The 63,920-nt window shown below is 41.4% G+C and overlaps 2 protein-coding genes, 1 long non-coding RNA gene and 1 pseudogene across 3 annotated transcripts; 1 reads left to right on the top strand and 3 right to left on the bottom strand.

Annotated features, from left to right (window-relative positions):
- Nucleotides 1-4,703: 4,703 nt before the first annotated feature.
- On the bottom strand, nucleotides 4,704-11,470 carry LOC124262284. Its single transcript, XR_006894540.1, has 2 exons — nucleotides 10,951-11,470; nucleotides 4,704-4,767 (listed from the first exon to the last, which is right to left on the bottom strand). It is a non-coding gene; the product is annotated as an uncharacterized LOC124262284 (long non-coding RNA).
- Nucleotides 11,471-14,448: 2,978 nt separating this feature from the next.
- Nucleotides 14,449-39,060, bottom strand: LOC124262258 (annotated as a pseudogene).
- Nucleotides 39,061-39,129: 69 nt separating this feature from the next.
- Nucleotides 39,130-40,615, top strand: LOC124262249 (EKC/KEOPS complex subunit TP53RK-like). The gene is made up of 2 exons (XM_046696734.1): nucleotides 39,130-39,567; nucleotides 40,052-40,615. Exons 1-2 carry the CDS (start codon nucleotides 39,384-39,386, stop codon nucleotides 40,537-40,539), a joined length of 672 nt encoding a protein of 223 aa, XP_046552690.1. The 5' UTR covers nucleotides 39,130-39,383; the 3' UTR covers nucleotides 40,540-40,615.
- Nucleotides 40,616-48,724: 8,109 nt separating this feature from the next.
- Nucleotides 48,725-63,497, bottom strand: LOC124263018 (L-methionine gamma-lyase-like). Its single transcript, XM_046697632.1, has 10 exons — nucleotides 63,348-63,497; nucleotides 59,111-59,312; nucleotides 58,684-58,842; nucleotides 54,215-54,352; nucleotides 53,636-53,808; nucleotides 51,714-51,825; nucleotides 51,179-51,292; nucleotides 50,422-50,556; nucleotides 49,593-49,738; nucleotides 48,725-49,321 (listed from the first exon to the last, which is right to left on the bottom strand). The coding sequence occupies exons 1-10, from the start codon at nucleotides 63,350-63,352 to the stop codon at nucleotides 49,252-49,254; spliced, it is 1,254 nt and encodes a 417-aa protein (XP_046553588.1). The 5' UTR covers nucleotides 63,353-63,497; the 3' UTR covers nucleotides 48,725-49,251.
- Between the last annotated feature and the right edge of the window lie 423 nt (nucleotides 63,498-63,920).

Below are 63,920 nucleotides of genomic sequence, written 5' to 3'. Positions count from 1 at the left end.
GGATTTGTCAAAAGGTAGTGTTTATGTATGTAGATTTACTAATCTATACTGAATACACTCTGCCGTGGTCGGGTGTCTCGCGTAAAACAACGCCCTTCTTTCAAAGGATTAACCGGCAATACATTGATTGATTGCCCATTATTGGCTAACTAAATTACTGTTTTAATGAAAGGCGGACATTATGCAATTAGTTGCCAGATGTGCTATCTTGGGTGACCAATGAGACTATACACCAATACCTGAAAAGATTTATCACTTTTTCAGATATTAAACTGTTAAAAAGACACATCATTTGGAACAGTTTTTGTTGATATTGATGGATACATTCCTCAAACAAGGTAATGGCCTGATATTGTTCCTATAACTTTAATCTGTTTTAATTTTAATATTTGCATTTTTGTTTTTATTCATTTGTCGAGTAGCATTCAACAGAATCATTGTTTTCTACCGTGAAGTGTAATGAGACAGACAACATACACTAGGGGTGTGTGTGCGAATTATGATTCACATTGGCAAACTATAAAATGTCTAGATATTACAGTTCTGTTATAAATTCACTATAAGTATCAGCAGATCGTCAGCTTTTTATTTAGTTTCAAAATGCATAAAAAGTATGATAATAAACTAATTAGGATTATAAGACCAAATATAAAGACGCACATTGACTAGTATCTACATACTGGTGAGTGGACATTAACCATGTGAATGTAGCAAGAAATTTATCGGCGCAGTATTGTGACTTGACCCTCACCTCGCTTCCGTGGAAGAAATCGTTATGTTATAAGTTGTGTCATGCAAAATCCTTTTGGTTATGATTCCAATACATATTTAACTATTTAGTAGAAAGTAGTTTTGATTTTCTAACTTGATGAAAACAAACTATAATCTCATTAATTCTAACAGACTTTCACGATTTTCAAATGGCGAGCCCTGTCGGAACATCCATGCCAGTCTGTGGATAAATGCTATTTAGGTTTGTTTTCACCGAAAGTTACAAAATCAAAACTACTTTCTACTGGTAGTAAAATATGTATTTTATTGATGGCCAATAGGATTTTGCATGACATAGCGATATAACATAACAATTCTCTCATTGGCGCCAGGTGGGTGTCAATATAATACTACTTACAATATTATTGTTACTTCCGACCACAACCTCACTTCCGAGGAAGAAATCGTTATGTTACAAGTTGTGTTATGGAAAATCTTTATGGTCATCAATCATATACATATTTTACTATAACTAGTAAGTAGTTTTGATTCTTTAACTTCCGTGAAGCGATCTGAACACAAGTAAGATATCGTTTCAGGCTTCCACAACGCTTCGCAAAGCTCTCACAAACATAACCCATTTACCACTTAACTGCGGGTCCTGTGGAAATCTGTGCATGGTGACACCATCACCCGACCCCTAGGAGCAATTGGCGACAAAGCAACGACTTCGGCATGTAAATCGTAGTTGATAATAGAAATCATCAAAATGATGAGCGTGCTACACACTTTCTATACAACTAACTGAAAATCGTTCCTCATATGACGTCACTGCAGTGCTCTGGCGACAGAGTTACGTAACCTGTCTGTGGTTTCGTTGGCGGGCGAGAGGGAAGCAGGCGACTTTTTGGCCACTTTTAATCGCTCGGTATTAATTAACCACAAGTTTTTAAAGAATAAATTTGGTGTTCCGGATAAGACTAACTACAAATCTTTCATATGTAATGGTTAAAAGAGTAACAAAAAACAAAGTTTAGTGGTTCTTTAAAAGCAATGTCATTATTTAGCGTTGACAGAATTTCTAACTGTGATATAGATATGTCGTTGTCACAGACAAAACTCAATGTCTTGTTTTATTGACACCTGTGTGTCTGCCTGCCTGTTAATGACAATATTCAATACACAGCTGCTATCACTGACCACATGCAATTTGACATAAACACCTATCAGGCTATACACCATAAACAAAATGCATTGATTTATGGCCTGAGTTCGGTCTCTGTCACATTATGTAATTACACAGACAGGCAGGTGTGATACTTGGACACATGACATGTTATGATGTCTGTTGATTGTAAAATGTTATACACAAAAAATGAGCATGTATTTACAAAACCCAACATCTCTATATGTACACACACAATGAGCCGTGAGGGCATCTGCAAATGAACCATCTGTTACACTTGAGTGCACACCCACCCGCTCTGACTGGGTTCGGTATCCCGGCTGCTTCGTTTCTTGGGAAGTAAACCCAAGTACACAATATTGCACTTTTGATTTGCGATTGTACGCTTATAATTTTGTTTATATGTTTTTTCATAACCAGCAATGTATATGAAAGGTCATGAATAAGTGATAATTGTGTTTTAATTATGTTTGATTTTTTGTTTGCATGTGACCTTTAAGCTCACCAAGGTATTACTGTTCCCCTACTCGACATGTGCAGCGGCCAGTCAACATGTCCATTATGATAAGTAGATTGACTTGAGTGCAACCATCTTGCCAACTGAATCCATTTCATAAGAGGAGCATACTGCTTGGTAAGTTTGTCCAAGGTTCTAGTCTTCTCAACTGAAGAAAAATGTGTCAAATTCTTCTTAACCAACAGAGTTCTGAGAACATGGTAATAACTTGCAGAGGCAGTACCAGATGAATATAATATTCACTGAATCTATGTATTGCATGTGCCTCATTTTACTTGTGGTTTGTAACATTCAGAGCAAACACAACAATTTCTACATTTGTAGCTGTCAGGGCTGATGATGGAGATTGGTACGCCATTAGAAGAATTTTATTGCTGGACAATTATCAAAGAGGAGATGGCATTGTTCAGGAAAGATTTAACTACATTACCATGCTTACTGTATGATGACGTAAGCAGATAATATACACAATAAAAAACTGGCTACATGAAATGGTTATCAAGATACATGTAACTCAATACTCATCTAGGAATGATATTTTCCCCAAAGGAAACCCAAAGATCAGTACAGTCATACTCATGTTTGCCCAAACCAACTTGAATGCCTGAATTTAACTGGCTGCTTTTTGTTAATTTTCACCACTGGCAATACCTAGCAGGAAAATATAGTCTCAGACGGTATACCAATACCAGTGTGGACTCAATTCCAGAGGGAATTTTCAAAATAGCTAACCCCATTTTATCTGTGTTTTTAGACCCATACCTGTGCAAATGGAAACTTCTGCCAATCTATTGCAGCTATTGTGTAAGTCACAATGCAAACAATTTGAGCCTGCTGCACTGTTTTATGTTGACATTAAAGCTATTTAATCCTTACTAAAGAAAGCAGGGGTTGCATTCAGACCTGTTCCATCAGTTGGAGCATGCTGATGATGATCGACAAGTTCTTGGCAGGTGTTATTGTGGGGAGACAGAAGTGGAATATATATTTTACAGGGTGCTGTGTTTTCTCTGGAGAGCAGTGGGGATGAGAATCTGGTAATTAATTTATTATGACCTAATTGAGCTATATTCACTTATTAATGTCTACACACTTGCAGTATTTGTGCAGTATTAGTGTTGCATAAACAAAAGATTAAATAACTGTTGTTTGCATGACACAAGACTATTTCTTATTTTGCCTTACTGCTTGTTTATATGGTCAAAGAAATCCGACATACATATACATATGCATAATTGGTTTTGATTGTAGACATTTACGAAAATAAATAGAAAATAACATTGCTCACTTATCAACCAATGCCTGTGTATAGACTTCTATCTTCTGGATAGACTGATTTCATTGGAAAAATGTCAGATAGGCTCAAATTGAAAATGGAATTCATTTCTCTGCAGAACTGTTGAAATAGTTTGTTGAAATACTGCACAAGTATCAAATCACTTGCTGCCCAGTGTGTGTTATATTGTAATTTCTTTTTAGTCTCTATCACGCTAGATGAAGTATTGTATTATATGCAAAGTTTTCAGATTCTTGAGCATTGTTTCCTTGTTACATTATATATTGTTATGAACCTTTGAACACACATCCACCAATGGCTTTAGGATTCAAAAACTCTCAAAGTATGTCATGTTTCTCTATTTCTGGGATAACAAAAACAAGACCAAGTATAGAAGCTAAAGGGGTCATACATTTTCCCATACAGACACATTAACTCTCACTAAGATAAGTGACTGGGGGACCTGGGAGGCCATCTTGTCATGGAGTGGGCGTTCTTACTTGGTTGATGGTGTATCAATGTACACTTATGTTGGGATCTGTCTTCATCATATCAATCACTTGACATGCCTGGTCCACACTTGATGAGGTTGAGGGAGAATGGGGTTGAGGGAGTATGTAAAATGTCAGTTGTTTATCACTGACTGGGATTAAGCAGGGCCAGACGATTGTCAGGTGCTATGCATGGTTCATAAAGAGTGCTTGTATATGGCTTACATATCATGTTGCAGCGACTGCACAGGGGGGTAATAAGCTTGGGGTATATGCAGCAATATACAGTATGGAAGGGGTCGTGGGTCTTAAGTGATAATACTTTCTCATTGACAATGTCAGTGCAGACTACAAACTTTTTCTCATAATTCACCTTGTCTTTATCATCAGTTACTATTGCCCTTTTCAATTCTGAAAATTAAGGGGGCGGTGGGGTAGCCTAGTGGTTAAAGCGTTGACTCGTCACGCCGAAGACCCGTGTTCGATTCCCCACATGGGCACAATGTGTTAAGCCCATGTCTGGTGTCCCCCGCCGTGATATTGCTGGAATATTGCTAAAAGCGGCGTAAAACTAAACTCAGTCAGTCTGAAAATTAAGAAAAGTATGTATTACAAGGCCATATTTGACATTTTTGTGCATGTATTGTCAACCCAGAAATATGCCCAGCTATCAGTTTATATAACACAAATCAAAGCTTGTTGCAGTCTACATTCCAGCACGTCTGACATGAACAAATGTTTGAAACATATCAAGGCATTGACAATAATAGTGAAATATGCAACTAAAGATAAGAGATTGGACTGGGAAATATAATGTTTTCTGGGAAGTGTTGTGATAGTGTAACCATAGTAACTGATGCAGAGTGCAATATGATTGTCCAGTACTGTAAGTAGCCGGTGTTAATGTCTGTACATACATCACATGAGGTTTGTATATTTACTTACTATTGTGTATTGTATCTGTGCCCAGCAAACTGTTGTTGGAATCTGTGTGACTTGGAGTCACTGTGTATTGTTCATATTTGTCAAGGTATCAAAATATATAACAATCATACTCAACTTGTACATGTTGTCTTTTCAAATATATAAGCTGCCTGTGGGGCGGTGGGGTAGCTGAGTACATGCGCTCGTCATGCTGAAAGCCCAGGTTCGATCCCCACATGGGTACAATGTGTGCAGCCCATTTCTAGTGTTCCTTGCTGTGATATTGCTGGAATATTGCTAGAAGTGGCGTAAAACTATACCGCGCATTTGCATACTGGTGTGGCGGTCTGAGTCATACTGGTGTGAATGCTGTGTGAAGGGGAGACCCATCTGAGTCATACTGTGTGTGTGTATGTACTGTGTGAAGGTATGTGGAGACCCATCTCATGAGTCATACTGGTGTGTCTATGTACTGTGTGAAGGCGGGAGACCCATCCGAGTCATACTGGTGTGTCTATGTACTGTGTGAAGGCGGGAGACCCATCCCAGTCATACTGGTGTGTCTATGTACTGTGTGAAGGCGGAGACCCATCCGAGTCATACTGGTGTGTCTATGTACTGTGTGAAGGCGGGAGACCCATCTGAGTCATACTGGTGTGTCTATGTACTGTGTGAAGGCGGGAGACCCATCTGAGTCATACTGTGTGAAGGCGGGAGTCTATGTACTGTGTGAAGGTGGGAGACCCATCCGAGTCATACTGGTGTGTCTATGTACTGTGTGAAGGCGGGAGACCCATCTGAGTCATACTGGTGTGTCTATGTACTGTGTGAAGGCGGGAGACCCATCCGAGTCATACTGGTGTGTCTATGTACTGTGTGAAGGCGGGAGACCCATCCAGTCATACTGGTGTGTCCAAATGGTAATGGAGGCAGTATTGGTTTGCCTCGTCCAGACTTGGGTTTTGTGTAGGTCACTTTGTTCCAGTAGGAATTTTGTGGATGATTGCAACACTTCCCTGACAGACTTCTACACAGCTTCAATTGTAGACACAATCACATAGGGAGGGCTTTCATACTTCATTAGTATCTACTGTAATCACATCACAATACATATCTGTACATAAAAACAATGAAAGAATTTAATAGATTTTATTATTTTCATTACACATGCTTACACACTGTTTTCATAAAAGTACATAACCATTCATAAATTGTATACAGTTATTGGCAAACTCTGGAATAAGCCATGCATACTGTGGAATGACTGGACTACATACACAAGGTAGTCAACACTATACCCCCACAGCACAGGACGAGAGTAGTACCACGTCACTGTCTATACAGACCAGGATGCGGCATCCACCCTTGACACCAGCCAGTCTATACATCACTCCATCAATACCATTCCTGTGTTCTGTGTAAGCAGGGAAGCATTCATCAGACTGTACTTGAAAACAGTACTTAGGGACCGTTCATAATTTATGGCTGTGTGTGTGTAAGTGAGTGAGTGATATGATGATTTTTATGGAGAAGCATGTACAATGTGAATGACCCCCCAAAAAAGAATTATGTACAAAATAAGTGCCCCCCTGCATGTCGTACAAAATCAATGACCTCCCTCCCCTTCCCATAATTTCTGAGCATAACTTTAAACATATTTTTATGTACAAAATAATTGCCCCCTGCATGTCGCGTACAAAATCAATGACCCCCCCCTTCCCATAATTTCTGAGCATAACTTTAAACATATTTTTATGTACAAAATTGCTGACCCCACCTAGTATGTGTACAAAATCAATGACCCCTCCCCTTCCCATAATTTCTGAGCATAACTTTAAACATATTTTTATGTACAAAATTGCTGACCCCACCTAGTATGTGTACAAAATCAATGCCCCCTCCCCTTCCCATAATTTCTGAGCATAACTCTAAACATATTTTTATGTACAAAATTGCTGACCCACCTAGTATGTGTGTGTACAAAATCAATGCCCCCTCCCCTTCCTATAATTTCTGAGCATAACTTTAAACATATTTTATGTACAAAATTGCTGACCCCACCTAGTATGTGTACAAAATCAATGCACCCCTCCCTCCCATAATTTCTGAGCATAACTTTAAACATATTTTTATGTACAAAATCAGTGACCCCACCTAGTATGTGTGGACAAAATCATAACACCCACACCCACACAAAACACACCACAAACACACACACACACACACACACACACACACACACACACACACACACACACACACACACATCCCTAAATTATGAATGCTCCCTTATGTCCCTCGTGTCCTCATGCCTACAGCATATAACAACAAAATGCTGACACCTGCACTCAGGACTACATACTGCTTCCACACTTCTTAGTGACCCTATCTCATCATCACAGTCACAGGATATACTTCTCTTTGTAGGAACCCACGCTGTACTCTATAATTACATAGTGAAACACTTGCTTTCCTTCACACAACCAACATTGTCAGTTGCAGTAACAGATTGGAACATGCATCTGTAAGAATTACAACCATCAAAACCTACTTATTTTATTCATATTTGGAATTCATTGGTTGATTTTAACTGTAAATAACACATAATATTACTGAACATAATGTTCTTGTCATCATGGCAGGTGCTGACTCCATTTGTGTGATGTACATTCCCTGAACTGGTTTTCACTGAGTACTGAAGGTTAACAGACACTTGTGTTTAATCTAATCATAGTTGATGATATATTTTTTGCACACTAACATCAGATAAAACATCATGGATAAAACAAAAACAAAATGTATTTGTGCTGTTTTCACTGTGACAGTATTTAATAATATCCAATTATTGGATAGTGGATGTATTGACCTACTCACAATATACATTTCATCAACATGAAATGTAGGTCACACTAACCACTAGGTTTGTAACATTGAACACAACAAAGAATTTGAAAATAAACATATAAACAAAAGCAGCTCCATCACTACCCTTAACTCATTAAGCCCAAGAGCCACCTCACTACTCAACACCTGGAACCCCTCGCTGATTGTCCACTCGCTGTGCCGAGACTAATTAGTGCTAATCACACCTGATTTCCCTGGCAGGTTTCGGGGAAACTGTGTAGTTGTACAAACAAGTCCTGATTGTTTAATTGTGTCGTAAAAATATATGTTGCAGGAAGGCATGTGTGAATACATATCGTGTATTGCAAAGTTTTATTTAATTTGAATGCAAGTTTCTCTTGTAGACCTTTGACGGCTTGTACATATATATTTTATCACAATATGCATGTATTGTTTGTATGTAAGAGATGAGACGCACATAAACAAATTCTTTCTCTCATATCAGTGTGTGAGGTTTAAATTTACAAAACATCTATGACGATGGCATACTGTAAAGAAGAATTTACTTACATACTTTATAATCTTCGATGAAAATAGCGCTTTTGCCGATACATTTCTAGTGTATACGAATTCTTTTAATGAAAGTACTATTACGCTAGTCTGTGACTAACATAGAGCACATTTATAGCTTGGCACTTTATTTCATCTAGATTTAATGCAGAAAACATACATGACCATACAAACATACATATAAAAAATGAATACTACATATTCCTTGCATAGACACAAAACAAAGAGTCACGTGATAGGGCGTCATCAAATTTCCCGAATAGAACGTTTAGTATCTCAACTGTTCAATATAGTGGCTGGTCATGTGTTATTTGTGACCAATCGTATCATGAGATACCTGTCACAGAGGAAAGGACAGGTGATGGGGCGTGGGCTAAATTTCTGAAGCGCACGTTTGGTCACTCAACAGCTTGGATAGAGATTGATTATTGGCTATATCGTTGACCAGTCGATATGCTGGGTTTCGGCTTTATCAACTCAAACTATCATGTAAGTTTGTGTATTGTAAACATACACACTGGTAATGATGTATGAAATATACACATAAGACAAATAGGAGTAGATAGACACTTTGGCGAGTTTATTTGACCTCATTTTAGTGTTTTTTGATAAGTAAAACAAAGTGATTGAAATCCAACCATTGAGTAGAGATAGTATTAATTTTATATACATTTTACGCACACAACTACTACATAAAACATAACGGTTTGCTGTACATGTAAATATAATCTTCACCTTGATACGAATGAATATCCAAACTAAAGTACACGTATTACAGAATTCACGAAATGACAGTATACTGAATTATTATAGTGTATAAACTTGCCGTTCAAACACCCCACCCAAATATTTATTAAGGTGGGCATGCCTATATTTATACTGAATGCAAACGAGGTTCATAAGATTACAGATATGCATGCATGCATAAACATTAGAGTGAGGGGAGTGACTCCCTAAAGCAAGTGGTCCAATGATATAACAGCGCATCTGTTTATTTTACACTTGTCACAGGACAAACCTTTTAAAAAATAAAATAAAAATAAGGACGTAACTACATATGCATTCTACCGGAGGCTGTTATTTCAAGGTCGAAAGAGGTGTTCAATTATCTCATTACTGTAATCTGATTGAATGATTATACGCATGTGTATCGATACCGTAACTGATATACTATCCAGCTTTTATTGACGATGGATCGATGGATCGATGGATAGAGACTGAGTTTATTGATACACGTGATAAGTACACCGGATTTGATAATTACAGAGATCAAATGCAAATGTTTTACACAATGCTCATGTAAATTGCATAGAAACTGACAATTCAAATCAACATGAAACTTTCAACGGCTTGAACAAAAATGCTTGAAATACCTTTGTATGGTTTACATGTAATAACTTATGATATTACTTCTGTTTAGGTGTGAGAATTTTTTGAATTACCAACTTTCTGTGTTTTGTAACAAACGTAGTAAAAGATTTCATTGTTGTAATAACACTGACATATATATTCGATGCAAAGGCGCGACTTATCACTATATATTCGATAAGGTAACATTATCAACTTTAGATTATGGAAAATAACTAGTTACAATTGAGTAAGCTTCAAATTAGTAAGTTAAATTATGCCTAATCTATTCGAGCTTGGATGTATAATTATTTGTGTTTATACATAATGTTTCATTATATGAAACATGACAACGTAATCATACCTAAAAAGTAAATTCAAAACTATTCTATTGTGTCCAAGATATTTTTAAGGATTAAATTTCTTTTTTTTTTAAATTTCTCTCACGACGTTTCGAGACCATTCCAGGTTCCTTCATCAGGTGAACTGGCAGTTAGGACTATGACACATTCTATTGTGTTTGAATTCTTTGTATGTTCTTGAAATTTCGTATATTGTTTCCTATTTATTAGGAAGTTGAAGAAAATAATCTTCAGTAACCTCTAAACCATTACATCTAATTCAATCAATGTGCATACAAAGTATTTTAGTATCCATTCCCAATGAAGAGAACCAGACACTTACCTCTGTAAAAACATCATAATCCCCTTCCTCGCCGACATGTGTTCATTTGCCAAACGCTGTATAAGCCTATGATAATGATTAGCAATTGTTATCAAAACACTTTAAATACTTCTTCTGATTGACACTAAAGGCAGCATCTCTTGCAAGAAAAGCTAATATTTGCTCAGTACTACTAAATTGGTTGAAATAATAGGTACAGTGCGATTTTTAAAAGTATGACACACATTTGCGTCTCTTGCTGAATATGAGGTGCTTTCTGTTGACGACTGTATGTGGCTCTCGCTGTGAGAAACTGCTAATTACCTACCCATAAACACGTCACTTGCTGTGAGGAGCTGATTATTTTGCCCCATATATGCGTCTCTCGGCCTTAATGAGTTAATTTCCGAATTGCTGATACTACATCTGGTTTAAGAAAACACACACCAAATGTAGTCCAACTTCAAAACAAAACCCATGCCTCCAGTTACTTCACAACACAAACATACACTTATGATCTGATGACCTTGACCTTCAGTCTAGTGCAGATTTAACATGATATACATAATAAGCTTGGAAATAGTACACATCTTCAACTTCACTGTCACAGTTGCCTTGATACAGGTTTGTGCATACAGATTAACTCATATAGTAGCCATTTGCTGTACAATGGTTGCATTGTTACATGAAGTGTGTAACAGTTACAATCTTCACATACACCATTATACAGTGGAGACATCATTTGTGCGACATACAAGAACTGCTCTTTACCTGAATGCTTGCTGAAAACATATTCAACTGTCTGTGGCTCACTGGTACAAGAAAGAAATTTGTGACACTGTCTCCGATTGAGCTGCATGTACAAACAATAACGTGACAAGGTCATTAAGAAACATTACATGTGAAGGCATCAAAGTGATTCATGGCCCAAACTAACATCTTCAATATTGGTCATGTTTCAAACTGAGAACATGTCTGAGTATGTGTAGAAGTGAGATTCTTTCTTGAAACATGCATGCTTCATAAACAAGTTTTAAAATAGTTTTAGTGGACATATTCATGTTTACATGAATCATGTGGACTTTTGTCCTATTGACATAAACTACAAGAGCTGGGTCTAATTAAGAGAAACAACAACCAACAAAACAATCTTTGTTATCATGCACATTATACCTTATTATGACAAATATCCTGGACCTGGCCACTTACACAGCTGCGTTTAGAAGTTGATGTCACCACCTCATTCCCTCCACTCTCTATCATATTTCCAGTTGCTAGTGAGGGTAATCTGCTTGAATTGGTTGAATGTCTTAGCACCATGACATCTGAATTAGGCTCAAACAAACCTTTGGTAGAAAGGGGATTGTATTTATCATCACAGAATGGAGATAAATTAGACAGGACAGGAAAACTGAGGAAACAGAGCATGCAAAAACCTTGTGAAGCTTTTGGGATGCAATATATGAGTACATCCATTTAATTAGAAATAGAGAACCTTATATGTATCATACACGATTACAAGAGTTTAATCTGTACAAAATGAAAGAAGAAACAATCTGTAGAGTAAAAAGACCCATAAATGCTTAAGTATACCGAAATTATCCTAGCATATATCTACACAGACAGAGGCAGATCATGATCCACCAACTGCTGATGCTGAGGTGACAAGAGAGATAGAAGCAGATCAAGATCTACAGTGGGCACCAACTGCCTCACACTGACAACAGAGACAGAAGCAGATCAAGATCTACAGTGGGCACCGACTGCCTCACACTGACAACAGACAGAAGCAGATCAAGATCTACAGTGGGCACCGACTGCCTCATACTGACAACAGACAGAAGCAGATCAAGATCTACAGTGGGCACCGCCTGCCTCACACTGACAACAGAGACAGAAGCAGATCAAGATCTACAGTGGGCACCGACTGCCTCACACTGACAACAGACAGAAGCAGATCAAGATCTACAGTGGGCACCGACTGCCTCATACTGACAACAGAGACAGAAGCAGATCAAGATCTACAGTGGGCACCGACTGCCTCACACTGACAACAGACAGAAGCAGATCATGATCTACAGTGGGCACCGACTGCCTCATACTGACAACAGAGACAGAAGCAGATCAAGATCTACAGTGGGCACCGCCTGCCTCACACTGACAACAGAGACAGAAGCAGATCAAGACCTACAGTGGGCACCGACTGCCTCATACTGACAACAGACAGAAGCAGATCAAGATCTACAGTGGGCACCGACTGCCTCATACTGACAACAGAGACAGAAGCAGATCAAGACCTACAGTGGGCACCGACTGCCTCATACTGACAACAGACAGAAGCAGATCATGATCTACAGTGGGCACCGACTGCCTCATACTGACAACAGAGACAGAAGCAGATCAAGACCTACAGTGGGCACCGACTGCCTCATACTGACAACAGGCAGAAGCAGATCATGATCTACAGTGGGCACCGACTGCCTCATACTGACAACAGAGACAGAAGCAGATCAAGATCTACAGTGGGCACCGACTGCCTCACGCTGACAATAGAGACAGAAGCAGATCAAGATCTACAGTGGGGAACCGACTGCCTCATACTGACAACAGAGACAGAAGCAGATCAAGATCTACAGTGGGCACCGACTGCCTCATACTGACAACAGAGACAGAAGCAGATCAAGATCTACAGTGGGCACCGACTGCCTCATACTGACAACAGAGACAGAAGCAGATCAAGATCTACAGTGGGCACCGACTGCCTCACGCTGACAACAGACAGAAGCAGATCAAGATCTACAGTGGGCACCGACTGCCTCACGCTGACAACAGACAGAAGCAGATCATGATCTACAGTGGGCACCGACTGCCTCATACTGACAACAGACAGAAGCAGATCAAGACCTACAGTGGGAACAGACTGCCTCATACTGACAACAGACAGAAGCAGATCAAGACCTACAGTCGGCACCGACTGCCTCATACTGACAACAGACAGAAGCAGATCAAGACCTACAGTGGGAACAGACTGCCTCATACTGACAACAGACAGAAGCAGATCAAGATCTACAGTGGGCACCGACTGCCTCACACTGACAACAGGCAGAAGCAGATCAAGATCTACACTGGGCACCGACTGCCTCACGCTGACAACAGACAGAAGCAGATCAAGATCTACAGTGGGCACCGACTGCCTCATACTGACAACAGACAGAAGCAGATCAAGATCTACAGTGGGCACCGCCTGCCTCATACTGACAACAGACAGAAGCAGATCAAGATCTACAGTGGGCACCGACTGCCTCACACTGACAACAGGGAGAAGCAGATCAAGATCTACAGTGGGCACCGACTGCCTCATACTGACAACAGACAGAAGCAGATCAAGACCTACAGTGGGCACCGACTGCCTCACACTGACAACAGACAGAAGCAGATCAAGATCTACAGTGGGCACCGACTGCCTCATACTGACAACAGAGACAGAAGCAGATCATGATCTACAGTGGGCACCGACTGCCTCACACTGACAACAGAGACAGAAGCAGATCAAGATCTACAGTGGGCACCGACTGCCTCACACTGACAACAGAGACAGAAGCAGATCATGATCTACAGTGGGCACCGACTGCCTCACACTGACAACAGAGACAGAAGCAGATCAAGATCTACAGTGGGCACCGACTGCCTCACAATGAAGTGACAAGAGAGATAGAAGCAGATCATGATCTACAGCATCAGTACTTGGTGACAGAACATATCATCAACTCGATAGTGGGACACAACATCACAACACTAAAATACTAGGACTTCAGACATGTGATGACTGTAACAAACTAACATAGTCAACCATTTCATAAATACATCAGTTAAATATTGTTTAACAATGTAGTACTGGTCTTGATAATGTAGTTTTCCATTAATTGGGTTTAAAGAGAAATTCTGAATCAAGATTGAAGTTGTCTGTATTCTTTGGTGGCTCTCCATGTCCATGCACTGGTATCAAGTCTGACACAATTACTAGTATCAAGTCTGAGATAATACTGGTATTCTATATAGGTTAATACGGAGATGTAACATCGACCACAAACTATGATCTATTCTTAACTCTGTACACAAGTCCCTGACTGTAACTCCCTGATGTGGCTTTATGAGACAGATGCAGTGTTCAAAATAAAAATGCCCTCTTTTAAAAATTGCAGCTTATTGTGACGAATAAATCCATATAACTTTGAACAGTGCACACATATTGATTTTGACGTGTTTTTTGGGTACCTTATCAATAAACAGGAAAACATAATATACTTCCATTGCATCTTGGGTCCATCCTGGGTAATTAAACTATGCACTGTGATTTGTTATAATATTGCAAGAAACATACTCTCACAACACAAATTATATAATGCATTAGTCTATTGCACTGAAATGACTGAAATGCTATTTGTACAGCACTAATTTACACATACACTATTTCTGTATGGTTTTAACAAGCCAGACCACAAGGCCGGCCGCTACGAGAACCCCAGCTGCTCCAAGCATGTAGGGGGCTGCAGCCTTCAGATCCTCCACCACTAGCGTCCACCGCAGGTCGTTGATCTCGTACTGGATGCGCCGGAAGGTTGGCCTCTTCTGGAACAGCTGGTAGTACTTGTGTATGTTGGGGCAGGTCTTGGCTGGGAAGTACCGTGCCTCCATTCCCAGTAGTGACAGACGAGACAATAAAGTAGTCAGAGATATGTCAGCTGCTGTGATCATTTTTCCAAACAGCCATAGCTCACCATCATCTTCTGAACCTAGATATAAAAATGTAATTTTTAGAGTAAAATTGATATTTTATACTTATCCTGACTCATGCTTATTGCTTGTCTTCTTCTTCTTGCGAACATAGTGGAACACGTGTATCTCCCAATTGAAGTTCCCTTCAATTAAAAAATCACTAATTAGTACTCACCACGAGTTACCTCCCTTCCACAAGTGCTTGGGAACGAGGGCCACCTCAACCCATGTGCCTCACTCTCTCCTCATATACTGAGCCCAACACTTGAATTTCCAGGAAATCCAAAGTGTTATGTGGGGAGGATGGGAGGGCTTACCTCATGAGTCAGGATAAGTATAAAATATCAATTTTACTCTAAAATTACATATTTTCCTTATCCTGACTCATGCTTATTGCTTGTAGAATCCGACGGAAAAGGAGGTGGGAATATATAATACTTTGGATTTTGATAATTAGTGATTTGAACTGTGATGATTGTAATAACCCTATGGGAACTTCATAAAGGCACTGAACTGATGAATTCCTGCTGCTAACTTATCAGCTGCCATATAAAGGTTATTACAATTTACTTATTATGATAAAAGTATATATAACATTAATACAATGCTTAAGACTAATAGACTTAAGCTTGTTAATATGATAGCATAAACTCCTTAGAGTTTGTTAGCTAAAATACTTTTATGATATAAACATAGTACTGAGCTTAAGATATGATTAAACTTAAGCTAAATATATAATAGCAAAAACTCCTTAGAGTTTATTAGCTAATATACTTTTATGAAGTAAACATAGTACTAAGCTTAAGATATGAATAAAACCTAAGCTATATATATAATAGCAAAACTTAAGTAGAGTTTGTTAGCTAATATATTTTATGATATGAGTATAGTACTGTGCTTAAGATATAATTAACTTAAGCTACCTACATAGCCAAAAAACTCGTAAGAGTTTGTTAGCTATTACATTTTACAATGTAACCATAATGCTTAAGATATGATGAAACTTAAGCTAAATATATAATAGCAAAAACTCTTTAGAGTTTGTTAGCTAATATACTTATATGATATAAACATAGTACTGAGCTTTAAGATATGAATAAACTTAAGCTACATATATAATAGCAAAACCTCCGTAGAGTTTGTTAGCTAATACATGTTATAATGTAACCATAATGCTTAAGATATGATGAAACTTAAGCTAAATATATAATAGCAAAAAACTCTTTAGAGTTTGTTAGCTAATATACTTATATGATATAACATAGTACTGAGCTTAAGATATGAATAAACTTAAGCTGCATATATAATAGCAAAAACTCCGTAGAGTTTGTTAGCTAATGTATTTTTATGATATGAGTATAGTACTGTGCTTAAGATACAATGAACTTAAGCTACATATATAATAGCAAAAACTCTGTAGAGTTTGTTAGCTAATACATTTATAATGTAACCATAGTACTGAGCTTAAGATATGATTAACTTAAGCTAAATATATAATAACAAACTCCGTAGAGTTGTTAGCTTATATATCGTATGATATAATAACCATAGTACTGAGCTTAAGATAATAAAAGAACTTAAGCAAAATATATATAGCATGTAGCTATTTAGTACTGTTATAAGATAAGTAGAAATCTGTAAGATTGACTTATCTTCTCTGAGGAACTGTCAACTGTTGTGCGAGGACCATGGAACCGAATTGGTGGATACCTGAGACGTCCTCGGTGGTGATATCTCTCAGATAGTGGTTGGCAAACACCATATCGGATCTCCAGAAATAACCCTCCATTATGGTATTTCAATAGCACTTGTGTAGAGCAAGTGTAGATGTTAGCGCTCTAATATCATGAGGATTAGAAGCTCTTGGAGGGTCGAGTCCTGCAGTCTTGTAGGCACGTAGTATGACAGTTCTGATCCAAAAGGAGATAGTAGTACGTGAGACTTCAGTCTGCGTAGCTTGTTGATAGAGGAAATAAATCTCTTGAATTTTTCCCTCCTGTTTGGCTCGGTGGAGATATATTTTCAGTGCTCTTACTGGCCATCGTGATAGATTCATCGTATCATGGGGTCCAAGTATATCATCAAAGCGTGATCATAAACCTCACTTGTGAGGTGTTGGAGCACTATATTCAGATCCCAAGTTGGAGCGTGAAACTTCCGTTTTAATCCTCCAATCGGAAAGCTCGTAGCAAGGCGAGTAACTGGGTTTAGGTTAACTTGACGCCCGTTCTCAATTATGACAGAGCTATTGCTGCAATATAGGTGGACAAGTTGAGCCTTATAAAATCTTAGTCTGACGTAGATAATATAAGTAGTCAGCCACTTGAGGATATCTAGCTGTAAATCCTTCCTTTGCAGCATAATTGACAAACTGTGCCATTTGTCATCGTATAAGTTGCAAGTTGAGTTACACAGGGCAAGCTAGACTGCTTTGCCGCTCTGGCTGAATAACTTGTTATTCAGGCACGCCTTGATACAATCCATACGTGAAGTTGGAATATATCTGGCTTTCCGTGCGCTTGTTTGGTGTGCGGATGTATTAACAGATTCGAGCACTCTGTAAGATGTAGTATTGGTTGTCCGATTTCTTGAATAAGAGTTGGAAACCACGTTCTCGCTGGTCAGTAGGCCGCGACCAAATTCAGATGGAATTTGACTGCGTTTGACTGATTTTGAGTAAACTTGTGAGATTAACGCTGGTGGTGGAACAGCGTACGTGTTGAGTCCTTCCCACGATATGCTTAGTGCGTCTGTAGCCAAAGCTAGTGGGTCTGGAACTGGCGATACGAATGTTGTCAGTTGTTTGTTGAATCGAGTGGCAAATAGGTCTATTAGTGTAGTTCCTATTTCCTTGATAATTTGAGTGAATATCTCTGTATGGAGCATTCATTCTGTCGGCGATGGTATGTGTGGCCGAGAGAGAGCGTCTGCTATCACATTCTTTGCTCCTGGAATGTGATATGCTCTGACATGTATGTTGAGATTGTCGATTAAATCGAACAATTGAAAACATAGAGTCGATAGGTTCGGGGACCTGGTTGAGCTTAGTTTGTTCACATAAAACGCCACTGTCGAATTGACTGTGTGAATCATCCACTGGGTATACTGTAGTAAGTTGCTCCAGTGCATTAAGGCGTTTATTACTGCTTGCATCTCCAGCAGATTTATGTGTAATTTGCTCTCTTGATTGCTCATAGCCCTGATGCCGTCCTGTTGGCAAGATGGGCTCCCCAACCTCTCCCCAACATCTACGTAGAGAAGTGTTATCGATTCCAGCTCTATTAACGAGACGCCTATTCAAACATTCGATCTCTTGGTCCACCATAGTAGATGAGGTTTGACCTGAACCGGTAAATTGAACGGTAGAGATTCGTCTAGATGCGAATTGATGATGACTTGTAACGGATGTAATTGTAGTCTGCATCTGCCTGTCATGTCTTGAGCTGAAGTGCGTAACCCCAACAGGCTCTGTCACTGTCGTAGTGGTAGCGGAGATAGTAAGGCTTGTGGAATGACTGTTGGATCTTGATCCATGGTCCTCCAGTACAATTATACGATTCTGCGCTGTTACAATTCAAAAACCTAGAATTAGCAGATCTTGCGAAGGTTCTAGGTCCAACTTAAGTAGGTTTACTAACCATCTAGTTGTGTTAGTAGCTTGATGATGAATTCAACTGTAGTCTGAGACGCTATGGATTTGGATCCATTTGTATCCCGTCGTCGAGGTAAATTCGCTGCGAAGTCCTTGACGATGTAGGTGCACAACCAGGGGTGACTGCCATCGTTGAACTTTATGTAAAAAATCGCCTGACTGCCGTGCCCCTCGTCCTTACTTGACAGGGGAGGTCTCTAACCTCAAGAAGGCAGCCCAATCATGAAGGTTCAGATTAGCTGGACTGTAAGGAGGCTTGCTCGTTCACTGATATATTGTTGTCACTTGCAACCTATGTCTTGAACTGTGAACTATGATCGACCTCTGCGTAGGGCGTTGTCCATCTCGGTCCAATCAGAACAAGGCATTTTGATTCTGTAGAGTACCCGCGCTGTGATGTCACCGGTGTAGCAGGAAAAGGAACCTTGTATAATATAATGACGTCGTTGATATTAGAACAATCGTCGGTCTTCAACGTAGCTTCCCGAAGTTACCCGAGTGACCACGTGTTTCGAGGGTTAATGGTAAACGCGCGAAACCTCCGGCGCGAAATACCTCGCTCTGTAATATTAATGCTGGGTAGGTTATTTTCCAGGCTGTCGTGAAAGTAACTTCAGTCTTGAAGATAATTCCGACTTCCTTATATAAGGTTCAATAAAACTTGCAAGTTGTCAGCTTGTAGACTGTTAAAGCTGAACTTGTTGTACATATTTCTTCTCAGGAAATTGTTGACAATTATGAGTTTTACTCGCTGTAACAAGGCTGCTGTTCAATTTCGTTATTGAATTGTCTGCAGATCTGCGTAATGGTCACGCATGTAGATAATCGTATCGTAGTCCGGGATTGCATACCTAGCAATCTATACGGAAATGTTGATTCCTGTGAAGATCTACGAAACGTCGTTGATGCCCTTGATGTAGGTAGTCGGCTTGAAGATCCTTAATTAGGCTCTTCATCTGTTGATAAATTAATACAGCGACGTTCTGTGTTGTAAATAGCCTGTGCAATTGTCTTCGCGTAGGCTTGTAGACGGCATATGGCATACAGTTAATAGACAACTCATGCGATGTCTTGAACGGACTGACGAGTGGCTATATATGACGAGTGGCTAGTATATGGAGACCTTGGAGGAGACTTCCTCGGCGAACGCCGGGGACTTCGCGAAGATCTCGAAGTATCCCTTCTAGATCTTCTGGGTGAAGTAGACTTTAGCCTTCGCGACCTTCGCGAAAGTATCGAGTCAGAGTCCGATCAATATATGAGCGCTTGCTTCGCGAACGACCTCTGTGTTCTACAGGGTGTGGGCTCGGCGAAGCGCTCCTTCTCCGCGATGTCCCTCGCAACTCAATATATGAGCGCTTGCTTCGCGAACGACCTCTGTGTTCTACAGGGTGTGGGCTCGGCGAAGCGCTCCTTCTCCGCGATGTCCCTCGCAACTAGTGAGGCTCTAGCTCCTTCGCGGAGGCGGCCTGGGACTTCCTTAGCGAAGTGTTCGCTACGGGCTGGGTTGCCCTTCGCGGAGGCGCGTTTGTGGGCTCTGGGGCCCTACGCGAAGCCAAGGCGGGCTCTGGGCCCTGTATGACTTATTATGGGTTGGGCTCTGGGGCCCGTGGCTCTGGGGCCTCTGTAAACCGTAACGGTCCTCCATCAGTCTCATGATTTGGTTGACCAGGTCGTCTGGGATGGTCTGCGCTGGCGTTGAGGGTGTCCTCTCTGTGATAGTGACGGGACCCTCAGTTATAATCTCCGGCTAGGCGTAGGCATCTCTGGTTGCATGTTGATCTGCGCTGAAGTGACGGTAGCCGATACTGGTCACTTCTTATGACGTACATCTGGAATGATAATCGGAATCATCATATAAACATAATTCTGAATATCAGAAGCAAAGTTTTTTAGTAGCCTTCGTGGATTTCCCTTTGACGAAGCTGTAGACCTGGGGGTTCGGAGTGTACGTTGAGACGACGTGGAAGCTCTTCTAGTCTTAGACTGTGATGAAGGAACGTCCTGGGATGCAGGTCGCTTCTAAGATATAGCGGGCTGCGTCCCACGCTTATCCCCCGAAGGTAACACAGGTTATATCTGACTCCGATCTATTAGCCATGACTGAAGATTGTTTGCGAGATTTATCTGCCTTCCGTCTCAAAACGGAACATAAATATTTATCAAAGGCAGAAATTGGTAAATTAATACATAATTTACAACGAGAAACAATAGAACATGGAGTAATGCAACTAGGGCATTTTAAATGTGGACTGGTAGCGGAATAACGTAGTTTACAACCTGTGCAGATTCTCATTAACGTAAACTGCTGAACAAACACAGCGAACCGTGAATAAAACAGCAGAAACACGACTAATAATCAATGCTAGTTGAATAAGGATACTAGTTACACCACTATAAATGAATATAAGAGGTACTAAACTAAATATAAGTAAAGGATATAGTGTGTCGGGAGACACAGGTGCTCTCACGTCCAGCTCACTGGGCGAAGAAGGAGAGAGTGAGGCACATGAGTTGAGGTGGCGCCCTCGTTCCCGCGCTTGTGGAAGGGAGGTAACTCGTGGTGAGTACTAATTAGTGATTTTTTAATTGAAGGGAACTTCAATTGGGAGATACACGTGTTCCACTATGTTCGCATGAAGAAGAAGACAAGCAATAAGCATGAGTCAGGATAAGGAAAAATTATATAGTTTGTGTCAACTCAAATGTTTCTGAAATACTATTCTAGGAAAGATAGTTAAACACAAATTCATAGCTGATGATCAACAAGTTACATAATGATGTTTATGAATGGAACGTAATTCTCAAAGTTAAAGTGACACATATACAGATCTATGTAGCCTATGATTCTAACTATATAATGCGTGGATCTGTATAAAATAATAACTTGAGTAAATGTATCATAGTATTAGTTAATGACTGAATGTTATACAATACACAAACTGTTCTTAGATTCTGATGTTTTAGAAGAAGAACATGATCCTTCTGCAGGACCTGCTTAGATTTATCAATCTATGAGAGTGCAATACAAAGCCAGATGGGTGGTGTAAGAAAACCTATGTGAGACCATGGCTGTGATTGGTTAATATGTGACGATGTTTCAAAGTTAAGAAAGAGCACAGCTGGTTTGCTAGATATGCACCTTAGATACATGCACATTCCACAAACAACTTACACAGTATGTAATTTTTCAAGTAAAATTGATATTTTTATACTTATCCTGACTCATGATCTTTTGCTTATCTCACTTTCCCTTGCGAATGGTAGTGGAACACTTGAATCCTTTGAAGTTTCCGAAGTGGACGTAAAAATACACTCACCCATGAGTTACCTCCCTTTTGTCCTTTCCCGCGCAAACAGTCATGTGACCAGCCTTACTCGTCACTCTCTCCTAAATTTTCTGCCCATGCACTTGGATCTGCTGTGAAATCCGAAGTGTTTCCAGTGGGGAGGTTGGGAGGGCTTCTCGTCAAGTATAGGATAAGTATAAAAATATCAATTTTACTTGAAAAATGACATATTTTTTCTTATCGTGACTCATGATCTTTTTCTTATAGAATCCGACGGATTGGTGGTGGGTCAAGCCACTTCGTGGATTCATCAGCTGTCCTTAGATATGTCCTGTATCCCCCCCATGGGGACTGCGAAACGACATTTCCGTGATTCTATTCTTCCAACTTCCGTTATAACTCGGGGGGACCACTTTCTTGTCTTACTTCAGTCTCAGACAAGTTGAATCATGTTGATTCATGTGGCTACAGATAAACTAGTATCTTCCTATTACTAGATATCTTATAACAACCCATAGATTATGATAAGATCTTTATCATAAATGAGTTGCGACCCCTTCACGTACAGGTAAGATCTTTACCCGTACAGGATCTTTAATCACTCATGCTAGCCTGTCCTAGACTGTGGGCATGGACTTTCAAACTAATACTTTTCCTTAGTAAAAGTTATCAACAAGTCAGCGTGATAAAGGGTGAGATTTTCCAACTCAGCGCCTTTGAGGAACCGTTAGTTGCTGTGCTACAACGAGAGGCCCAAATTGGTGAATGCCTGAGACGTCTTCAGTGGCTATGTCTCGGAGGTAGTGGTTGGCAAACACCGTGTCCGACTTCCAAAAGCAGCCCTCCATAATTGCAGATATAGAGCAATTTCCATGCAGAGCCAGTGTTGACGCCAGTGCTCTGACTTCATGTGGGCTGGAAGCTCTAGGAGGTTCTAGTCCTGCTGCTTTATAGGCTCTCAATATGACGGCTCTCATCCAGAACGATATCGTCGTTCTTGAGACTTCTGCTGATGTCTCTGAGGATAACAGGATGAACAGGCACTTGAATTTTCATCTCCTTGTCTCAGTCTTTAGAAGATAAATCTTCAGGGCTCTGACCGGACACAAGGATAAGTCCTCTATATTTTCTGGTCCGAGGATTGTAGATAGAGCAGGTACGTGGAACTGTCTATCTGGCTGGCCAGGTAGTTGGTTCTTGGCAATGAAATCCCATCTAAGTCCTAGATGAACTGCAGCATGTTGCCCCGTGTCGAAACTGGTTCGACCAAAGTCCAGCGCATGTATCTCTGATATTCGAGCTGCCGTGGCTAGCGCAAGCAGGAACAGAGTCTTCTGTGTCAGCAGCTCAAGGGTAGTTTGGCCTAGAGGTTCGTAGGCATCACTCATAAGATGACGTAGAATTACATTCAGATCCCAGGCCGGAGCTCTGAACTTCTTTTGCTGGTCCTCCAGTTTAAAAGATCTCAGCAGAGCAAGTAATTCTGGTTCTTTCGTCAACTTGATGCCTGTTTTCATGTTAATCACTGTACTGATGGTAGCGAGGTATGTAGATAATGTCAAACCTTTCAGATGTCTGGTCTGTCTAAGATGACACAGGTATTCCGCCACTTGAGGATGAGTAGCTTTCATCGCAATGAAACTTTTCCACCTTGCATAAGTCTCAAACTTCAGCCACTTGTCATCATACAGGTTACAAGTAGATCTGCGTAACGCTAGCATTACTGCCTTGGATGCCCAGGCGGAGTTTCCTCTTTTCTTCAAACATGTTTTGATATAGTCCACATGTGTAGCTGGAATGCTGTGGGTTCCCGTGGACTTGCTTGGTGTGCGGATGTATGAGTAGGTTCGGGCCAATCTGGTAACTTGATTGTTGGACTTCTGAGATCTTCTATTAGGTCTAGGAACCATACATTCGCTGGCCAGTATGGCGCGACCAAAGGTCAGTTGTAGCGCCTGTGTCTGTTTGATCTTCAACAGTACTTCCGGTAGTAATATCAGGGGTGGAAACACATAAGCGTTTAGTCCTTCCCAAGATATGCTCAGTGCATCTGTTGCCCAGGCTTGAGGATCTGGAACTGGTACGACAAACGTCTGTAGTTGCTTGTTGAACCTCGTGGCAAACAGGTCTATGCAAGGGGATCCTATTTCCCTTATGATGAGCCGGAACGCTTCTGGATGGAGCATCCATTCCGTAGGTGACGGGTGCAGTGGTCGGGAAAGAGCGTCGGCAAGTACGTTCTTGGCTCCGGGTATGTGACACGCCTTTATCCAGATGTTTGCTTCCTCCGTGATGTGGAACAACTGGAATGTGAGCTGTAGCAGGCTTGGAGACCTTGTGGATCCTTGCCGATTTATGGAGAATGCCACTGTAGAGTTGTCCGTGTGGATCATCAGCATTTTGTTGTTCAGCGAGCTTGACCATAGTTGTAAGGCGTTGATCACGGCTTTCATCTCCAGCAGATTGATGTGAAGATGCTGCTCTATTTTGGACCACCTCCCTGATGCAACTAGATTGTTGAGATGCGCACCCCAGCCTTGTATCGAAGCGTCTACATAGAGATGTGTGTCGAAGGCCGGCTCTTGTAAATAGGTCCCTCCGTAAACGTTCGACCTGTGTGTCCACCACAGTAGATACCTCTTGAGGTTGTCTGGCAGCAAGATTGGGTCTATGCTGTCTAGATGTTTTGTCAGGAACTGTTGCAGCGGTCTTAGTTGTAACCTTCCTGTGCGAGTCAAGTCCTGCGCCGAGGTTAGTAGACCGAGTAGAGCTTGCCATGATCGTAGTGTTAACGGAGAGATGACTGCTAGTGGAATCATGGCTTGTATCTTGACCCAACGATCTTCTTGGACGACAATACGATTCTGTGTTGTGATAAACCTTATCCCCAGAAATTGCAGATCTTGTTTTGGTTCCAACTCTGACTTCATAAGGTGCACCAGCCATCCTAGTTGAGTGAGCAACTTGACCGTGAAGTTCAGCTGTAGTCTGAGTTGATTGGCATCTTGGTGAACCTGAATGCTGTCGTCCAAGTAGAAGGCATTGTGTAGACCTCGATGATGTAGATATGCGACTATATGTTTGGTTACTCTTGTGAATAGCCACGGAGCCGAAGATGTTCCAAACGGTAGGACGTTCCATTGGAAGTGCTGCCTCAGAATAGGAATCGTAGATACTTTCTTGATTCCGGATGTATGGGGATGTGTAGATACGCATCCTGCAGGTCTATGCTGGCCATGTAATCTGCTGGACGGACGAGTAGTCTGAGTTGAGGTAGGTGGATCATTCTGAACCTGTCTGGTTTCAGTAGATAGTCTTTGTTGAATTTGCACATGTTGTAAATCAGTCTGAACTTCTCCTTGGAGTTCTTCTTGGGTACTAGAAAAATTGGGGAGTAGAAGCCTGGAGTGAGGTGAGGTGAAATTGGGTTTATTGTCGTGCTTGAGAATATTTCGCTCATATGACGACGTGTATGCGTGTGTATGTGTATGTGCGGCTGCTTGTACTAGCCCAGACTTAAGCTGGTTTTATAGTGCTAGCCCACTGAGATACCATGCCACAGTGAAGCATGGATACCCCACTCAGACACATTATACTGACTCCGAGCCGACCAGTCCTTGTTGTACCCATTAATGCCGAACGCCAGGCAGGGACCAACAAGTACCATATTTTAATGTCTTTTGGTATGACGCGGTCGGGGATCTAACCTGCGACCTTCCGCTCTCTGGGTGGATGCTCTAACTACTACACCACGGAGGCTGTCCTGGAGTGAGATGATGCTGATCTATTATCTATACCGCCTCCTTCGTAAGTAGTGAGTTGATGGCTTCTTGTAGTCTGTCTGCCTGCTCCTCTGCATAGTCGAAGACCATCGAGCTGAGGGTTAGCGGAGGTGTGGCCTTGAGTTGTACTCTGTATCGTTTTGAGTGAGTTCTCTCCCTGAGTTTCCTCTGTAATTTCCGGATGGGCGACGAAAAGATCCTTTGCCGCCTCTGAAGCTGAAGTACTTCTTCTCCTTTGCCTTCTGTATGCCGGAATATTTGGACTTGCTGTTATACTTTGGTGAAGTATGATGGATGACGTTGGCCAGAGTATCTATGGATTTTATCATCATAACTTCTCTAGAGTTGTGCGTAGCTTCCTTAGCTGCATCGTCTATTTGTCCTCCAAAGATAGTAGGTGCCTCCCATGGAGCCCTAAGTAGCGGTTGGGTGAATCTGTCACTCCATGAACAGGATGCAAGTAGCCCTTGTCTGCGTAGTAAAGTGAGACCTGCAGATATAGATGCCAGATGGACCGATAAAAAGTATTGGTCCTTCTTCTGAGTTATGAGCACCGAATATATCATTCTGTCCTCTTCTGAACTTGGGTTCTGGAATTTATTGATCAATGTTTCATTTATAGCTCTGGACCTGGCCAACCCGAAGAAGGATCTCCTTGCAGCAGTATCAAGTTGAGATAACTTTTTATCTTCTACTTTATACATCTTGTTCCGGGGGTCGTTGACTAACTTCATGTTATCATCCCATTCAGGCGCCTTTGTAAATGGATTCATATGATGTAAGGGGAATCTCTTCACATTAAATGATGGCAGATGCTGACTCTGGTACCTTGGATATAGGTTCAATCGGAGGGATAGTGACGGAGTCAAAGTCGTCGTTACGCATCATATAAGTGTAGACTTCATCTTTATCCTTAGAAGGAGACTCCAAGCTCAACCCGTTGGCAATCCAAGCTTTAACCTCTGCGTCTGGGAAGACGAAGTCTGCTTGCTCATCCAGTATCTCCTGATTATTAGAGCTAGGCATCCGCGTATCATCCATCTGCGAACCTGTATCCCTTCTCGAACCTTCATCATCCTTTCGCAAATCTCTGTCTGAAGATTCCTCCCTATGCGAAGGTCTATCTTGAGAATCCTCTCTTCACGAACCTCTATCTGTAGATTCATCTCTTTGCGAACCTCTGTGATGTGAGCTTTCTCTTCGCAAACGTCTGTCGCTAGATGTATCCCTTCGCAAACTTCTGTGATGTGAGCCTTTTCTTCGCGAACCACTGTCTCATGATGAGTGACTTCGCGAACGTCTGTGAGAGATGAGATCTCGATCTAGAGCTAGGTGTAGGAGATGGATCCTTCGATGTTCTCGAACGTTGAGGGTTCGCAGATGTTGAACGGTGAGTAGGCATCTCATGACTTTTATCTTCCTCCAAGATGACAGAGTCGTCGGACTGTGGAGACCTTCGCAAAGGTGTACGTTCGCCAACGTAGTCTTGAGACGTAGTTCTCTGAGGAGTAGGTTCACGCAGGTCCGTAGGCTTGCGCACGATGTCGGTAGATGAGAGGCTTTGCCGAGCCTTCGCTTCTTCCTCGAACCTGCGTTCCATCATGGTCATCATCTGGTTGGTGAATTGTCTCATAAATTAACCTAGATCAAAGTTCTGCGTTGGTTGAAGCTGCTGCGGTATAGAAGAAGCGTTCGCGAACGCTGATGATTTCTGTGCCCTGACTTCACTCCGTTGAGAAGTAGGTGGTAGTTCGTCAAACAGCTGGCCTGCTGTGACCGTTGCAGGGGACGATCTAGTAGTCGTAGAAGTCGATTGAGTCGCTGATCTCGTAGGTACTTCGGGTAGAAGTAATGGGGGATCATCAAAAACGTCTTCTTCATGTGGAGGTAATATCTCTTCGTTGAAGGATTTCTTATGCGTTGACTTACTAGCCCGCCCAGATTTATCCTCCGATCTGGTAACAGATGCTTTCTTCTATGATGTAGAAGAAGATGACATCTTTTTCTTAGCTTGAGTCGGAGTCAACTGCGTTGTAGCCGATCTCTTCTTGGCCCCTGTACCAGCAGACTGCCCCTGCAATGTACTGAACATAGCACCAGTATTATGAACTTCAGCAGAAGCAAGCAACATACGGTTTGCAGGCTGATCTCCTGTGTTATCAGCCATGACTTGAGATGACTTCCTCACCGATCCATGTCTTATAGATATAAGACAAATATTGATTAAATTGTAGATTGGATAAATCAACATAATAAGTACAGCGCAAGCTAGAAGAACATGGTTTTATGCACGAAGGGCATTGAGGGTGAGGATCAGCCACGGATAACCTAGCCTGCAAACACTGCAAGATTTCATGAAATGTAAACAAAGTTACATAAGGATGAAATTATATGACACAAATACAAATAATGTTTACAAATTTTTTACATATTATAATACATAGTAGTTATTGCCAAATCCATACACAGTGTAATTTTGAAGAACAGGACCTAAATAAAAAGGATATAATGCCGTATACGGGACTCCAGTGCTCGCCCAACCATCCACTTGGGCGAAAAGGGAGAGAGTGACAAGCAAGGCTGGTCACACGACTGTTTGCGTGGGAAAGGCCAAAAGGGAGGCAACTTGTGGGTGAGTGTATTTTTACGTCCGCTTCGGGAACTTCAAGGGATTCAAGTGTTCCAATACCATTCGCAAGGGAAAGGGAGATAAGCAAAAGATCGTAAGTCGTAATGTATATAAAATGTATATATATATATACTGATTTATATATAAGAAATACATAATCATGTTGAGTCATACTGTCTCAAATTACTACTGATAAATATGTATGGGAAAACTGTTCAAAGCAGAGAATAAACCACCACCAAAATGGTAAATATTCTTAATATCTATTTCCTAAAAAAGTCACTGATTTTTGTCTGTTTTGAACTGTCCCATTCCTCCTCCTTTCGTTTGCAAAAATACACTATGAGCTTGTATTATGTAGACTTCCTTGTAGTGCTCTCTCTGTGGCACAATAGCCACTCAGCCCCATTAAATGAATCACAAATGGACGTTGTCAACGGCTCAAAGGTGTCATCATAACTGCTGTCAGCATCAATGGGTTCTTCCTGAGGCAAAAAGCAGCAGCAGCAAAATTGTGTTTGGCAGGTTGTCATTGCTGTTGATCCAAATTGTTGCAGTCTTCTGAAATTATCTGATAGCATCAGTTACATCTTCTAGCTGAAATACCACCAAAGTTTCAAACACTGGCCCATGTCCCTTCATCCAGCAGTTGTTAAAGGTGGCTGACATCGCCTTCATCTAGACTGTCACTGTCTTGAGGGGATGCTGTGGGGTACACTTCCCTTTCTATTTATGTGCTGACCAGAAATCTCCAATAGTGTGCTGTGAAAGCAATTGGATAAGAGAGGTGGTATTCTTTGGCACTAAGAAGGCCTTTATGAGTCCAGTGTGACACTGTAAAGTGCTAGCTGGGGAATGGGAGGGACAGTTATTCAGTTATCCCTTCAAAGTTACAAATCATAAGAAATTTGCAGATAGCTGGCATGAACTTATAAGAAAAAACACATTCATAAGAAATCTTTGCAGTCATTTATGTATTTGAAGAGGTGCTGCAATGAGCAGGTAGTGTGGCTCTTTTGACGTGATAAAGGCACTTAGGATTGAGGGTGTTGCTGGTCACTAAAGGCTTGAGCTTATGGTTCCATGGCTTGTTGCATGTCAGCAAACCTGTAACTCATGGCTTGGCTTACTTGAATTAGGACTGCTTAGGTCATCTTTGATCTTGTTTTGTACTTGTAGTACAAGAAAGTCTCACCAGTTGTAGGTTTGTTCTTCTTTCCAGTCATCTGAATCCATTAGCCCCCTCTAGTTAATGCTAGCTTGTGACTTGCCCTATCAGACTCGCCTCACCACTCCAACTTTGTCTTGAATAACCCTGTTGCTTAGATTTACAGTAGAAAAGGAAAAACCAACAAAGATTTACTTTATACCCCTTGTAATTATTCTGTTTAAATGGTTGATTTGGCGTCTGTTTCAGATATTCAAATCTGTATTAAATACCTGAAGCCATTATTTCCTGTGTTATTACATCATAACTGGATGGTTTGAAGTTGGAAGAAATTTCATGTGTTATCAACTACAACAATGTAAGATGGGTATTAAATTTAGGCCAAACAAAAAAAAATGTTGTGGTTCCGATTACACCTCTTTAAAATTTAGGGTACCGATAGGTAGGTAGGGATTATTTTTATTCTTTACATTTTGTTTTAGAAGTAAAGTACGAACTAATAACACATTTATCAATGTGTTATTGTTTATTCAATCAAGCTTGCGGCCATCATGTCGAGTTTCTTTATCAGAATGACCAGTCCCCGGAAAAACAATGGCATCTGAAAGCTTATTTTATTAATACCTCTAAAAAACCTAGGGTCGGCAGCAGAATTCAAGGGTCGGTCGGGTAATCGGAACCACAACATTTATTTTTTATTTTTATTTTTATTTTTTTGGCTAATTCTATTTTAGAAGAGATCTTCCTTGGGGTACATATATAATCCGACCAAACCCAGCAGGGTGGTAAGGTTACACGATTGTAGTGCTATGAGCCTTCAGTGGAATGTCGATAATCAGATTGACCACAGAACCAAATCAATGACGAGACTCACTCGGTCAAGGGAGTAGGACACTGCCCACTGGAGATAACTGAATGACTGAACTGAGTACGACCCTTAGAATGCGTGTCGAGTAGGTAGTGGCAAATGAAGGTGCTCAGCCAGCTCCAAATAGCGGCGGAACATATCTCTTCAATGGGCAGTGCCTCTGCATATGCCTTTGAAGTGGCAACTGCCCTCACCAAATGAGCCTTTAACCCCTCAGGGGGAAGTTTACCCTTAGCATTGTAAGCCGAACAAATGATGGAAACATGCCGATGTGATATAGTCTGTTTACTAGCAGGGACGCCAGCCTTCCCACCACCATAACAGCAGAACAACTGGGTACCCGTATGGATTCCTTTCATTCGTTTGATATAGACCTTGAGAGTCTTGCAGACATCCAATGGGTGAAGGCTGGGTGAGAGTGGGAAGTTTGATAGGAGCTGTCAAGTGGAAAGCATGATAGATCTTAGGGCAGTAACTATCTGGGAGGTGAATACTGACCTGATCAGTATGAAAAACCATCAGTGCCCGTTCGGCGGACATCACATGAACATCCCCACCCGTCTACTGGAGGTCATCACTACAAGAAAGGCTGTCTTTCACATCAACAACTGAAGGGAGAGAGCCGACAGGCTTGAAAAGGCAGGACCGGACAGCCAATCAAGAATGATTGACAAATCCAAAGGTGGGCCGGGTCGAACCCAATCCACGCCAGCTAAGAAGCGCTGTATGAGAGGGCGCTGTCCCAGAGGAGCACCATCAACATGGATGTGAAACGTGGAAATATCCAGTATCCACGATTGGTCGAGGCCACAAGACCTTCCAAACAGGACTGAAGGAACTCCAATACCCAAACTAAATCTGAAGAAAAGGGATCTGCAATTCCCCTATCTGTACACCAGCGGACACAGTGGACCCACCTATCTTCATATTGAACATTTGTTGAATCCTGGAAAAGGCACGTAAATATTCTCATTACTGTTATTATTATTATTATACTGCCTCTAAGCCAGACGTGTGTCTGCAACTGCTGCAGGAATTCTGCGTGCCTGGAGATTAGACCTGACAGAGGCCAAGCCACCCATTGAATCCGTTGATTCGGGTGTGGCGCTCCGTTCTACCGGTAAGTGAGAATGTCCGTCCGTAAAGATAATAAATAGAACAGGAGGCTGAGCCAGAAACCTGAGAATCACCGGAAACCAGATCTGCGTTGGCCAAAGAGGTGCCAGCAGCACAAGGTCGACAGCTGCAATAGGACCTTGGGGATTAGCGGTAGTGGTGGGAAAGCCCACAATACCCTGTCTGTCCAATCCAGCAGGAAGGCTTTGGAGGCCAATGCCCTCTGGTCTGGTGTCAGAGAGCAGAGCACTGGTATCTGATTTGTCCCGCCAGACATGAACAGATCCACCTTGAATGACCCGTACAACTGGGAAATAACCCCGAATATTCTCTGATCGAGCATCTACTAATGCGGACCAGGATCCGGCGAGACCATGTCTGCTCACATGTTTTCCAACCCCGGGAGACATACCAGAATCACCTGACAGTCGTACCTGTCGCACCACAGTAGGAACTACCACCTCTCCCACAGGAGCACTGGAGACACCGTGCTGCCTTGCTTCAGAATATACGTCATAGCCATACTGTTGTCTGTCTGAAGACGAACCACCTGGCCCTGTACATGATCCTTGAAGCTTTCGAATACCAACCTGACTGGCCTCTGTTCCAACCCATTGATGTGAAGGAGGGCTTTGGTCTTGGACCAGCGTCCGGACACCGACAGACTGCCCAGAACACCCCCCTAGCTGATGAGGGATGCATCTGTTTGAACTGAGAGAGCTGGTGCCAGTAGTACCAAGGTTATCGGAATGTTGCTGATCGGGATGTTAATCAACAATCAAATCTGAAAAACGTGTAACACAAGCTAGCAAGTGGTGGACATCTCAAGCAAAACAAGAAATCAGTGGAAAGGTTGTTCTCATCCACACATAGCTGCTGCATTAGTGCAATAGCAATCCACAATAGTTTGAAAATGGGGACAATGTTTTATTGACTAGACATAAATACTATGATGTTTCACCTTCTTTTGTTCTCCTCAGCAATATCTCAATGTCTGTGAAAATATTGTCCAGTTGATCAAGTTGTCCCTTCACCTTCTCTTCATCAGTGATGACATCATATTTCTGGGCTGCTGTCTGACTTTTAGCTAGGTAACCATCAGCGTAAACTTGGGTGTCTCGTTGCTTTGTGTGACAAATAACAGAGACGTTTGGCAAAGTTTTCTGAAGACAAGAAAAAAAATGTTACAACTAATGATAAGGCCAGACCAATTGTATTTCTTGTTTTACAGATCCGCCTGTAAGAATGTCTTTTTTCAAGAATAAGAAAATAAATAAAAATATTCCCTGCTCAAAAAATAAAATCCTAATGTTTTATCGGCCAAAAATGTCAACTTAAAGAAAAAAAAAAAATTTTATTGTTTTTTTCCCCCCATATACACTTCATAAATTGCCAGGGGCGGTGGGGTAGCCTAGTGGTTAAAGCATTGGCTCGTCACGCCGAAGACCCGGGTTCGAATCCCCAAATGGGTACAATGTGTGAAGCCCATTTCGGATGTCCCCCGCCGTGATGTTGCTGGAATATTTCTAAAAGCGGCGTAAAACCAAACTCACTCAGTCATAAATTGCCAAAAGTAATCATGTCTGGACCAGACAATCCAGTGATTGACATCATATTGAGGGTGTTGTGAGATATGGCATGCAACAGTATTTAGTGGTCAGTTTTAATATGGTAAGAAAGATGTAATGCTGTGACCTTTACAGTGCCAATGCCGAGCTGTCTAGTACTCCTATGAAGTGATCCATCAGGTTACCTCTCATGCTCCTCTGTACTGCAAAGGGCAGCCGGCAGCCAGATGCCGACAGGTGGGGGTGGAAGATGATGCCATATGTGATGACATCCACAGGAATACCAGTCAGCTGTTCCCGCACCGACGCCACTGACTGGCCCAGGGAGGTCTTGAGGTCAGGGACCAGAGTAGGACCTGGAACAGGCAATATTCAAGATGTTCAATGGAGTGAAAAAATGGTGTATGGCAAACCTCAGTCTGTATATTGTTAAACATAAACATATATCTACATGTTTCCACTTCCTTAAAAAACAAAAGAAGAATTGCTTGTTTCCTTCTGATTATCCCAAGGAAGTGATGAGTAAAGAGTAAAGAGCCAAGTGTGAGTGAGTGAGTGAGTGAGTGAGTGAGTGAGTTTAGTTTTACGCTGCACTCAGCAATATTCTAGCTATATGGCAGGAGTCTGTAAATAATCAAGTCTGGACCAGACAATCCAGTGATCAACAGCATGAGCATCGATCTGATGACATACTGGTATGTCAACCAAGTCAGCGAGCCTGACCACCCGATCCCTTTACTCACCTCTTACGACAAGCATGTGTTACTGAAGGCACATTCTAACCCGGACCTTCATGGGTAGCCAAGTGTGAGAGATGAAGAGTCTAATACAAATTGATGAGACTAGGAGGATGAGACTTGGATGAGAGAAGTAAGACATGATAAGAGAAGTAAGGGATGATGATACTAGTAAAGATTCTCATACTCATTACAGATGATGAGAGTAGAAAGGTAAGACTAGTAAACTGGTGAGTATATGTGAAGTGGGGTTTAACGTTGTACTTGAGAATATTTCGCTCATATGACAACGTGTGTATGTGTGGCTGATTGTACTATCCCAGACTTAAGCTGGTTTTATAGAGCTATCTGACTGAGATACCATGCCGCAGTTAAGCATGAATAACCCACTCAAACACATTATACAGCCTCCGAGCCAACAAGTCCTTGTTACACCCATTAATGCCGAGCGCCAGGCAGGGACCAATTTTAACGCCTTTTGGTATGACGTCGCCAGGGATCGAACCCACGACCATCCGCGCTCCAGGTGGACACTCTAACCACAACACCACTGAGGTGGTCTAGTAAACTGACGAGAGATGAACAGACTAGTAACAGATGATGAGACTAGTAAAAATTGATACTATTGGTTGTGAGAGATAGACAGATCGGTAAGAGATGATAAGACCTGTTTAACATGCTAACACATCGTACCCATTTGGGGAAATGAACAAGTGACAAGTAAAACCTTTAAATCACTGCTCTTTAAATGAACATATATCATTAATGAAGCCTTTGCTCAACATGACTATGCTAGCTTGTACTGTCTGAGATATTTGTAAGTGAAAGTTATAAAATATCCTATGAAAATGATGAAAACAAAACATATGAGAAAATACCGCATTTCTGAATCTGTTTCGTTCAAAAAACTTATGTGTGATGTGTGAATTTATCAACAAGCCCAGTCAAGTCTAGTAAAATTGATTTGGTCCTAAAGGGTCAACAGCAGTAAAATATGGCCAGGCAAGCTACTGAGGCTTGTAACCTTAAGTAAATCTAGTTGTGCAGACTAGTGGGGTTGGGGCACATACTGAAAACATATATATATACACCTCCACATCCCATAAACCAGGGATATTAATGGGTACAACAAGGACTGGTCGGCTCGGAGTCAGTATAATGTGTCTGAGTGGGGTATTCGTGCTTCACTGCGGCATGGTATCTCAGTGGGCTAGCACTATAAAACCAGCTTAAGTCTGGGCTAGTACAAGCAGCCGCACATACACATACACACGCATGCACGTCGTCATATAAGCAAAATATTCTCAAGCACGACAATAAACCCAATTTAAACCTCACCTCACCTCACCATAACCCAGGAAAGAATATGGCCTAGCATTACCAGTGTCGGACATCATGTCGATGTAGTCGATGATTTCTTCTGGGTTGTTGATGATCTTCGTCCCATCCTTCAACACAGGCACATGGACACCATCAGGGTTTAGTCGGACATACCATGGCTCCATGTGCTGACCATGGAACAAACTGACCAGCTTGGGTTTGAACTGGACATTCTTCTCATAGAGAGCCAACAGCACCTGCAACATGAACAGCAACAGAGATGATACCCTTGACTCCCCTGCTTGAACAGTTTTAACTTATCATATATGATGGCATTGAAACAACAGATCGCTTCTTACGAAAACTTCATACTGAACCTGTATTATTCACATTTTGAAAAAAGTTAGGCTAGAATACACTTTACTGGGCGCAGCCCTTGCCCTACCGCACTGTCTCAAGCGCTGTCTCGCTATATCGCGGTAATTGCTCTGTCTCCCTTCACTTGCATCTTTAGAGTCAAACAACCCTTTACGATCCTTAGGGTTAGGGTTAGGGTTAGGGTTAGGCACCCTTTACAATCCTGTGCCCGGTAAAGTGCAGTACTCCCAAAAGTTAACATGAATTTCTGCCGACCTGTAGGAACTCAGTCTTGCTTACTTGAATACTGGCAAAGAACAAATTCAAGCACTAAAGAATCTTTAGTTATTAGAACAGTAAACATGGTAAAAGTCTGGAAACATGTAATCATCTATAAAGATTATTATGGTTACAACCCAGATAGCATTCGGACGTTGGCCCAACGTTGGCAATGTTGGCAAAACCATTGTCAACGTTGAGCCAACGTCTGAATGCTATCTGGGAAGGCCCTTGAGTATTGGCAGGGAGACTATATAACGGGGAGTGGTCACACCTCGAAAAGCCCCTTAGCGTATGCCTCGGCTCGTCACGTGACCAGTGTAGCCAATATCGCGGCAGCGTAGTTTTTAAGATTGAGCTTGGTTTATTTTCAACAGCTGATTACATTCGCTGAGTGTTGTGACAACTGAAAACCTACATGTAGAAGATAAGTTACCTATTCTGTCACTTCATTTTAAGTCAAATAATTGTTATTAGTGTCAGTATTAGTATAGTAGATTTGTAGTTAAGTTTCAAGTAGCTCACTGGCTTCAGTTCTCGGTACACAGCGAAGAAAGACTAAATTCTATCGCTAAAAAGTTCTTTCACATATTTCGTTAATGTTTAGAAGGGAAATATACCATTAGTTGAAAGGTGTTTACAAGTAATAGTGATAGTTTTATAACTAAAAAAAATTGTTAGGGTGTATTTGAGGGGTGTGAAAAATATGACATATCGCCAATCTGCCATTGAAATACTACAGGGCATTGTTTGAGTGTTTCTAGTTATTGTTCTAAAACATCTATCACATACACCTTTAATTTTTGTGAGGGGAATATACCATCAGGTGAAAGGTGTTTGCAAGTAATAGTGATAGATTTATAATTATAAAAAAATTGTTAGGGTGTATTTGAGGTGTGTGAAAAATATGACATATCGCCGATCTGTTCTGATCCGCCGTTGATGCTTGTGATGCTTGAGTGCTATAGTTCTAAAACTGCTTTCTTTCTTGTTGATCTTAGTATTTGACAAAACTGGAAAGGTGTTTACAACGCTTTGTGATAGTTCTACACTCTCTGTTTTTGAGGGGTGTGTGACAGTGTCAGTTAACATTCTGTCCATGTCCATGCCATTCCACACATGCAGTAAGATATCTGAATTAATTACTAATGTAAAAAAATGTATCAAAGTAGATTTTTTTTTAAAAGGACAGCTGATGTTAACACATATGTTCCAGCGATAGTTTTGCGTTCTTTAACATGTTTGGGGAGGGATGGCCGTGGTGTATCATTTATTATTTCATTCATTCACATATGTATTTCTTTAGCAAAGCTATATTCTCCATCTATAATTACCAGAAACATTTTGGATGTATTAATCACAAGGTCATTTTTAAGATATTTGACTCCATGAATACACCTATTCTGTGTTATGGATCAGAGATATGGGGAACCCCCTTATTAAAGACATATTGAAACTGTACATTTTAAGTTCTGTAAGACTTTTCTCAAAGTCAGCAAGAATACCAACAATAGCATGGTGCTTGGAGAGTGTGGCAGACTCTCACTGCAATACCACTATACCTCTAGATCAATAATGTACTGGTGCAGACTGTTGCAGCTACAACATCATAGACTTCCTTATCAGGCCTACCAAATGCTCAAATCTCTCGATGATAATAATAAATCTACTTGGGCTTCACATATAAGACAAATCCTTTTTCAGTATGGTTTTGGGTTTGTATGGATCTCACAAGAAATTGGCTGCATTAAAACATTTATATCCATCTTCAAGCAGCGATTTTATGACTGCTTCCTTCAAAATTGGCGTTCCTCACTTGACTCTTCATCTAAATGTAAATATTATTCACAATTTAAATGTTTACTTAATGTCGAACACTACTTGTCATGTGACCTCCTCCCATATCAAAGGAAAGTTATGGCTATGTTCCCGCTGTAACAACTTTAGATTAGCAGTGGAAACTGGCCGCCACACAAATACACCCTATGATCAACGTCTCTGCCTTTACTGCCACTCTGTTGGTTTAAACTATGTTGAAGATGAGTTCCATGTTCTACTCATCTGTGGTAAATATTCTGAAATAAGAAATAAATGTTTCACAAACCAACCAGGCCCACCCTGCAACAATTGAAACTTGTGTGCGTTTAATTACTCGCAACGACATAAATTATCTAAAATCATTAAGTACATTCCTCTCCACCGTATTAAAACTAAAACATAAATCCACTACTACTATCAATTGACCCTGTACTCCAATCGTCATCCTATATCCAGCATGTATGTATTCTTTATAATTGCACTATGTTGTATTATGGGCCAAGGGCCTACATTACTGAAATAAAATGTCTGTCTGTCTGTCTGTATTTCTTTGTTTTGTTCTTTTTCTTTATTTCTTTATCATTCATTCACATATAACTCTTGCTCTTCATCATTCATTGTAAAATTCCGACTGATACAATAAACTGGCTGAAGTACTGTTAAACGCAGCCGAAGTTGCGCTGGGAACGAATCAAGTCACTGTGTGCGTTGGAGCATGACGAGGCACACGCAAATTAGTACAAATGGTAAAGAAAGCAAGCGAGTGACCTATCCCTGTTGTAGATTATCCCTGCCCCTGGTATTGGTGAGGTTTGGGGCTATTGTATAGCTGTTAATGACATTCTCTTTACAATCACATTTATCATCCACAGAGCTGGCTCAATGGAAGGTGGCATCAATAGTACTGTCCGATCAGCAAGTCAGTGTTAAACAGTGTTTGAATTTGTAAATTCAGCACACAAAATTAATGATGACATTGAAAGCAGGCGAGTCTGACAAATGCATCGTATGTCATTTTAAACCCACAACAAGGGAACGCGAAACCCATAGCACTCACTTTCTGTGATGAGAAGGATGTTGGAAAATAGAAGCATGTTATGTTTTGTGAATCAATATCGCTGGATAAGTCTGTACTGCCTTGAGATTTACCCTCCATAATGACATGTGAATGTCCAGATTATCTCCCTTTAATGATTCTCTGGTATTGGAAATACAAGTAGATGTAGGGAGTCTTGGTTGTGCCACTCTTGGCTATATTTTGAGTATTAGAATGAAGCTATTTCACAAATATAACGATAGGAAATATTTTTACTGTTAACGTTAACCTAACAAATCAGTTGCAAATAGATCTATCCGCAACAGACATATTTTGTAGAAAAATATGTTCTGCATAAATAACCTCTCCCTTGTTTAGATTTCTTACAGGAAGTTGCATGTGAATGTTGATGAGAGCTTCCAATCATTCAATGTTTAATAGCTTAGGTATTTATCAAAATGGAAAGACAACTTGTCCAACAAGGAGCTGAAGCTAGGCTCTATAGCAGCTCGTTTTATGGACAACCTTGTATGGTTAAGGAGCGATTTTCGAAGTCTTACCGACACCCAACTCTAGATAAATCTCTGACTTCTCAGAGAATTAAAGGCGAAGTTCGGGCAATGTTGCGATGTAGAACACATGGTGGGTTCCGTCTTAGTGGTTTCCACATTGAATTGTTATGTTAAATGTCACATTTTAGCTCTATATATCGATAGCTGTAAATCGTTGCTAGTGACTAATAATCGTAGAAATTTAGTATAGGACATTCAGCTATGCGATTCTCCCCTTCAAACGTTTCAGTGTCTATAGTGGCTATTTCACCATCCTAAACAAGCTCCGTCATAGCGTCAGCTACAGAATACAAATGTAAAACCATCATCATATCAGCTCTGATAAGCTAGAACATAACATGGATGTTGATATAGTGTCTAGAGTGTCCTGCTGCAGCATATGTGTGCGTTAGATTTTGATCATACATTCTATTTACATGACTAAAATATTTCGGACTGGTATTTACTCCCATTCAGTCAAGTTCACTTGTCATTTGAAAATATATCTGTCCAAACTTTTGTCATTCCTCTGTGTTTTCACTGTCTGGTTACTCTGATTACTTGTTTGTGTCCAGGCATCCCCACACCGACCGTGTACATGGTGGACCAGGAGGCTAACAGCATCTACATGGAGCTGATAGAGGATTCCATGACCGTCCGGAAACACATTGCAGACACCCAGCAACAGTACCCTGATGATGCTGTGGAGAGACTGCAACCATTAGCTGCTGAGATAGGCAAACTACTTGGGAAAATGCACAGCAATAACATTGTCCATGGAGACCTGACAACATCAAACATGCTGTTGAAGGGCATGCTTGAAGATAGACGTGTCATACTTATTGACTTTGGTCTCAGTCATTTTGAAAATGTTTCTGAAGATAAAGGTGTTGATCTGTACGTGCTAGAGAGAGCCTTACTGAGCACACATCCAGGCACTGAAGACTTGTTTGACACTGTCTTAAAATACTATTCACAGACAAATACAAAGGAGGCTGTTGAAGTCATGAAAAAGTTGGAAGAAGTTCGAATGAGAGGCCGAAAGCGTACCATGGTTGGATGAATCTAAAGTTATGTTTTGTCAGCACAGTTCTTGCATTTTTTCTGAAGAACTTGTCTGTATAAATTTACATAACAAATTTTTGTTTGTGTTTTGTGTCAACTGAACTTGCCTCCTTGGTGTAGTGGTTAGAGCGTCCACCCGGAGAGCGGAAGGTCCCGGGTTCGATCCCCGACCGTGTCATACCAAAAGGCGTTAAAATATGGTACTTGTTGGTCCCTGCCTGGCGCTCGGCATTAATGGGTACAACAAGGACTGGTCGGCTCGGAGTCAATATAATGTGTCTGAGTGGGGTATCCATGCTTCACTGCAGCTTGGTATCTCAGTGGGCTAGCACTATAAAACCAGCTTCAGTCTGGACTAGTACAAGCAGCTGCACCTACACATACACACGCATGCACGTTGTCTGTCTATCCATCCGTCTTTCATGTCTATAAATGATACAGAGAATAGGAAAATGTCAGGAATGAATAAGAGACACATTTGGAGTAAGTGAGGTTAAAGTATAGCATGCAACCAAGAAGATTCAACAACATGAGTCAATTCTTTTATAAAAATGAAAATGACTTTGGAACAAGAGTTTAAAATCTTGCACATGGATACATGTAGTTATTAATAGAATGCAAAACATTAACTTCTTTGCTGAAACACCCCCCTATCGTTTAGAAGATCTGGGGTAGAATAGGTCTTCAGCAACCTATGCTTGCCACAAAAGGCGACTATGCTTGTCGTAAGAGGCGACTAACGGGATCGGGTGGTCAGGCTCGCTGACTCTGTTCACACATGTCATCGGTTCATTTGCTACCTCCTCGTGACGTAAGAAATCACCAATGGCATGTGCACGACGTGGCCTGGCATGAAGACTGGCCTTGTGTTCAGAGGATGGTCATTGAAATTTGGTACAACAGCCCTGTCTAGGTTGTCAGTGATCTCCCCATAAGATCAAGTATACCCCACTAAACGGTACTTTCTCCAAGATATTCCGTTGTCTATGTGCAGTGTTTCATCAACTATGAACTAAAGAAATCGACTTTGGTCCGACCAGTGGACATTTCCCCATGACTTGGTGCTCTGGCATTAACAACGGACGTCTGATAAGTCGTCTGACTCTATTACCTGGCCGATTGTAGGTGATTTAGGCGGACTAACGACAAACGACAATGTGGAAGCCACTCTGTGTTTTACACGGCACTTGACATGAATGAATTAAGTGTCGTGATTGTGAGAAGGGCTGTATCCTTCCCCCGAACGCTGACGATCCTTATCGTCTTTAGTTTTCTGGCCAATCGGCTGGCAGTCGATTGGTGAAATCCAACATCTCTTGCAATAGTCCACAATGTCATTACGGTCACAGGGCCTTGTAACACAAATAACTGGCTTCAAGGTGTATACTGTCACCTTTTATATAGTGTGAAGACCCCGTCAGTGAGGGAATACACCTTGATGCCATGTGTTTGTGTTACAAGCCCCTGTGATAACAGCATTGCCATCTTTGGGCAGTTGCCAGGTAAGGAGGCCCCATATTTTCTTAAGGCTCCTTCATACTTATTTCGAATTGACAGGAACCAAGGAGAAGGAATCAGCAAGAAGAAAAATATTTCCAAAATTTGAACCGCATTCGGGAGAGAATGTCAAAATAAACAATATTTTACTGGCAACTCCCAAATGCTATCTGGACGTTTCAGTGATGGACGGCAACATTTTTATGCGATTCGGCGGTGTTCTGATCACGTCAGGGCTCATTTGAAGAGCATTCGGGACGTTCTGACTGTATTCGAGGTACATTCGAGCTGTATTCCAACTAGAATCGAAATATTTCGATACATTTGAAGAATATTCCACCTGAATTCCAGCAGCAATCGAGATACATTCGGTGCGCATTCGTTACATTCTGACAGATTTTGAAGTAGCTTGCCTTTTCCATTCTCCCTCGAATATGTTCAGAATACATAGAATGCAGTAATCATACCTTAGAATGCAGTAAGAATGCAGTTAGAATGCACTTCAAATTCCGTTCGATATTTTTATCCCCCGCTGCACGTTTAGCGCGAAGGTTCATCACAGTAAAAGAAAGGTCCCATTTAGGTTTGGTGACCTTGACCTTCATTTCAAGGTCACAAGGGGACTTTAACAATTTATCCTTGTCAGCGAGATATCTCAAGAACCGTTCACTGGATTTTCTTCATATTCAACACTAAGCTTTATCTAATAAAGGCGCAGGGCCAAGTCGATTTTGGTGACCTTCACTTAATTTTCAAGGTCACGGCGACACTTTGAAGATTTCAGCATGTTAAACTGCATGTAAAGATTGTCAGCGAGATATCTCAAGAACAGTTCACTGGATTTTCTTCATAGACTTTCAAGACTTACCTTGAATGTTTTTCAATAAGCAATTTCGTTATTACTATTTTTGCATATTTCATACACTAAGACTTTCATGTCAAGGTCAAAGTGAGTCTTGAAAATATTTGTGCGAGGTTGACATTTAACTTCATCTTAACGACCTTCACTTTCATTACTTTTTAAGTTTGATTTGATAATTTGCGGCGGGGGATTCTGTCACGTAATACCCCCTTCACACTTGAGGCGGAATGCCGTCGGAATGAAAATTCCTGGAGATTCCTGGAAATTCGAACTGCATTCTAAAACGTCTTACTCCATTCCGAATGCACTCCAACTATTCGTGTCAATTCTTGTAACATGCCGGAATGTTTTGAACATGTTCAAAACTTTCGAGGTACATTCGAAGTGGAAAAATATCGAACAGCATTTGAAGTGCGTCCTAACTGCATTCTAAGTATTCTTACTCCATTCTAACTGCATTCTAAATATTCTGAACGTATTCGAGGGAGAATCGAAAAAGCAAGCCACTTCAAATCCTGCAAGAATGTCCCGAATGCGCCTCGAATGTACTTCGATTGCTGGTGGAATTTAGGTGGAATACTCCTCAAACGTATCGGAATATCTCGATTGCACTTGGAATACAGCTCGAATGTACATCGAATGCACCTTGAATACAGTCAGAACGTCTCGAATGCTCTTCAAATGATCCCTGGAGTCATCAGAACACCGCCGAATCCCTTAAAAACGTCACTGAAACTTCAGACATCATTCACACCTTCAAGCTGCGTAAGTTGTCTCCGGCCTCCTGGCACCACGTTGTGCTGTTCATCCACCATACCATTGTGGAGATTAGGATAACGAGTCCTCATCAAGTTGTGCAGGCAGACAGCATTCAATGATGTCCTTCACAACGGAAGGCCTTGACAGCGTGGTGGCGCGGAGGATTTGCCAACTGTGGGCCATGATTCCAAATGCATTTTCCACTACCCGTGGGCCCCGACTGATCCTGTAGTTGTTGATTCTCTCGTCTCCCATACGGTTTCATCAAGAAGGCTCTTAAGCCAAAGGCATAATCTCCCAGAATAAAGCATGGCATACGCTAGTCATCTTGTGGTAAGGCGAACGGATTAGGAAATCCTATGCTCCCGTCTTCAAGACAATCCTTGAGCTCGCACTTGTTGGAGATCTGAGCATCAGACATGCTTCCGTAAGCACCAACGTCCGCCAACAAGGGCCATTTGGACCTCAGAAAAGAAGCCCTTGTAGTTGTGGTACAATGAGCTGCCCTTGGCAGGGTTCCTAATGGTCACATGTTTGTCATCTAAAGCTCCTGCGGCATGAGGTATATTCCACCTGTTTCTGAATACCTCTTCTATGGGTGTCCATTCTTCTGGAGTGGTAGGGCAGATGATAACCTCATCCTTGTATTCCTCCACAATGACCTTACATACTTCTGGGATGATCTGGTTGATTGTGTTCCTTGCCACACGGAAGCTGTACATGATGCTGTGGTATCACCTAAAGCCAGGAACCTCAATGTGATGGCTAGCTTCAAGCCTGGAGGTAGCACCTTTCTCATATATGTATTCTGCTTCTGTATTCTTGGTCCCACTTTCTGCACCAACTCATCAAACATGGCAGGTAGTTGAAGAATGACTGCGTGTCCCCAACTCTGAGCTCTTCCATCAGTCTTGTGTAATGTCAAACAGCCTCCTCCTTTCCTCTGTCAGTCATGGTCTGGTCTGGAATCTCCTGGGTCTTCTCCTGTTTTCTCAACATCTCTTTCAATGTGGGATTGCTTGAGGACGGCAATCGGGAGCACCGCAACATGGTCCAGGTGGTCCATACTCTATGGGAGTTGGGCAGTGACTGATGAATAGTCCAGATTCAACCGGCTTTTATACCCCATCGTGGAAAATTCCGGCAGCTTTCTTGATGCATACCGGCCATTCGTGTTACATTCTAAGTGCATTTGAAGGACATTTGAAATATTCGAGCTGCATTCTGTTTTAATTCTTTAACATTCAACCCACATTCGGGGGCCATTCCAAGAAGGTTCTGAATGCATTCCGTGCAGCATTCGAGGTACGTTCCAACTGAAATTCGAGTGCTATTCACGCAGCAATCGAACCGGACTCGTACTGCAGTCGAAATTCATTTTAAGTATTCTTAGTGTATTCTAACGGCGTTCTAGTTATTCCTACTGTATTCCGATTCATTCGAACTGCATTCGTGATCTAGTACATTTGGAATGAGTAAGAATACTTCGAGGCGGGTTCGAAGTGCGTTCTAAGTATTCCAACAACATTCTTACAAATCTTGAAAAAAATGTTTATTTAGACATTCTCTCCCGAATGCGGTTCGAATTTTGGAAATATTTTTTTCTGGCTGATTCTCCTTGATTCCTGTCAATTCGAAATAAGTGTGAAGGACCACTTAGTGACAATGCTTGTTCCACTTCGAATGTACCTCGAAAGTTTTGAACATGTTTTGACGGTATATCTGTGAACACACCAGTTGGATACGGCTGTATATCTGTAGAAGAGCGCTGGTTTGACGGTATATCTGTGAACACACCAGTTGGATACGGCTATATATCTGAAGAAGAGTGCTGGTTTGACGGTATATCTGTGAACACACCAGTTGGATACGGCTGTATATCTGAAGAAGAGCGCTGGTTTGACGGTATATCTCTGAACACACCAGTTGGATACGGCTGTATATCTGAAGAAGAGCGCTGGTTTGACGGTATATCTCTGAACAGACCAGAATGACTCGCCAGTATGCGCGTGAAAGCAACAGGGAGTTTCATCCGTATTATCCGTGATCGCGGCGGATTGACTGGACTGTGTTTTCGACAGCATGTCACCAAACACGTGTCCTGTTGCCATACCTTGGTACTAAATATACCAGTTTCCACGTGAAGTTAACTTCAATTGTTTTCAATTACCCCCCAAGTACATGTTACATTGGTGGATATGTTATGCGTGCAATATAGACAAAATTCTTATATTTCCTTTCTAGTAATGTACATGCACTTATTCACTAAGATTGTACACAAAATTAAACACCAAACAGAGAGAGACCTGATGCAAAGACCCTGATGTCATACAGACACTACATGGTCCTGTAAAGCTGTGGTTAGCCAGGTCATATGATGCAAAGACCCTGATGTCATACAGACACTGCATGGTCCTGTAAAGCAGTGGTTAGCCAGGTCATATGATGCGAACACCCTGATGTCATACAGACACTGCATGGTCCTGTAAAGCAGTGGTTAGCCAGGTCATATGATGCAAAGACCCTGATGTCATACAGACACTGCATGGTCCTGTAAAGCAGTGGTTAGCCAGGTCATATGATGCAAAGACCCTGATGTCATACAGACACTGCATGGTCCTGTAAAGCAGTGGTTAGCCAGGTCATGTGATACAAAGACCCTGGTGTCATACAGACACTGCATGGTCCTGTAAAGCAGTGGTTAGCCAGGTCATATGATGCAAAGACCCTGATGTCATACAGACACTGCATGGTCCTGTAAAGCAGTGGTTAGCCAGGTCATGTGATGCCTGATGTCATACAGACGCTACATGGTCCTGTAAAGCAGTGGTTAGCCAGGTCATATGATGCCTGATGTCATACAGACACTGCATGGTCCTGTAAAGCAGTGGTTAGCCAGGTCATATGGTGCAAAGACCCTGATGTCACACAGACACTGCATGGTCCTGTAAAGCAGTGGTTAGCCAGGTCATGTGATACAAAGACCCTGGTGTCATACAGACACTGCATGGTCCTGTAAAGCAGTGGTTAGCCAGGTCATATGGTGCAAAGACACTGATGTCATACAGACACTGCATGGTCCTGTAAAGCAGTGGTTAGCCAGGTCATATGGTGCAAAGACCCTGATGTCACACAGACACTGTATGGTCCTGTAAAGCAGTGGTTAGCCAGGTCATATGATGCAAAGACCCTGATGTCATACAGACACTGCATGGTCCTGTAAATGAGTGGTTGGCCAAGTCATATGATGCCTGATGTCATACAGACACTGCATGGTCCTGTAAAGCAGTGGTTAGCCAGGTCATATGATGCAAAGACCCTGATGTCATACAGACACTGCATGGTCCTGTAAAGCAGTGGTTAACCAGGTCATATGGTGCAAAGACCCTGATGTCATACAGACACTGCATGGTCCTGTAAAGCAGTGGTTAGCCAGGTCATATGATGCAAAGACCCTGATGTCATACAGACACTGCATGGTCCTGTAAATGAGTGGTTGGCCAGGTCATATGATGCCTGATGTCATACAGACACTGCATGGTCCTGTAAAGCAGTGGTTAGCCAGGTCATATGATGCAAAGACCCTGATGTCATACAGACACTGCATGGTCCTGTAAAGCAGTGGTTAGCCAGGTCATGTGATGCCTGATGTCATACAGACACTGCATGGTCCTGTAAAGCAGTGGTTAGCCAGGTCATATGATGCAAAGACCCTGGTGTCATACAGACACTGCATGGTCCTGTAAAGCAGTGGTTAACCAGGTCATATGATGCAAAGACCCTGATGTCACACAGACACTGCATGGTCCTGTAAAGCAGTGGTTAGCCAGGTCATATGATGCAAAGACCCTGGTGTCATACAGACACTGCATGGTCCTGTAAAGCAGTGGTTAGCCAGGTCATATGATGCAAAGACCCTGATGTCATACAGACACTGCATGGTCCTGTAAAGCAGTGGTTAGCCAGGTCATATGATGCGAAGTAGCAGAGGAAGAAGCTGTCAAATAACTATTACCATGGACTAGTTACATATATGACGTTACATAGTTGACTTGTGTTTTAGAATTTTAACTTCAGTTTCAAATCTTATACTTGTTTTCGTTCGTGATATTCATATGCAATGATGTTCTGGCATGTACAAAATTTAGTTGCATACATGGATATTTTCGAAATAACCAGCGTGTCAAAACAATAACGTTCAGATTTAAAAGTGAATGTTTTGGACTGATATACTTTTAAATGGCTGACTGTAGCGGGAAACGTTACCCGGCCTCAGCAATCCTACCATACCACTCAAAAGAAATTAATGAACACCCGATTTTCCCAATGACAATAGTTCACCATTAGTGAGAGTTCTGTAATATGTGATAATAGAAGATAATATGTTCTGAAAAAAAAGAGGGTCAAAAAGTCACTCTGTGACAGTTTCCTTCTTCGGCGAGTCTAGAAGTAGTTTAGTATTTGTGCATTAACCCGTCTAGTCCGTTCACAGGGCATAATCAATTAATGGTACAAGGATATAACTGTGATGATGATGATAGGATATTTATATACTGCACATATCCACACAACTAGCACATGCTCAAGGTGCTTGAGTGTTTCCTTTATCAACGGATGTCTTTTTTCTGACATTCTTTTAACCAACTCAACTCCCTGGGGAGTATTCAACTCCTGCAGCCTGTTAGGTGCAGCGAGTTATCACACATCCTCATCCTCACAAGGTACCCATTTGTAGCTGGATGAACTGGGACACATAGTCACAGCACTTTGTCCAATGATAGTGCACGTTCCTATACCCGCAACTAGCTGCCTGTACGTTTTCGTGTGTCCACCATCTGGTCACCTACCGTCGGATGAGTGGGTTCTTTTAAGCGCACAGGGTTGTGTACTGCTCACTAGGGGTTGTGACAACACTGAAAGAGCCTGCAAGTAATGGTAGCTCCAAGGCATTTACACCCGGTCACAAGTGGGGCTCGATCCAGGCACATTTCACTTACTAGCGCGGCGCCTCAGACGAGCTAGCTCGCCCACCATGCCCATCAAATATAAATAATTGACAATCATATGCCGAGTCCTTCGTATAAGGAAACTGTTTATTCAATATGTCACAAGACTGCATTTTATAAATAGAAATAAGCATTGACTTCAACGGATACTGGACAAAGTATTTGTCTGCTTTATTAGTCGAGTACAGAAATGAACTAATGTCTTTAAACCAGTAGAAGACTCTGACATTAGGGTCCAAGTTACAGATAGAGCAGTGCAGGTACAACGTTGTGAGTCACTCGCATCACTTCTAATCATCCCATACTTCTATAGAAGCTTTAAGATGAATGCAAATTATGAAGTCAGGGCGCTATTGTAAAGTTTGTTTTCATATCTGTTGTTTGAAGCTGAGATGAAGTTTTGATGGCATGATCTTTGACCCCTTGACACTAGGACAGTGCGGGTTTCTTGGAAGCTATCCAAGGACTGGATGTTTGCATTTGTAAGCTGTCTGCAATGGGAACTTGTATGTAATGTTTTTATCGGTTGCTCTGTATAATATCAATTCTGCATAACATCTTGATCTTGTCCTGAGCTGAACTTTTTTCACACAACCACTTTGTCCAAGGCTTGCTTGAAGTCGGCGATAAGGTCGTCTGCGTCCTCGATACCAATACTGTAAATATATTCATAAATATTGCCAGAAATGAGGCTGACTTAGGATCAGGCATGAAATAAAATAGATGAATCTTGTGTAGTTGTTTTGGTTTTGTTTTCTGGTCTGGGCACCAACGACACTTGCGTCCGAAAATGGTTTGGTTCCTCGAAAGCGAGATTAACGATTACGAACTAAGTCCTCCATCGAATGTTCCACCAGCACCGGGTAGCTGTGCTGGTAGTGTAACGGTTTGTATTATGTGTGATGCACGACGACAGGTCACTGTTACCTGATTCTCAGCTGTCCGGGGGTTATCCTGTTCTCTGCGATCTCCTCGGGAGTCAGGAGGTAGGAGCCGTGAGTCATGGTGATGGGGTGCTCCAGGATGCTCTCCACTCCACCCAGGGACACTGCCAGGGTCACTATCCTCAGGCTCTGTTGATTACGGATACAATGTATTGCAGTACAGCAGTCATATACAAACCAAGCATTGTCACCTACATCCATTCCTTAACAAGCAACATCGTCGTGGTACACAGTCTGTTGTGTCACTACAAATATTTCATCTCGAAGCCTCTCATTCGTCAGCGTGTTTTTCTCCTGGTGTTGCTGGTGGGCGTGTCACGGGAAAGAACGACTGTCCTTGTGAGTACCATAAACAGGTGTCACATTAAATGCAAGATACAAGATATGAATTAAACGTGATACAGCTCTAAGACTAATCTCACCAGTCAGACTCACACAATGAATGACCAATCCCTAACATGATGTCATACCACAGAATACCTTTTAAGTGGAGTTAACCTTAATTCCGAAGGCTTGCAATAAATTACACATATGTCCGTGAAAGATTGAGGCAATAATTGATGATACTTGTGTGCAGACTAATCTGAACGATTACGAACTAAGCCATGGTATTCACACGTTTGTGTAAGAGGTAAATGGGGGCACCTACCTGCTTGACTGCAAAGACGTTTCCCCAAGTCTGAACGGCAGGGCGTACAAGGTGCCACACTTTGTGCTTTACTTTTGTATGTTTGGAATGGTTCTCGGCAACAAAGACAGAACATGAAACCAAACAGGTCTACAGTTTGTGTCTAATGACTAAATAAGCTTACTTCGGCTACAGCGCGACCACCTGCAACCCCTCCCTTGATATCTGCCATGATCATCCCGCCAAATGACGTCATCTGCTTTTTTGCGACTTCATGTCCAGGATGTGACGGCAGGCCTGGATACATCACTCGGTTTACCTATACATACATCATTACGTTAGACAGCCTCAACCCATGCATGCTGACAGCTAATGGTTGTATTAACTGTCAGACAGAAACTTCCCAAACGTTATGTTTGGTTACATGTTATACAGGTATTTTATCAACCTATATTAATGCCATATCATACTCGAGGTTCCGGTAACATGTCGATTTAAACATTTGTACAATTATATACATTGCATAAACTAAATTCCCACAGATGCAGCGGCAGAGACACGACGGGACACAAGTACCTACTGATGTAGTGGGCACGTGTGACCTAGTTGTCTAAGGAGTCTGAAACGTGAGGGAGGGTGTCTTCCCGGTTATGGTTTATCGGTGCCACAACCCGTGGGTTTCACCAAAGTGGTAGACAAGACACTCCTGGCGTTCCTCCTGTTGGTAACCCACACGCTGTGATATACCTGATTAACTGTTCAGAAATCCAAACGCATTCACCTTGGGAATGTAAATCAATTCACTTTCGGGAACTATGATTGATTATCCAAAACTGTTTTATAGCCTTGACTGCAAGTACGTTCTACAGAATACCATGGACAGAATACGATGGACCTACATATTAGCTGCTTGAACCTAACTGACAGGTAATATTATCCACCTTCGGGTGTCCTTCCAGGTACTTGGCTACCGCCATGGCGTTCTCGCTGTGCTTCTTCATGCGGATGGGCAACGTCTTCAGTCCCCTCAGCAGCAGGCTGGAGTCGTGAGGGGACTGCAACACCAGCATAAATGTGGTATACTCTGTAAAAACTGCTCTTCCATCCATCTATCCATCCATCGACTTCACTACTATATGGGTGGACATATATATGTAAGTGGTAATCTGGTATTTCAGTACTACAAAGGTTGACATATTGCATGACGTTCATACTTCACAATGGTGAAGGTGGCTAAAATGCCATGTTGAGAGAGTTATATCTCGAAGAATGAGGACAATTCTTATGGATATTCAACTTCTTTATTCTGTATAGGCGACGTTTAGACATAGATTCTTATGTCTTTGTCAACGACATTAGAGTCTATGTCGAAACGTCGCCAATACAGAATAAAGAAGTTGTGTATCCATAAAAAATGTGCTCATTCTTCATCTCCTCAACTACTAGAATGCCAATCAAAGAAGTGCTATATCTCACCAACATACAGCCAAGGCTCGTTTGCCACGTCTTGAGTCTCTCCCACAGGTCCACTGTCCTGGTAGTGACACTGCCGGCGATCAGATCGGAGTGTCCTCCCATGTACTTGGTGCTGCAGGGGAAATTGCAGTTATAAGTCACATACCACATACCACACTGCGTTAAACACATCCAATAATATCAACTCCCCACCCCCCGTCACAGTGTAGACAGTCAGGCGAAGTACAAATATCATCGCCATTACGCAAACAGCAAAACACCATGTACAAGGATCTTTGACAGTGTGCAGAAAGTAGAACACAACATACGATGGTCACTGTGCACGCATTAGAAAACAATGTACAAGGATCATTGTCACCGTGTAGATAGTAGAACACAATGTACAAGGATCACTGTCACTGTGGAGACGGTAGAACACAATGTACAAGGATCATTGTCACTGTGTAGACAGTGGAACGTAATGTACAAGGATCATTGTCACTGTGGAGACAGTAGAACACAATGTACAAGGGTCTTTGTCACCGTGTAGACAGTAGAACGTAATGTACAAGGATCATTGTCACTGTGGAGACAGTAGAACACAATGTACAAGGATCATTGTCACTGTGGAGACAGTAGAACGTAATGTACAAGGATCATTGTCACCGTGTAGACAGTAGAACGTAATGTACAAGGCTCATTGCCACCGTGTAGACAGTAGAACGTAATGTACAAGGATCATTGCCACCGTGTAGACAGTAGAACGTAATGTACAAGGATCATTGTCACTGTGTAGACAGTAGAACGTAATGTACAAGGATCATTGTCACCGTGTAGACAGTAGAACGTAATGTACAAGGATCATTGCCACCGTGTAGACAGTAGAACGTAATGTACAAGGGTCATTGCCACCGTGTAGACAGTAGAACGTAATGTACAAGGGTCATTGTCACTGTGTAGACAGTAGAACGTAATGTACAAGGATCATTGCCACCGTGTAGACAGTAGAACGTAATGTACAATGATCATTGTCACTGTGTAGACAGTAGAACGTAATGTACAAAGATCATTGCCACCGTGTAGACAGTAGAACGTAATGTACAATGATCATTGTCACTGTGTAGACAGTAGAACGTAATGTACAAAGATCATTGTCATCGTGTAGACAGTAGAACGTAATGTACAAGGATAATTGTCACTGTGTAGACAGTAGAACGTAATGTAGAAAGATCACTGTTACTGTGTAAACAGTAGAACGTAATGTACAAGGATCATTGTCACCGTGGAGACAGTAGAACACAATGTACAAGGGTCATTGTCACCGTGTAGACAGTAGAACGAAATGTACAAGGGTCATTGTCACTGTGGAGACAGTAGAACGCAATGTACAAGGGTCATTGTCACTGTGTAGACAGTAGAACGTAATGTACAATGATCATTGTCACTGTGTAGACAGTGGAACGTAATGTATAAAGATCACTGTTACTGTGTAAACAGTAGAATGCAATGTACAAGGATCATTGTCACTGTGTAGACAGTAGAACGTAATGTACAAGGATCATTGTCACTATGTAGACAGTAGAACACAATGTACCAGACTGTCACTGTCACTGTGTAGACTGTGAAACACACAATCTTTATTAATGTATGAGTCCCACGTCACTGTCTAGACAGTAGAACACAATGTACAAGGATCATTGTCACCGTGGAGACAGTAGAACGCAATGTACAAGGGTCACTGTCACTGTGAAGACAGTAGAACACAATGTACAAGGGTCATTGTCACTGTGTAGACAGTAGAACGTAATGTACAATGATCAGTGTCACTGTGTAGACAGTGGAACACAATGTACGATGGTTATTGTCACTGTGAAGACAGCAGACCACATGGTGCCAATACCTCGTCACTGTGATGACAACCGTCTCTTGATAAATCAACTAACCAGCTGTGAAGGCTTATGTCTATGCCGTGTTTGTTTGGCTGTTGCAGATAGCAGGAGCCGAATGTGGAATCCACGACAGATATCACACCATCTAGCGAGCTGCTCAGTTTACCAAACTCCTCAAAATCTAGGATGGACATGTCCGGATTGCAGGGACTCTCGCCATAGATAATCTGAAAACAGAACCAAGACAGTATATACACTGTACACTAAACAGTACCCTTAGGAGCAAGTGCTTGATATACGGGTGATGCATACAGGTTATATGTCATTGATATATATAGGACGATAATATTTCCTCTTTCAGCACACAGGATATATATTTCACATGCTATATTTTTAGAATGCTGAATTAAACGCTCATAAAAGAGAACTTATGTAGTCTGCTGATGTGAGTCATATGAAGGTGTTTAAGACTTACTGGTATATCTCCATGACTGTGTTGTAATTATGGTGAACATTGGATAAATTCGGAATCGAGTCTCTATCGATATGTGATCTCTTTGATATAAGATGTATCAATAATCACTTTATACCACATATGATGAGAGAGTTGTTCGTGGCCATCATACCATTTACCTTGGTGTTCGGTTTGATGTTTCGGCGATATTCATCTACAGAGCAGCCTGCGGGTACCCATGACACCCCCAGACCAAACTTACGGACAAGCCTTTTGAGGAGCACCTGAGAGCCGCTGTACACCGGCACGTTCATCACCTGTGTGGAATAAACAGGTAACTAGTATACCACAATACAACGCGGTCACTGATTATGTCCTAGCATACCATACCTACAACATGGTCATTAATTATGTCCTAGTATACCATACCCACAACACGGTAACTAATTATGTCCTAGTATACCATACCTACAACGTGGTTACTAATTATGTACACGTATACCATACCTACAACACAGTCACTGATTATGTACTAGCATACCATTCCTACAATGTGGTGACTGATTATGTCCTAGTATACCATACCTACAACTTGGTCACTGATTATGTCCTAGTATACCATACCTACAACTTGGTCACTAATTATGTACTAGTATACCATAACTACAACAAGATCACTGATTATGTTATAGTACACCATACCTACAACATGGTCACTGATTATGTACTAGTATACCATACCTACAACACGGTCACTAATTATGTCCTAGTATACCATACCTACAACGTGGTCACTAATTATGTCCCAGTAAACCATACCTACAACGCGGTCACTAATTATGTACTAGTAAACCATAACTACAACAAGATCACTGATTATGTTCTAGTATACCATACCTACAGCATGGTCACTGATTATGTACTAGTATACCATACCTACAACACGGTAACTAATTATGTCCTAGTATACCATACCTACAACGTGGTCACTAATTATGTACAAGTATACCATACCTACAACACAATCACTGATTATGTACACGTATACCATTCCTACAATGTGGTGACTGATTATGTCCCAGTATACCATACCTACAACTTGGTCACTGATTATGTCCTAGTATACCATACCTACAACTTGGTCACTAATTATGTACTAGTAAACCATAACTACAACAAGATCACTGATTATGTTCTAGTATACCATGCCTACAACATGGTCACTGATTATGTACTAGTATACCATACCTACAACACGGTCACTAATCATGTCCTGGTATACCATACCTACAAAGTGGTCACTAATTATGTCATAGTAAACCATACCTACAACGCGGTCACTAATTATGTACTAGTAAACCATACCTACAATGTGGTCACTAATTATGTACCAGTGTACCATACCTACAACATGGTCACTAATTATGTACTAGTATACCATACCTATAACTTGGTCACTAATTATATCCTTGTAAACCATACCTACAATGTGGTCACTGGCTATGTACTAGTATACCATACCTACAACGTGGTGACTAATTATGTCCTACCATACCATACTACAACGTACTGACTAATTATGTCCTAGTATACCATACCGATAACATGGTCACTACATATGTCCTAGTAAACCATACCTACAACGTGGTCACTAATTATGTCCTAGTAAACCATACCTACAATGTGGTCACTAATTATGTCCTAGTAAACCATACCTACAACATGGTCACTAATTATGTACTAGTATACCAAACCTACAACGTGGTCACTAATTATGTCCTAGTAAACCATACCTACAACGTGGTCACTAATTATGTACTAGTATACCATACCAACAACGTGGTCACTAATTATGTACTAGTATACCATACCTACAACTTGGTCACCCATTATATCCTAATATACCATATCTAGAACGTGATCACTAATTATGTCCTAGTATACCATACCTACAAAATGGTCGCTAATTATGTACTAGAAAACCATACCTACACCGTGGTCACTAAGTATGTCCTAGTAAACCATGCCTACAACGTGGTGACTGAGTATGTGCTAGTAAACCATACCTACAACGTGGTGACTAATTATGTCCTAGTAAACCATGCCTACAACGTGGTGACTGAGTATGTGCCAGTAAACCATACCTACGACGTGGTGACTAATTATGTCCTAGTAAACCATGCCTACAACGTGGTGACTGAGTATGTGCTAGTATACCATACCTACAACGTGGTCACTAATTATGTCCTAGCATTACATACCTACAACGTGGTCACTGGTTATGTCCTAGTATACCATACCTATAACATGGTCACTACTTATGTCCTAGTAAACCATACGTACAACATGGTCACTAATTATACTAGTATACCATAATTACAACATGGTCACTAATTATGTCCTGGTATACCATATCTACAACGTGATCACAAATTATGTACTAGTAAACCATGCCTACAACATGATCACTAATTATGTCCTCGTAGACCATACCTACAACATGGCCACTAACTATGTACTAGTATACCATACCTACAACAGGATCACTAATTATGTACTAGTAAACCATACCTACAACATGGTCACTAATTATGTCCTAGTATATCACACCTACAACATGGTCACTAATTATGTCCTAGCATACCATACCTACAACGTGGTCACTAATTTTGTACTAGTATACCATACCTAGAACGTGGTCACTAATTATGTACTAGTATACCATACCTACAACGTGGTCACTAATTATGTACTAGTATACCAAACCTACAACTTGGTCACTAATTATGTACTAGTAAACCGTAACTACAACGTGGTCACTGATTATGTACTAGCATACCATACCTACAAAGCGGTGACTAATTATGTCCTACCATACCATACCTAGAACGTGATCACTAATTATGTCCTAGTATACCGTACCTACAACGTGGTCACTAATTATGTCCTAATAAACCATACCTACAACGCAGTCACTAATTATGTCCTAGTAAACCATAACTACAACAAGATCACTGATTATGCCCTAGCATACCATACCTACAACGTGGTCACTAATTATGTCCTAGCAAACCATACCTATAACATGGTCACTATATATCTCCTAGTAAACCGTACCTTCAACTTGGTGACTAATTATGTACTAGTAAACCATGCCTACAACGTGGTGACTGAGTATGTGCTAGTATACCATACCTACAACGTGGTCACTAATTATGTCCTAGCATTACATACCTACAGCGTGGTCACTAATTATGTACTAGTATACCATACCTACAATGTGGTCACTAATTATGTACTAGAAAACCATACCTACACCGTGGTCACTAAGTATGTCCTAGTAAACCATGCCTACAACGTGGTGACTGAGTATGTGCTAGTAAACCATACCTACAACGTGGTGACTAATTATGTCCTAGTAAACCATGCCTACAACGTGGTGACTGAGTATGTGCTAGTAAACCATACCTACGACGTGGTGACTAATTATGTCCTAGTAAACCATGCCTACAACGTGGTGACTGAGTATGTGCTAGTATACCATACCTACAACGTGGTCACTAATTATGTCCTAGCATTACATACCTACAACGTGGTCACTAATTATGTACTAGTATACCATACCTACAATGTGGTCACTAATTATGTACTAGTATACCATACTACAACGTGGTGACTAATTATGTACTAGAAAACCATACCTACAACTTGGTCAGTAATTATGTACTAGAAAACCATTCCTACAACTTGGTGACTAATTATGTACTAGAAAACCATACCTACAACCTGGTCACTAATTATATACTAGCATACCATACTACAACGTGGTCACTAATTATGTACTAGAAAACCATACCTACAACTTGGTCAGTAATTATGTACTAGAAAACCATACCTACAACTTGGTCACTAATTATGTACTAGAAAACCATACCTACACCGTGGTCACTAATTGTGTCCTAGCATACCATACTACAACGTGGTGACTAATTATGTCCTAGCATATCATACCTACAACGTGGTGACTAATAATGTCCTAGCATACCATACTACAACGTGGTGACTAATTATGTACTAGAAAACCATACCTACACCGTGGTCACTAAGTATGTCCTAGCATACCATACTACAACGTGGTGACTAATTATGTACTAGAAAACCATACCTACACCGTGGTCACTAAGTATGTCCTAGCATACCATACTACAACGTGGTGACTAATTATGTACTAGAAAACCATACCTACACCGTGGTCACTAAGTATGTCCTAGCATACCATACTACAACGTGGTCACTAATGATGTACTAGTTAAAACCATACCTACAACGTGGTGACTAATTATGTCCTAGTAAACCATACCTACAACGTGGTGACTAATTATGTCCTAGTAAACCATACCTACAACGTGGTGACTAATTATGTCCTAGTATACCATACCAACAACGTGGTGACTAATTATGTCCTAGTAAACCATACCTACAACGCGGTGACTAATTATGTACTAGTATACCATACCAACAACGTGGTGACTAATTATGTCTTAGTATACTATACCTACCATTGTCACTAGAACATGGTAGAACATAGTAGAACATTTTAGAACATGACCCTATTAGTAGTAATCATGTTCTGTTTTCTTATACATACAATGTGGTCCCCCTTTTGGAGGAGAGCTAGAAACACAGTGGAGATGGCTGCCATACCGCTGGCAAACACCAGACTGCCCGCCCCACCCTCCAAGGCGTTGATTGCACTTTCGGTAGATTCTGTGGTGATGTTGGACAGACGGGAATACACTGACCCACCCTGAAACACAACGGAATTCCACTATAACTAGATTGTTATGTATCTTCGTGGTGAACTGAGGCTGCACCTATGCCTGTTTAGACAACTGTACTACTGAACAATCTGTGAGATTAGAGTGTAAATATGTCTTAACTGGGCATACTGGCTAACATTCACGAAATATTTCTTGTTTCCTTTGGACTTGAGCATCTGTTTTCAATACACTGTGATGATCCGTAAATCCGTGATATAACCAAAAGGTAATCGTAGTGTATACTTTTAACCTCACCTCATGCATGACTTTCAGGAAGTCATCGACTGACTTCAACTTGTATGTAGAGGAATGGTAGATGGGTGGGACGAGGGGCTCTGTAACGGTGCCGTCATAATGGAACCTTGGGCGCAGTGCCCTGGTGTCCAGGGCCACGTCATTCAGGTGTAGGCCATTCACGCCTTTCTCCAGGTCGGAGCGGGCGGGTGGACGCTTTTCTCTAAAAATCAGGCCCAGGGTCAAGGTGAACAAAACTTGTATGAATGAGATTTTGAAACGGTTGTAAAAGAATCTTGAGACTATCCACCTATGTTCAACATTAATCAAGTTTCGGTTCAAATCATAGCTGAAGATATATACATTATCAGTGTTATATTGCTGTAGAAGTAATTGTATGCATCACATATTAATGTGAACAGCGCAACTGCTTTTACAAACTTCGACTCAAGGATGAAACAAAACTCGTTGATGCACTAGAACTGGCGATTGAAGGATGACACAGCAAACACTGATGCAGTAGAACTGCCAATTGAAGGATGACACAATAAACACTGATGCAGTTGAACTGGAGACTCAAGGATGAAACAGTAAACACTGATGCAGTAGAACTGCCAATTGAAGGATGACACAATAAACACTGATGCAGTAGAACTGGAGACTCAAGGATGACACAGTAAAAACTGATGTAGTAGAACTGGAGACTCAAGGATAACACAGTAAACACTGATGCAGTAGAACTGCCAATTGAAGGATGAAACAGTAAACACTGATGCAGTGGAACTGGAGACTCAAGGATGAAACCAAACACACTGGTGCAGTAGAACTGCCAATTGAAGGATGACACAATACACATTGATGCAGCTGAACTGGAGACTCAAGGATGACACAGTAAACACTGATGCAGTAGGACTGCCGATTGAAGGATGGTACATTGAACACTGATGCAGTAGGACTGCCAATTGAAGGATGACACAGTAAACACTGATGCAGTAGAACTGGAGACTCAAGGATGAAACTAAACACACTGATGCAGTAGAACTGCCAATTGAAGGGTGACACAGTAAACACTGATGCAGTAGAACTGCCGATTGAAGGATGGAACAGTAAACACTGATGCAGTGGAACTGGAGACTCAAGGATAACACAGTAAACACTGATGCAGTAAAACTGCCAATTGAAGGATGACGCAAAACACACTGATGCAGCGGAACTGCCGATTGAAGGATGAAACAGTAAACACTGATGCAGTAGAACTGCCGATTGAAGGATGAAACAGTAAACACTGATGCAGTGGAACTGGAGACTCAAGTATGAAACCAAACACACTGATGCAGTAGAACTGCCAATTGAAGGATGACACAGTAAACACTGATGCAGTAGAACTGGAGACTCAAGGATGAAACAGTAAACACTGATGCAGTGGAACTGGAGACTCAAGGATGACACAGTAAACACTGATGCAGTAGAACTGGAGACTCAAGGATGACACAGTAAACACTGATGCAGTAAGACTGGAGACTCAAGGATGACACAGTAAACACTGATGCAGTAGGACTGCCGAATGAAGGATGAAACAGTAAACACTGATGCAGTAGAACTGCCAATTGAAGGATGACACAATAAACACTGATGCAGTAGAACTGCCAATTGAAGGATGGTACATTGAACACTGATGCAGTAGGACTGCCGAATGAAGGATGACACAGTAAACACTGATGCAGTAGAACTCCGATTGAAGGATGGTAAAATGAACACTGATGCAGTAGAACTGGAGACTGAAGGATGACACAGTAAACACTGATGCAGTAGAACTACCGATTGAAGGATGGAACAATGAACACTGATGCAGTAGAACTGGAGACTCAAGGATGACACAGTAAACACTGATGCAGTAGAACTGCCGATTGAAGGATGACACAAATGAACACTGATGCAGTAGAACTGCCAATTGAAGGATGACACAGTAAACACTGATGCAGTGGAACTGGAGACTCAAGTATGAAACCAAACACAAGAACTGCCGATTAAAGGATGAAACAGTAAACACCAATGCAGTAGAACTGCCAATTGAAGCATTACACAATAAACACTGATGCAGTCCCAGATAGCATTCGGACGTTGGCCCAACGTTGGCAATGTTGGCAAAACCATTGCCAACGTTGGCCCAACGTATGAATGCTAACTGGGGTAGAACTGCCGATTGAAGGATGACACAATAAACACTGATGCAGTAAGACTGGAGACTCAAGGATGAAACAGTAAACGCTGATGCAGTAGAACTGGAGACTCAAGGATGACACAGTAAACACTGATGCAGTAGAACTGCCGATTGAAGGATGACACAATGAACACTGATGCAGTAGAACTGGAGACTCAAGCATTACACAATAAACACTGATGCAGTAGAACTGCCGATTGAAGGATGACACAATAAACACTGATGCAGTTGAACTGGAGACTCAAGGATGGTACATTGAACACTGATGCAGTAGAACTGCCAATTGAAGGATGACACAATGAACACTGATGCAGTAGAACTGGAGACTCAAGGATGACACAGTAAACACTGATGTAGTAGGACTGCCGATTGAAGGATGACACAATAAACACTGATGCAGTAGAACTGCCATTTGAAGGATGAAACAGTAAACACTGATGCAGTTGAACTGGAGACTCAAGGATGGTACATTGAACACTGATGCAGTAGAACTGCCAATTGAAGGATGACACAATAAACACTGATGCAGTAGAACTGCCAATTGAAGGATGAAACAGTAAACACTGATGCAGTCGAACTGCCGACTGACGGATGAAACAAAACACACTGATGCAGTAGAACTGCCAATTGAAGGATGAAACAGTAAACACTGATGCAGCTGAACTGGAGACTCAAGTATGAAACCAAACACACTGATACGGAAGAACTGCCGATTAAAGGATGAAACAGTAAACACCGATGCAGTAGAACTGACAATTGAAGGATTACACAATAAACACAGATGCAGTGGAACTGGAGACTCAAAGATGACACAGTAAACATTGATGGAGTAGAACTGGAGACTCAAGGATGACACAGTAAGCACTGATGCAGTAGAAATGCCAAATTGAAGGATGACACAGTAAACACTGATGCAGTAGAACTGCCGACTGAAGGATGAAACAGTAAACACTGATGCAGTAGAACTGCCAATTGAAGGATGACACAATACACACTGATGCAGTAGAACTGGAGACTCAAAGATGACACAGTAAACATTGATGGAGTAGAACTGGAGACTCAAGGATGACACAGTAAGCACTGATGCAGTAGAAATGCCAAATTGAAGGATGACACAGTAAACACTGATGCAGTAGAACTGCCGACTGAAGGATGAAACAGTAAACACTGATGCAGTAGAACTGCCAATTGAAGGATGACACAATACACACTGATGCAGTAGAACTGGAGACTCAAAGATGACACAGTAAACATTGATGGAGTAGAACTGGAGACTCAAGGATGACACAGTAAGCACTGATGCAGTAGAAATGCCAAATTGAAGGATGACACAGTACACACTGATGCAGTAGAACTGCCGATTGAAGGATGACACAGTAAACACTGATGCAGTAGAACTGGACACTCAAGTATGAATCCAAACACACTGATGCAGTAGAACTGCCGATAGAAGGATGAAACAAAACACTGATGCAGTAGAACTGGAGATTCAAGTATGAAATAATAAACAGTGATGTGGTTCAACAACAGACATGACTGTGGTTGTTGTTGACCGAGAAAATTCATTGTGTGTCTACATCAAGATTTAGGTTGGATATGTAGGTCAACAGTTTGTTCGTCGTGTGTTCGAGATTGAGCATTGACACTGACCACTGACCTGTTTACGAGACAGATTTCTGGTGTAAAGGCAGACACTTCTTATTAGACACGCCTTGCTTGTGAAAGAGGAGATAAATTAAATAGTGCATTTGAGTATTTTTGCATTAAGAGTCACACACACTACCAAACTCCACACAATGGCAGGTTTAACAAGACAGTTTACTCAAACACTGATGTCCAACTTATCAACACTTTTTTGTGGGACTGGATGTCAGCTGCCCCGATAAAACAAGATATATTGTAGTATATATTATATAGTGTGACAGATTGCAGAGCGCAGTTCTAGCTGTAGAAACTGTACAAGTGTTGTGATATATGATACTGAAAGAGATGCATCTCACAACACATATGCACACTGAGGCTGTGGTAAGAACTTACGCCATGACGCCTTCGATCCACGATATCTCGTTTCTGCCAGCACAACTGATGTGTCACTGACGTACAGGCCTATAAATATAACAACACAGCAAAGATAAATGCTTGGGAGTCCGACCACTTGTAAATTATATATTGCCCGTTGGAGAGGTGATATACAGCCCGCGGACAATAACCTTTAGATAACTCTTTATCCAACTACTGTAGGAGTCACAGCTGGTTTACTGTTACAACTCTTATATGCAAGTGAAAAAACACAAAGACAAGTTAAGTAATGAAATAAATGAACCGACGCTGGTTGTGCACAAGTACGGGTTCAATATAAGAGTCTGCACAGTGAAATACTTACTCTGTTTCTGTCCAAGTACGGGTTCTATGCAAGAGTCTGCACCAGTAAATATATTGAATAATAATAAGGTCACTGACATAGCACTGAACTCCACGCCACGAGGACAAGCGTTAAGCGCCGTGGGGACAACATGATGGGACAAGTGACCATTCTTTATCATACACGAGGATGCATTAGAAATCAATATGTTAACCCATCTTTGAATGTTACTTCCAAAACCAAACTTG

This window comes from Haliotis rubra, unplaced genomic scaffold (genome assembly GCF_003918875.1).
Source record: "Haliotis rubra isolate DU_JTF1 unplaced genomic scaffold, ASM391887v1 Scf12, whole genome shotgun sequence".
NCBI lineage: Eukaryota > Metazoa > Mollusca > Gastropoda > Lepetellida > Haliotidae > Haliotis > Haliotis rubra.
This window is presented reverse-complemented; position numbering and strand designations above follow the sequence as displayed.

What these genes read in the sequence shown, in the direction of transcription:
- LOC124263018 (XM_046697632.1), bottom strand. An exon ending in TCCTGAAAGTCATGCATGAG is followed by an intron (nt 58,843 to 59,110) that starts GTGAGGTTAAAA and finishes GTTGTGTTTCAG; the next exon opens with GGTGGGTCAGTGTATTCCCG. An exon ending in CCCGGACAGCTGAGAATCAG is followed by an intron (nt 49,322 to 49,592) that starts GTAACAGTGACC and finishes ATATATTTACAG; the next exon opens with TATTGGTATCGAGGACGCAG.
- LOC124262249 (XM_046696734.1), top strand. Translation starts at nt 39,384, where the DNA reads ATGGAAAGACAACTTGTCCAACAAGGAGCTGAAGCTAGGCTCTATAGC. An exon ending in GTTGCGATGTAGAACACATG is followed by an intron (nt 39,568 to 40,051) that starts GTGGGTTCCGTC and finishes GTTTGTGTCCAG; the next exon opens with GCATCCCCACACCGACCGTG.